The 70,690-nt window shown below is 50.9% G+C and overlaps 4 long non-coding RNA genes across 5 annotated transcripts; 3 read left to right on the forward strand and 1 right to left on the reverse strand.

Annotated features, from left to right (window-relative positions):
* Positions 1 to 9,551: 9,551 nt before the first annotated feature.
* On the reverse strand, positions 9,552 to 13,673 carry LOC128777096 (uncharacterized). The gene is made up of 2 exons (XR_008422320.1): positions 11,108 to 13,673; positions 9,552 to 10,938 (listed from the first exon to the last, which is right to left on the reverse strand). It is a non-coding gene; the product is annotated as an uncharacterized LOC128777096 (long non-coding RNA).
* A 2,335-nt stretch (positions 13,674 to 16,008) lies between these two features.
* Positions 16,009 to 20,027, forward strand: LOC109251761 (uncharacterized). Its single transcript, XR_002073687.2, has 2 exons — positions 16,009 to 16,228; positions 17,815 to 20,027. It is a non-coding gene; the product is annotated as an uncharacterized LOC109251761 (long non-coding RNA).
* Positions 20,028 to 30,224: 10,197 nt separating this feature from the next.
* Positions 30,225 to 48,257, forward strand: LOC109251760 (uncharacterized). 2 transcript variants are annotated; one of them, XR_002073685.2, is made up of 5 exons: positions 30,225 to 30,326; positions 31,097 to 31,711; positions 33,089 to 33,873; positions 43,838 to 44,117; positions 47,501 to 48,257. It is a non-coding gene; the product is annotated as an uncharacterized LOC109251760 (long non-coding RNA). The 2 variants fall into 2 exon arrangements; XR_002073686.2 differs by having other exon boundaries at positions 33,640 to 33,873.
* A 5,647-nt stretch (positions 48,258 to 53,904) lies between these two features.
* On the forward strand, positions 53,905 to 57,150 carry LOC109251759 (uncharacterized). Its single transcript, XR_002073684.2, has 2 exons — positions 53,905 to 55,554; positions 55,819 to 57,150. It is a non-coding gene; the product is annotated as an uncharacterized LOC109251759 (long non-coding RNA).
* Positions 57,151 to 70,690: the final 13,540 nt, after the last annotated feature.

Genomic DNA, 70,690 nt, shown 5'->3' on the forward strand with positions numbered 1-70,690 from the left:
TGGGTCCCAGGTCACTTCCTTTCCAGCCTGGTATTCACACCAACCCGAGAAAACAGTGGTGACAACGAGCTACGGGACTGGGGAGGAGGGTGTGGAGATAGGAGGGGGCAGTGAAAGCCGCGGTTTGGAGAAGCATGTGTGTCCGAGGGCAGAAAAACACAGGGTTCCCAGATACGGACCTGACTGGGCTCAAGATGGCGTGAGTGTTTGGGGCGAGGGGAGCTCAGGGGACCGTCGGTGTTGACTCTGCGTGCGTGCACGCTGGCCTGTCTGGACTCGTGCACGGGCGCGGGAGGCTCTTGTTCACACTCACGCGGATATGTTTCGTTTCGCTTTCTGTCAGCGTCATAAGCTGCCGAGCGGAGTCAATTAGCCATCCTGGGCGTCTGTTCTGGGTGAGCGATGTTTCCTGTTTGTGCACCACCTAACACCAGCACTTGCCTTCATCCTGGGAGCAGAAAACGAGTCCGTCTCTATGGAGTCCTGAGCACCGTGGCCGCCGTGTGGCACGTGGGAGGTCAATACCCCAGACACAGGTGTCACATCAGGCTCCAGCGGAGTCTGCACGTGGCCGAGAGTTCTCTGCAGGTTTAGTTGTTCCATTCACTTGAACCTTGGACGTCCTGCTCCCCTGCCCGCCATTCATTTTACTCTCCCACAAACTGAGCGTCATGAGAAAAGCCCAGAAGATGCCCGGGGGAGAAGAAGCCCCCAAACCAGGGCTGTGGGAGGATAAAGCTGGCACTTGGCAAAGAGTGTGGGTCACAGGCTGCTGGGAGACACGCGTGCGGACCCTCGGCCCCAGTGTGAGCCCCCAGGAGCCCCCGGGGAGCAGAAGGTGCCCCTCGGAGCCCAGGGCTCCTGCCCTCACAGTGGGGCTCCCTGGGGATCCGCCAGCCCCTCCAGGTACCCACGAGCAGGGAACCGCAGGCCCCGGGCCCCGGCCTCCCGGTGTCGTGGGGCAGATGGCGGAAGGATAGACAGCTTCTGCCTTCGTCCACCTCTGCATATTCCGGAAAGGGGCTGTCAGCTCCTCAGGCTCCTCTCCAGACAAAGCAACCCTCCCTGGATGTTTTCGAGCCGCCCTCCTCACTAAACCTCAGCGAAACAGGGAAATGATGAGCTGTTATTCTTTGTCAGCTTGAGGCTTTGTCCGCATTTTCAACTCCTCTAGCCTTTGAATGTCATTATAAATTTTGTTCACCATCAGGATTTCCAATTACGAAAAGGTTCATGCTAAAAGCAGGGTCGGGTGGGGACAGGGCGGGGACCACCCTCTGTAGAAATGCTGTGTGTTCAAAGGAACGTTTCCCACTAGTTTTGCCAAAATTCCCTCCGATGCCGTGGCCTCTCCTCATTACTTGGAATGGTTCTGGAAGCGGAATGGGGTTTCCACGGCTTTCTTCCCACCCCTGTCCCCTGGGGAAGGGGCGGGGACATCTCAAGCTTCCAGTGAGCTTGGAACCTCGCGTTTGTATCGCTAAGCTCTCAACTGAAATGTAAAATCTTTTTATTAGCTTTGAAAACATATGCTACTTACATTTTTGAAAAATATCCAAGTAATCCAAGGTGAAAGAAAAACCATCATCCTGCCAAGGCCTAAATTAGGGTGTGTCTCCTACACACAGGACTATCCAGAAACGAGCCCCCCGCCCCCACCAGGGTCTCTGTGGCTATTTGCATGTGCAAGTTCACGGCCTCACAGAGCCATGTCTGGGGAGTCCGCAGGTTTGAAGCAGCTGATCCTCGAGAGGCCGTTGAAAGTGTGAAAACGCATTTATTTGCTTGCTCAGGGGAAGTTAATTCTAAAGAGCACTTTTGCTTGTCTTTACGATTTGAAGGCGCGGAAGTCACGGGGGCTCCCCTCCGTGGAAACGCTGTGAGTGACTCATCACCTTTGGTTGTCTTCCCAGGCTACAGAGAACCATGGCGGCTGCGAGGAGTCACACGGAGAAGTCTCGCCCAAGGCCCCAGGTGTGAGAGCCCTGGCCCCCAGGGCTCCTGTGTGTATGTGCATGTGGGTGCATGTGTGTGTGTGTGCATGTGTGTGCATGTGTGTGCGTGTATGAATTTCTCTCTTCTTACAGGGATACTAGTCACTGGATCAGGGCCCACCCTACTCCAGCATGACCTCCTCTTACCTTGATTACATCTGCAGGGACCCTATTTCCAAGTCATATACACAAGCACCGGGGTTAAGACATGAACACTGTTTGCTGGGGGCATAATATGCCCCACAATACTGTCCCCTGAGCTCCTTATCTATAAAGATGGTGAGCTGGGCTTTTATAGCAGCCAATAGGACAGCTCCATAAGATCACCTGACCCTCCTAAAGCAAAGAGGAAATCCAAAGAAGGTCAGGACTGCCCACAGCCCTGTGCCCCTCTCTGAGCAGCAGGCCTCTCCGGGCTCCTGACACAAGTGCCCAGAGCCCTGTAAGTTATCACAACGTGCTCACAGCCACCACCCACACCACCAAAAGACAGGACAGGTCGTTCGTTACATAAACAAGACAGACAAGACTAAGCGAATTTGCCAAGGGTCCGAGGGCATGGTGAGGGCCTAAGAACACCAGAGAAACAATTTAATATATGGAAATACGACTGGGTGTCTTCTGGGAAACACAGAGCCCTCTCTAAGCTCTCCCCTCCAAGACGAGCCTCGCCCTTCCGCACCTGGCAGGGCTCCCCAGCAGCCGGCCGGGGACTTTACCTGTAAGACCAGTGACCACTGGCAAGGCTGCAAACGTGGTCAGGAGGAAGCACGTTTCTTCAGGAGGCCGAGAGAGGCCGGCGGGCACCTGAGAGAGAGCTCGGCAACTCAGCCCCCAGACCCAATCCCTGCTGCGGGCGCTGAGCTGGGGACGAGGCCGGGTCCTGGCCTGAAGACCCGCACCGGCCTCTCCAGTGCCTGGAACGGTGTCTGGATATGAAGGCGGGGTGCACAGATAGATGACCTGAGGGAGAGCTCGCGGTGGGGCTCACGCACATCAGCTCTCGGCAGTTCCGTTCTCGTAGTTCTCTCGTAAGATACAGCTGCCAGCACACGCGGCCTCGGGCCCGGTCTCCCAGGACAACAGGTGCCACAGCCCCACCGCCCCGCCCGGACCAGCCTCCCTGCCAGAGGCATGTCTTTGGATGGAATGTGCAGCAGACATGTGTTGACTGGGGCCACCCAACGTCACCTGCCTGCTGCCAACAACTGCCCCTGATGCCACGCGGGGAATTCATCCTCCTGGCCCTGTTCTGGTAGAACTGGTGCTGTCGCCCCAGGCTCCGGCGCGGACCCGAGACCCAACCTGGGCATTTCATTCCCGACTAGGGACGGGTCCACCTGCCGGGCAGATGCAAAACTCGGACAAGCCAGGGATGGTCAGGAGACTCATTCTGATAAGTCATTACTACTGTAAGAGTTATTCAGTGAGCGGGTAAATAATAACAATGACAGTGATGGTGACCATGACAACAGCAGCTGAAGTACTGAGCGCTCTTGTATCCCAGACGCTGTCCCAAGAAACTCATGTACCCTAGTTCGTTTAGTTCTAAAGCCAGCCCCATGATGCAGGCCCACGTCCTTCCGGGTACAAGGGTGGGGATGGTGACAGAGTGGAAGCGTTGCTCAGAAACAAGCATTCTATTCCCATGCCCTGGAGTTTTGTGGTTGGAACAGGGGATCCCACAGTTTGTCTTCTTGGGCAACTCATCTATGAGTTGTATGTGACCAAATGTTCTTTTCACCATAAATAGTTCAAAGAAGCAATTTGTGGTAATGTGACTCTTACATAATGGAGATGTTTTCCTCTCTCAATTTTTACAATTAGTATCCAAACTACTAAAAGTTAAAGAAAATTTTGCGTTCATGAAATTTGAAAGCAAGGGATCTTTGCTACCTGATATCTAAAATATTCACAGTTACTATATCCACCTACCCATCAGTACCCATTTAACAATGTCAATATCATAGTCCCACAGTGCCCTAAATTTCCTAATTTAGGATAATTTAAAAAGGGCTGTCAGTATAATAGCATACTTTTTATAACTGTGGGTGAGGATAAGAAGTCAGCAGAGAAAGGTGGAAGAAACAAAGGAATCTGTCATTTAAGGTTCATACCTCAGGAAGGCTGTTCACACCTCATGATGACTATTCACACCTCAGGATGACTGTTCATACATCAGGAAGACTGTTCACACCTCAGGATGGCTGTTCGCATCTCAGGAAGACTGTTTACACCTCAGGAGGGCTGTTCATACCTCAGGATGGCTATTCACATCTCAGGATGACTCTTCATACCTCAGGAAGACTGTTCATACCTCGGAAGGGCTGTTCATACCTCAAGATGGCTGTTCGTACCTCAGGATGGCTGTTCACATCTCAGGATGACTGTTCATACCTCAGGAAAACTGTTTATACCTCAGGAGGGCTGTTCATACTTCAGGAGGGAGGGCTGTTCACATCTCAGGATGGCTGTTAATACCTCAGGATGGCTGTTAACATCTCAAGATGACTGTTCATACCTCAGGATGACTACTCATACCTCAGGAAGGCTGTTCACACCTCACGATGGCTGTTCAGACCTCACGATGGCTGTTTATACCTCGGGATGACAATTCATGCCTCAGGAAGACTGTTCACACCTCAGGAAGACTGTTCACAATTCAGGATGGCTGTTCATACCTCAGGATGACTATTCATGCCTCAGGAAGGCTGTTCACACCTCAGGATGACTTTGAGCAAGACTGTTTTGGAAACTAGAAATACTTTTCTATTCTAACAATAGCAGAAATTGCTGTCTGAACTTGTAAAAAAAGGGGGAAAAAACCTAAATTGCCAGAGTCCCAGATCTAATTATTTTGATAATTATCAGAAGAATGACATGGAAATATCTTGAATGCAGTGATTCGGAGCTCTTTGTGGGTAAGAATTGTGTGTGTGTAACAGCTTCCTTGACTTATAATGCACATTCCATTGAATTCTCCCACTTAAAGTATACCATTCAATGGTTTTTAATATATTCACAGGATTGTGCAAACATCCTCTGTATCTAATTTTAGGACATTTTTGTCCCTTCTAAAAGAAACCCTGTTCCTGTCTGCACCAGGCCCATTGCGTCACCCCAACCCAGCCCCCACTCACCCGCTCTCTCTCTCTCTGGACTCACTTGTTCAGGACCTTTCATGTAAGTGTAATCCTCCAACATATGGTCACTCGGCGCAATGTTTTCAAGGTTCATCCACAGTGTCGCACGTGTCATACTTCAAGCCTTTGTATTGCCAAATAATAGCCCATTGTACAGGTATAACACAGTTTGCTTCTCCGTTCATCCATTGACAGACATTTGGGTTGTTTCCACTTTGGGGCTATTATGACTAATGCCACCGTGAACATTTGTGTACAAGTCCTTTTGGGACACACGCCTGTCTTCGTTTCCCTTGGATATATACCTAGGAGTAAAGAATCGTAATTAGTGAGGAAAACTTCATCTAGACAGTCATGCAAACTTGCATGTTAGCAATAAGCAGTCTTTGTTTCTTCAGACAATTCTTATTTCTTTATAGGAGAAATAGGAAAAATAAATAGGCATTCGAGCATCGAATAGAGATCTCAGAGAACATATGTTCTTTATTTGAAACACCACAAATGGATTCCTCTCCGCTCTCAAACAAATGCATATATTTACAGAGGTGCTATTAAGTAATTCTTAATTTATCTGACATTGTCAAGAAGCATTCTAAGAATACATTTTTCAGATAACTGAAATATTCACCTGTTAAAATTTTTATGATTTTTTTCAAAAAATAATAGATGCTTATATTCTAGAGGCACATGGCCTCTCATGATTTTTAGTGACTTATGATTATGATCACCATAGCTGTCTATCATATTATATCCATACGTTTATACCCCCAGAACTACTGTAGACTTGTTTTAGGATGTGCCCTGTTGAGGGATGTCTCCTCTCTCTACGTCAGACCATATTTGGATTACTTTCGTTTTGTTCACTTTTTCAAGACTTCCTGGGCCTAGGGCTTGTCAAGGGGTCTCACACATCTTGTATTCCCAGTAAAACTCCTTCATTACTGAGACTGTTACCAGCCTTCTGCACACAGGTAGGAATCCTCCATTGTCCAAAAGGTCCTGGGCTCTGTAGTTCACTGGCCCAGCCCTCTTGGGTGATGAACAAATGACAGTTGGGTTGGCCATACAACCAAGTGCCTTTTTAACTTCTTCCCAAAGCAGAAAAGGTTTTGTTTCCTTTATTTATTTGCCTGATTTGGAAGAGAGATGGGTCAGCCATCAACAGGCCTAAGGAGGTGAGCCTTAAGACACTTCGGGTTGTAAAGGGAACCCAAATGGAGCCAGCAAAATGGGAAGGGGGCCGACTGCACCTCTGGTGCGGCTATGGTGGGCACTGGGCGCATTGAAGACCACCCGCATGGGGTGTCTGGGAGTCTAGCGGCTGGCTCCAGCCCAACCAACAACTATCGGTTCCCAGGCTGACTTGCCCCTGGTGCTTCCTTGCCCTCACCTGAGGATGACGGAGCTGTTTCCCCCCACGCTGGCTGTGCTCTGGTTGGCTGAACACACCTGAGAAGCAGGAAGTCAGTGGAACTGGATGGATCTCCAAAGTAAAAGCGGGGAGCAGGCGGGAAGGAGGGACAAAGGGGATGGGTAAAGGGTGGTTGTACTGGATCACATGGTATGCCCCAAATCCACTGCACCCAGAACCTCAGCGTGTGCACATAGGATCTTTGCAGACGCAATGGTTATGATGAAGTCATACTGGAGGACAGTGGGCCCTACTCCAGTGTCTAGTGTCCTTATGAGAAGGAGGACATCTGGACACAGAGGTAATGCCATGTGAAGAAGGAGGCAGGGACTGGAGTGAAGCATGTGCAAGCCAAGGAAAGCCAAGGGACACCAGGAACCACTGGAGGCTGTGAGCCGGGAAGGGTCCTCCCAGAGCCTTCAGAGGGAGGGAGGTCCAGCAGACACCTTGATTTTGGACTTGTAGCTCCAGACCAGGGGAGAGTAAATTCCCATTGTTTTCAGCCACCCAGTTGATGACACTTGTTACAGCGGCTGCTAGGAAACTCATACGATGGGGAAACAGCAATTTCCAGCTCCTTACACATGGGGTCCCGGAAGTAGAACTGATCTCAGCGCTCATCTTTCCCCTCAGCCTGTCCTCCAGAGACAGGCACCGATAGGTAGGAATACCCTCCAGAGGAGCAAATGTCCTTAATCTCTGTCAGAGAAGGAAATTTCATTCCATTATGGGACCAAACACTGCGGGCACCATTTTGGATTTTCTCTTGGACCCCTCACACTAGGTACATGATATTATTTGCCCGTGGCTGCAAAGCTGTTTTATTATTTTATTCCCATGCAATGCCTCATGCCCCTCCTTTGCTGTCAGGGCCCCAGTGCTGTCTTCACCTGCCTCAGCCAGCCCCCTGTCCTCCTCCTCTGAGCTTTCTTCAATTTCTGATAGACCATGAGCCGAGAAATCACATAGCCAGGCTTGCCTGAATCATCTGTATGAGTGAGTAGGTTGTAAGTGAGAGCCCAAGGGCTCTATTACCAGCAAAAAGCACAAGAGTTAGTGCATTAACTTTGTAATATTTAATTTGACTGCTCAGAGACCTCTACAACATTGCTTCCTGATTCTGGATCCTGGCCCTGCTGAACACAGTTGCCCAGTGAGCTATCCCTGGTTACGAGAACTGTCCCCCTGCCTTGGGCTGCCACAGCGGACTCCAGCCTCCACTCCTGTGGGCCCACCGCGCTTGAAACCCCAGGAGTTGTCTTCCTCGGGTTCCACCCGCCACCCAGAACACCCGCCACTGTGCAGGTGTAGTCTGGGGTCTGGGGACCCCACCTCCAAATCTCTCACTGTGTTTGCCTGAAATTCTGTCTCTTCCTTTGAGTCAGTGGTTTCCAATGGTCAGAAATTTCTGGAACCAGTTCTGACGTGAACCCCGAGCGTGCCGCATAAGCAGTGCCGAATAAGCAGGGACGCGAGTCCTGAGGGTCTAGTTCGGGACACGCCGACGCCACCCGAGAATGTCTCCAGCACACGTGAGGTTGGAAAGCCTGTTTTTCTGCCTGCCCCCCCCTCCCCCCCGAGGTGGTTCGTGTCACTGTCCAGGCCAATTCTCTCTTTTTGACCCTGGGTCTCACCTTTCATCATTTCCTCCCTTGGAGCGGGTGGGAGTCCCACATGCCACCTGCTGTGGTAAATCAACAAGGAGCCCACCCTTCCAGCCCCTATAGGGAGCACGCACAGCCCAGCGCAGCAGAGAATAACTCTGGTGCTCGCTTCCTTATCACGATAAATCTCGTATAACATAAAAGCCACCATTGAGCCATTTCTCAGGGTCCAGTTCAGGGATGGTAAACACATTCACAGCATTGTGCAGCCGTCCCCACCATCCGTCTCCAGAACCTTTTCACCTCGTAAAACTGAAACTCTGTCCCCACCGAACACTAACTCTGTCCCCCTCCCAGTCCCGCTTTGTGTCTCTCTGAACCTGACGGCTCTGGGTACCTCCTGTCAGTGGAATCACACAAAATGTGCCCTCTTGTGTCTGGCTTATCTCACTGAGCATAATGTCCCCCAGGCCCGTCCATGCTGTAGCAGGTATGAAAACGTCCCTCGTTTTGAAGGTTGAATAACAGTCCATTGTTCAGTTGATTCCTTTTTTAAAATAGTTTTTTAAGCTTATTTATTTATTTTGAGAGAGAGAGTGCACATGCAGGGGAGGGGCAGAGAAAGAAAGAGAATCCCAAGCAGGCTCTGCACTGTCAGCACAGAGTGTGACGCGGGGCTCGACCCGCCATGAGATCGTGACCTCAGCTGAAACCAGGAGTGGGATGCTCAACCGACTGAGCCCCCCGGGCGCCGCTCCGTTGTTCAGTTGACTCGTACACTGGAAGGTCTGCAACCCTCTGGGCACTACTGTGCCCGGTCCCCCCTCTGCTCCTCTCCACCACCAGGGAGCTGCCAGGCCCCCCGCACAACACGAGGAGGACTCTCCCTGTTTTCACTTCTCACCGCTCTTCGTGACGGTCATGACTGGTCCTAGTGTCTCCATTTGACAAAAGAGGAGACGCAGTGGAAATGTCCACTGACGTCCCCAAAACCAACCAGGTGCTCAGTGTGTTTCTGAGTGCCCTGCCAGACGGTGAGACGCTGTGAGCAGACCCAGCTCGGCCTTTCCCCGGCTTTGCGCTCCTGGCACCTGCACAAAGCCCGCCCCAGGGGAGGGGTTTGACACATGTGTGCTTGGGGCACGGGGACCCCAGAAGAAGTCTGGATCCTGTTCAGCTGGGTCACCTGCCAGGGACCATTAGTCCCCACTGAGTCCTGGTTTCCTTACCTCTGATATTGGTAAAATGGTAGTATTTACTCCATAGGATTGATTTGACAGTTAAAACCAGATAATCTATATATAATGCTGAACACAGTGTTTAGAAATAGCAAAGGCTCCATGAGTAGGAGCCAAATTAATATTATTAGAATTGTAATTTAAGAGAGAAAAATGTAAAATGTAGTTCATCCTTATATTTCAGTTTCATGCTGCCATTAAAAAATCGTGTTTACATTTTGTTTACAAAATTGTTTGATGCATGTGGAAATTGTTCCGCTATGTTAAGTCTTCTTAAGTTTTCAAAACTGTATCTACTGTGTGATTTCAACTGTGCTTAAAGCACAGTAACAAAGACCCAGGAGGAAACGACAGAACGTTACTAGGTGTATCTGGGTAATAAGACTGTGTGTAACTACTTTTCTACTTTGCTCATACTTCAGAATACTTCCCTGAAGCAGCTAACTTGCTCCATATTTATAGATACAAAGCAGCCAAAACGTAAGGAAATGCAAGCACGCACTAATCAAGCTTTAAGCTTTGTTTCCACGTGGTGGCTGGGCACCACCACCAGGGAAGACCACTGGAGTCTTTGTGTCCAGCATCCGGGCACAGCCAGCCGCGTCGCTAGCAGCAGCCAAGACGGGGGACCGTTACGTCACAGCCTTGGTTCTGGCGGTCCACAGGACGGGCCATCTTGTACTGAATCCTGAAGGGGCTCACGAGCGTCCTCTGTCGACAAACGGGGTCATTCTCACTTTCAGGTCCCGAGTAGAGATCAGGCCGGCTCCGGGATGGAGCCCTCGTGGATGTGGATGATCGGGCCCCGGATAAGCAGAAGGCGTCTGAGCACTCCGTCACCTCTTCATCCCGGTCCTAGCCCGTTTCACGGACCCCTTCACTGCCACCCGGGCTCTCTCAGAGGAGCAGGAAGAGCGAGTGAGAGCCTGGAGGCTGGAAGACGCTGCCGGGAAGTTCTCGGCCAGCTGTCGTGATGTGCCCTCGGAGGCCTGGGGCTCTCAGGAGGAGCAGGAGTCCGAGCCCGGGATCTCCTGTGACCGGCCAGGGAGAGGAGGACGTTCTCGAAGACGTTCTTGCTTGGAGTCGGATCCCATAACGAGCCTTTGGGTGTACCCGCGACCACAGGCTGTCCCGGAGAGGCCCTACGTGACCTCACGTGTCCACCTGTCCGGCACCACCGTGCTCTTGCGGCTGTGTGTCTGCGTGGTGTCCCTGCCACTGTTCACCGCCTCCCGTGTCTTTCCCATCTGTCACCTCCCATTTCCTTTCCCGTCCTTGACCCACAGTTACACTCCTGTCTTAGGCAATGTGATGCGGGCAAGTGTTGTATTTGGTGACCGCTACTCACAGGTCAGCTTTATGGCTTTCCTGAGAGGGTCCCCTGAGATGCATCGGGGACCCCTCGGTGCTCCCTGCTCGGGGCCTGTATGGATGCACCTCTCCCGCCCACGCTCCAAGCCTCCTGGCTGCCCCCACGGGTCCGGTCATATCCCGATGGCGATGAGGCGTGGGTCTGCGGAGGCCTCCTTGTAGGGGGACCCAAGCAGCCTGCCGGGAAGGACGACGGACGAGACCATGGGGACCGAGCGCCATATTATCTAGTGAGTCCCCCTGGAGTCTTTCCCCGTGTCCCTGTGCCCCATGATCCCATCGCCCTGTCTCCCCGTGTCTCATGCCCCCTCCCTCCCCGGGAGGCCTTAGGCCAGGGCAGACTTACCTAGAAATCGTGTCTTCTTCTCTGTCCGACTGGTACCTACTAAACAGTGAGCGGTTGGTCGACTAAGCAGAGTGGTCCCCGCTGCTCCTTTGGAGCTCTGTGTTGCCTCCAATCCGCCTTCCTCCTACGACACGGGAGCTCTCGGAGGGCTGACCTCCATCCTCCCAGAGCTCCGTGAGATGGGCAAGAAGCCGCTTCCTGAGAGTTCACACCCGCCGAGTGTGCCGTCCTGCGCCCTCCCCTCTGTGCCTGCCCTGCTGTCCCTCCAGGGACCGCGAGCACACGTCACAGAGGGCGAGGAGGAAGAGAACGTGCATCCGCACACCAACTGATAGCAGGCCACCCGTATCAGTTCTCGACTCCGTAAGTGCCAAGCACCGCATTTGGCTGAATCACTCACATCCAGGGAGCGCATTAGCTCTGTGTCGACCAGACAGCGATTTACAGAGTCTGTCTCTCTCCTTCTGATGTTGTGCTTTTAAACATAATTTACACATGAGTGACGTGTGCCGAATTGGCAGGCCTTTCTTCTTCTGTCGAGCCGGTGGGGTTTTGCCAGGACTCTTCAGACATTCCGAGGAAGTGAGTACCGGCCCGGCTGCCCTGTACGTGCCCGTCTGGTCCCACAATTGCGGGCCACCCCAGCCCTCGACTCCCCGCGGCTCCTCTAGGCACGGCACCCACAAAACACCCACTGTGGTCACCGGACAAATGGCGTGGCCGCCTTCACACCGCCGTGGGTCCCCCCCCCCCCCCCCCATGGACCTTACCGGCCTGATGCTCCCAGGACTGCCGTGACCACAGGCCTCTGGTAGGGGACAGAGACCCAGCTCTGGGTTTTCAGGGTTAGACCAGGCTGGGGTTCTAGAACGCCACAACCAGCTGTAAATGTGGATGCTCAACATTGGACTGTCTTCTCTATTAAAAATAAAACTTGGAGACAGTAAGATTTCAATGCCCATGTGATTTCACTCATTTTCCAAGAGGTTTGTGTTGAGAGAGCAGAGAGGTGGAACGGAGAGCCCCGGGCCCCCCAGGTGAGGGCGCCACTCTTGCTCCAAGGGGACACGTGCAGCAGCCTCAGCTCTGCCACATCCCTGCAGGCGCCTTGCAGCTGGTGCCTCAGCTGCATGAACCCTGTGCGCAAGCCGGGCTTCAGGCTGGTGCAGCCGCAGGACCAGCCGCGCGCCCCACGGTTCTGTGACTCTTGCTGGCAGATCGCCGTCTTGTGGTTTAGTCTTTGTACCTTTGCACGTGTGCCTTGCACACATGGTCCTTTCCCAACCACCATCTGACACACAGCTGGGACAGGGCAGAGCGTGTGCGCCCTTTGCAAGCCTGCAGGACACGTGAGCCTTGCCTTTCCCACAACTGTGCTGGCGGATCAGGCGCAGTGTCTTCCCAAGCACGTCAGGTGTCCAAACACAGGAAGCCTTGCTTTTCTTTTTCTTTCTTCTTTTTCTTTCTTTCTCTTCTTTTCTTTCTCTCTCTCTAAGTTTATTTATTTTTGAGAAGGAGAGAATGAGTGGGAAGGGGCAGCGGGAGGTTGGGACAGAGGATCTGAAGCAGGCTCAAAGCCGTCGGCACAGAGCCCGACTTGGGGCTTGAACCCACGAACCGTGAGATCATGACCTGAGCCAAAGTCGGACGCTTAACCGACTGAGCCACCCAGGTGCCTTTGCAGTTTTATTTATTTTTTTTAATCTGGTCCTTTGGGTTATTGGTTTTGTTTGTTCTTATGGTGGCAAACAAGGCTCATATGATCCCCAATATGTTTCCAACCCTGAAAAGACTGTGCCGATCCCCACAGGTATGTGTCTTTAATCACATGTTGCTCTCTGGCCACGCGGCGTGCTCTGACACTTCAGGCCGACGACCGTCCCTGCTGCCCTCAGCCCCGGCATTGAACGACACACTATGTCAAGAAAAGACGTAGGTTAGCAAGCATGTCCTACTTCCGTGCTTTCCACAGCTGGCCTCACGGGGCAGGGGCTGCTCACGCCGTGTGCCTCGGGAACGGGAAACCGGTAGCTGCGAGATATTTTTCCAAAAAGTGGATGCCCTCTCCTGGGAGCCTGCGAAAGTGCACGATGCACGCGCCAAGCCAAGCCTGGGGGCCCTGAGTTCTGTTTCTTTTCTTCCCGGTTTGCGCAGGTAATCCCAGGGCCGCCTATCAGTTCGAAGGGCGCACTGACCCAGATCCCGCACCCACACACAATAACATACAGGCAGGCCCCTCCTTTGGGCAACAGATAAGCTATAAAAGGAACCAATGTCAATGGCTCTTTGCCATAAGTTATGGTTATAGGTATGCACATTTTACCGCCGAGGACTGGGTCAAAGTTGCCTACAAACCAAGTTCCTCGCAGCAGCGATCTCCTTGTCCTAAAGAAAAGTGGAAATACGGACAAGTCCAGGTAAAGATCGTTTTAAAAACTTGATTGAGGTCAAGGCCATTAAAACTTAGCTTTTTGTGGGGGCTTAGTGCACGTGGGGGCTCCTACCGCAGCAGACACTTGGTTCTCTGATCATCTGCTCATCTCTTCCCTCCCCCAGGTCCCAGCCGGGGGGGGGGGGGGGGGGGACCATAAACAGGTAGGAATGATTCACTTCTCATTTGAATACACAGACCCTTTCCATGATCTGAGTCATTTTTCTGAGAATAAGCCCTTGAAATGAAATTGCATAATCCATTGTCTTTCTAAACACCTCTCCCTTAAAGGCGGTGGGATGACTTCAGTGGGAGGGTTTTTAGCAGGTGAGCGGGAAGGGCGAACAGCAGGAAGGGCCGGAGGTGTTCGTGTTTCCGGCGTGCGGGGGTGGGGGTGGGGCGCAGGTAACCGATGACTCAGCAGAGAAGGGGCACTGGGATCACATCCCTGGGGAAGCAGACGTGAAACACCCGCAGTCGCCAGCCGGCAGCACCGTGTTTAATACGTCATTTTTAATTAGCTTTCATCTAACCTGGTGCTCGCCGGTTGCTATTTGTACAGCTCTCCAGGGCCTTCCACAAGACGCCCTCTTTTGTCGGCCGCCGGCACCACGTCTGCTCAGAGATATCCTCGGAAAACACGAGGGGTGTCTCGCCCGCGCGGGTGTGTGCACACGGCCGGCAGCATCGGTGGCGTTACACCAGCGGCCCAGCAGGGGGACGAGGGGCGGCCGTGTCCGATCACCGCCTTTGTCATTTACCCCCGAGCGGAAGCCTGTCCTTTTCCTCGGGCACAGTGGACCCGCATCTGAGGGAGTGAAGTCCGTGGACAATCTAGTTCCTGAGTTTTTGACAGGAAGATACCAGAAGCAAACTCCCCAAGAAGGGTATTCGGGGCAACATCCGGTCCCCAGGAAGAGAATTCCGAATGGCCACGTCGGCGGGTCCCGGACAAAGTAGGGAGGACCTAGTGGAACCAGGACGGCTCCACCGGGCCCCGAGCGGTGGGTGAGCTGCTGGGTGCGGACAGAGCGCTGGCATCCCGGCATTGGAAGAGCGGGGCTATTCTGCGGCCCAGAAGGGCAGCCTCGCGCCGTCCTCGTTGCGTCGGCCCGTTTCACCGTCCTGAATTCCGAGCGGTCTGGTATTGACGCCCAAGGAAGCGTCTGCGGCCTTCACGATGGGAAATGGAAAGCGCCCGTCCGCCGCGTTGCCTTCCCCACACCCCAGAGCGGGAGTGCAACCCTCTCAGCTCGGCCGCTGGCACCCACGGTGCGACCAGGCCGGTCCTCCGCAAGGCACGCGGCGCGGGCCCCTGCTGTGCTCTCCCGGGCGCCCCCTCAACTAGGGGATGGGGGGTGGGTGTGGAAGGAGAGTGGGGGGCGGGGGGGGGGGCGCCGAGCAGCAGGCAGGACGTCCGGGAGAACGGAAATCTCAGAGCCGGCCTTTTCTGCCGGCACCCACGGAAGGTCGCGTGCAGGGAGAGGCGGGTGGGACGGCGTCGGTCGCGGTCCGGAGGAGCCACGTGGCCGGGGAGGCTTGGGCGGCAGCGGGGGAGGGAGGCAGCAGTCTGCGGAGAACAGGCAGTGCCTCAGGAGCTTCCGTCTGGCCCTGGGGTCCCGTCTCTGCCCCGCTTCCCTCCTCCGGCTCCAGCTCCAGCTCCGGGCGGCGTGAGCAGAGGCCGGGGAATCCTCCGTGGCGCCGCCCCCCCCCCGGGACGGCACCCTCGCTCTCCCCGCCCCGGGTGCGTGTGTCCGTCTGCACACGCACGCCTAACACTCGCCTCTCGGCTCCTGGGCCCCCGCCTCGCACCACGTCTCTCTCGTCTCTCTCCCGGTAGGAGACCAGTCCCGCCGGGGGACTGGGACTGGCGAGAAGAGGCCTACCCCCCACCCCCCACCCCCGGCCCTCCTCAGGAAGCCCCGCCCTCCTCAGGAAGCCCCGCCCTCCTCAGGAAGCCCCGCCCTCCAGGCCCTCCCTGCAAAGGGGTCCTCCTGCTCCCACTCTGGCGCTGGTTCTTCTGGAAGCTGCTCAGCGGTACGTGACCCGCGTTTCCGCTCACACCTTTCACAAAGGCCCTGGCGGAGGAAGCGAACGCTCTGTGTTTTCGACGAAAGAGATGAACTGAATCCCAAACCTCTCACCAAGGACACCCCTCAGAAGAGCGAAGGCAAGAAAGAAATGCGGCCAATCTAGGGATTCCATTGCCATTTCATTGATGGTCGTCTTGTTGCCGGAGGGCTTCTGGCAAAGTACTGACGCCTACTTTAAAGAAATCCGGATTCAACACCAACGGAGAAGGGGCAGAAGACAGAGGAGGCCACACAGGAGGCGGGGAGACCAGGTTTAGCTGTAAAAAGCCAAACGTCAACGTCGCATGTTTGTCTCTCTCGTATAGGTCACAATGCGTCCTAGGATGACTCGTTTTTAGTGCAAAACCATGTCCGCTTTCAACGTGCAGTCTTTGAGAGGGTGTGAAGAGGACTCTCAACTCTCCCACAGACGCGGGCTGACAAACGGGGGTTCTCGCGGCAGAAGCTGGGGTGACCCACGCACCACGCCGACGACGTGAGCTTTCGGAGTCCCAGCGCGGGACGCAGACACGTCCCGCAAGTTGCTCGCTCAGCTGAAGCGACACCTGCAGACGCTGCCTGGAATACGCCTGTTCATTAGCAGCTTGGTGGAAACAGGTTCAAGAGAATAAAAACGAAATCGAGAGTGTGGAGACAGCGAGCCCCGAATCCCGCTGCCTCAGAACACGGCACGAGCCCCTTGGGCGGTGCTGCCATCCCCGCCGAGCGGGCTCACGGGGACGTCAGGCGGCCCGCAGGGGTGCTTCCGTCTGTGAACGGATTCCCGCGCAGGGAGCCAGAGACAACGTGCACGCGCGTGGGGTGAAATGCACGCGGGTTATCCTCCCTCTCACTTCCCACCACGACTCATCGGCTGCCACCCCGGGACCACACCCGGGTGAGTGCCCCGGCCCGCGGGTTTACTCCATGGGAGATCGTGCTTGCTGACAACCGTCAACCGGGCCAGCGTGACCTCCGGCAGGAAAGGGCGGGCAGACAGAAAGCACAGGTGTGGCCAAAGGGGTTCCCGGCTCCCACGTCAGCTCTCAGCTGTCGTGTCGCTGACCCCCGGCCCTCTAGGTCCGCTGCCCCGGGGGGGACTGAGGCCCACTTGTCATGCCGGCCCACGGCTTTCTGAACTTTCCTTCCCAGCGCACCGCACGCATCCCGGGCGGTGACCGTGTCGCCGTCCGCACTGGCACACGTCTTCCTCCTCCTCTGGTTGCCAACCTCCAGAGCTGGGGATTTCTCTGCTCTTTCTTCACTCCCATCCACACCGCTCACAGGCACCCGGAGGCCCTCCAAAGAGGTTTCCTGAACAGAGGGCCAGGACACCGCTGGACACACCCCACGGTCAAGAAACACGGTGTCTTCCAGTCTGACCTATGAGGAGCTCCGAATGACGGGTTTCTGTTCTTCAAATTTAAATTTTTTTTTAAATGTTTTTATTTATTTTTGCGACAGAGAGAGACAGAACATGAGCAGGGGAGGGCCAGAGAGAGAGGGAGACACAGAATCGGAAGCAGGCTCCAGGCTCTGAGCTGTCAGCACAGAGCCCGATGCGGGGCTCGAACCCACAGACTGTGAGATCATGACCTGAGCCGAAGTCGGACGCTTAACCAACGAGCCACCCAGGCGCCCCTCTGTTCTTCAAATTTAAATGCTGGTCAGCAAGTGCCTCCAAACAGACGTCGTGTTGTTCGTTTCTAAGCTGACCTCGGGCTTAAGTGTATCTGACACGTAGGCGGGCCAAGTGCAACCCTACGGGCAGCTGCACCCAATCAGCTGTCACGGCACCAGGCACGGAGTTTTTAGTTAATGATGTTGACGATCGTTTTCTCACTTGTGCTAAGAGTTTGACTTCTCTTTAAAAAAAATTTTTTTAAACGTTTGTTTATTTTTGAAGGAGAGAGAGACAGAGCACAAGTAGGGGAGGGACAGAGAGAGAGGGAGGCACAGAATCCGAAGCAGGCTCCAGGCTCTGAGCTGTCAGCACAGAGCCCGACGTGGGGCTTGAACTCACGAGCTGCCAGATCATGACCTGAGCCGTAGTTGGACGCTCAACTGACTGAGCCACCCAGGTGCCCCTAAGAGTCTGACTTCTTAGGAAGTGTACTTTTACTCAGCTAATATCTAGGTGTGATTCAGCACACAGCATATTTCATAAGGGTTATTTTTTCTAATTTGGTAACTGTTTTATACAGACTACAGCAAGAGCAGTGTTGGGAACTGCCAGTTATGCAACCGGCCCACCGGCAGGAAAGATGCTGCTTCTAACAACAAACGTCCTGTCCCGACGCAGCCCAGGACTAACTTTTCCATGGACCCAGACATTTTACACCCAGAAAAAGGGAACATTCACAGTTGCAGAACTGTGAGTACTTGCAGTTAAATAAAGGTAACACTGCCCAACTCTGGGGTGGTTTTCATTGTTTCTGGAATGTCGTTTCTGGGGGAAATTTTTAAACTCCTGGCCACAAACCATCCCCCAAACAACAACTGCTTTTACAGAGTACACTTTTAAAGAGTGATGTTTGAGGCTTCACTCTCATGACAAGAATTCATTCCTGTGGTGCAAAGAGTCACGGTGTCCCGCCGCTCATGCTGATAAAATGTGTGTTTAAAATATGAAAGCAGGAGAGCCAGGACCAGTGACTCAGTGAGCAAGAGTGAGGGACTGAGAAGCAAGTTTTAGCAGGAGGGAAAAGGAAGCGACTCAAATGTCCACTTTTTCTTCCAAGGAATCACACACAGTGACTCCCGAGAAAGGAATGTGTGGGACTCAGGGGCCTGTGGAGAAACCTGCACAGCCTGTTACTATTCAGTCACCCAGGGTAGCAAGGATGGAAACAAGTTGCCAAACTTTGCATCCAGCGGCTTTCTGTCCTGAAGTGACATATTCTGTGGTCAGAATGCTTTTGGTCAGTGTGCTACGACTGCGACGGGACTGGGTGGAAGAAGTAATGGCAGCTTCTCCTCCCAGAGCAAAAGCCAAAGTGATGATAACGCCTTGAGTTGGACGGAGGGACCCGTATCACTCACAAGCCCTTACAGAACCCGCCAAAGGCGAAGGAAGGGGCAAGACGGCTGTCCGCAGGGAAGGGCAAGTTCACCAGGGGCCAGGCCCTCTCAGAATGCTCCGTTTCCTCATAAGTTGCCCGGCGATGGACTTAGGTGGAATGTCAGTGAGTTTCCCATCCGGAGACTAGTTGTTTGTGTGAATTCCAGGCTTGGGGTGAGAGTGGCTTGGTGGCTGGCGGTAGCCGTGGGGGAGAAGCCGCACCCCAGAAACAACCCATCCCCTTCCAGTCTGCGTGGCGCACACCTCATCCAAGCTGCCTTCAGTCTAAATCTACGCGGAATCATCTGTCTTCATTAGAAGTTCCTGTCGTGTCCGGGGTCTTTTAAACTTGGCAGAGAAGGAGTTTGTTCAAGGCTAATACTTTGATGAACAGCATCTGCCCAAGTACAAACATAGTCTCCAGAGGCAAAAGAGTTTCTGGTTTGGATGTATATAATTTACGGTGAAGAGGAATGTAACCTCTTTCTCCAATCAGGTTTTCTTGTCTAAGAAAACCAAAAAGCATGCTGACGAGGAGATAAGCTGGTGATCTTTCAAGGGGGAATCAGAAGAGGTGGCCCTGGGCCCATTTGAAGAAAGACACAAGGACTGTGTTCAGGAAGACAGTATTATCTTACACAACAGCTTCTTCTGCAGGATATGAAAGTGCTTTATAAATATTAATTATCTCATCCACTCTAATCATATTGTGTGAGCCAAAAACATTCTAGACGGCCGGTTGCTCAGCCCACTGGGCTAAATATCTCAAGCTGTCTTTCACAGACTGTGATTTCCAACTCAAAGTATGCTCACCTCCTTGTTGTTTAGGGATGTGGTTGCGTTTATGAAGGATCCAGTCCCCTTTGGTTCTGCTTCTTTTACTCAACACCTTTGAATCGCTAAACATTTCTGCCTGTGCCCCATTCCTTCCCCTTTTATACATGTTATTTTAGCAAAATTAGAAAACATAGATCCATGAAAATAAGGGTAAGCCACTTATAAGCTCATGATCATTAAAAATTACCAAGGATATTTGGTGTGTCTTTATCCCGAAGATTTTCTAAATACGTGGGATCATGCATTTTTATTTCCTTTAATATTGTCTCATATTCACTAATACCATTATTTTAGATGCATGTAATTGTTTTCACGTAATACGTATCATCACTTTTAACAGCTGAGTATTATTTCCCCATATGGAAGTGCCATCATTAAATTAATCCAACCCTTCCACCTAAAAACACAGAGGCTGTTTGCACATTTTTGCTGTTAGAAATCTGTCTCCAGCCCAAGAAATCAGCATGTTCTGTGTCCTTCCGAACTTTCTTAGTGGCCAAATAAGCATATGAAACTGCACACTCATATAAGTGTTTTGTTTACAAAAATGGTACTGTACCCCGAACCTCGCTTCTTTCACTTAAAAAAAACTATCATGAAAGTTCTTCTGGAGAATTCTTTAAATAGCTGCATGATATTTTACAGTATGAATATAGCACTATTTGTTCAGACATTTTCCTTGATAGCCATTCAGGCTATTTCTTGACGTCTGCCATACATATAATCCTTCACTAGACATCCTTGAGCATAACTGCCAGTGTATTCGGTGTTTAATTCCATGGCAGAATGGCAAAGAAGTGGGACCACTGATCAAAAGACACATTTGTAATGAGATCTGTTATGCACACCTCTTAAAGACATTCACACCAGCGTGTGGAAAAGTCCAAGCTGCCTGGCAGTTTCCCTCATACGGATGCTCCAGCCAGAAACATCTTGGATGTAAACATCCAGACAAGGAAACTGATGCTCAGAAAGGTACAGGACAAGTTCAGAGTCATACAGCTAAATTATTCTGAGTCAGGAGTAGCACCTACATCTTCCGATTCTCTGACAAGGGCTTTCTGCATAGCAATAAGCCTTTCTAGGGGGGATGGGGGTGTTGGTAAAGAGGAGAAAGAAAAGGTGTATCAGCTAAGCTATTGCTGTGTAACAAACTCCTCCAAAACGTAGTAGTTTAAAATAGGAGCCACCTATTTAGTTACCATTTTATGAGTCAGCAGTTTGGGCTGGGCTGGCGCCCTCACATCTATGCAGTCAGCTGTGAGTCAGCCGGGATGCCTCGGTTCTTCTGTGCTCCCTCATCCTGCAGGACACTTCCCAGGCTTGTTCTTGTGACGGTGGCCAAAAAAAGCACATTCTCACTTTGCCACATTCGATGGTTGGAGAGAGTCACGGGGCCAGCCCAGATTTGAAGGGTGATGAAACCGACTCTGCCTCTCAGTGGGAAGAGCTGCCAGGCCACACCGCAAAGGGCCTGCGCAAAGGAACACGTAGACAGTAGGAGCCACACTTGCAACAATCTGCCAGGTTCTCAGGCTGATTAAGTCCCCCCCCCCCCCCCCCCCCCCCGCTTTCCAAGCAATTACTTTGTTATCATCTTGACATGGCCATTTGGAAAATCACAGCTCTGTAAGGGCATAAAGGTAGTAACATTTGTAGTGAAATCTCAGAGAGTTCTCCCAAGATGCCTGTGGCACATTTCAGGCACTGACATCCTAGGTCTGACCTCTTTCCGTTTTTAAAAATAGATTTGTCAGACAAAACAATTAAGCACTACGGCCGTTTTACTCTGTTTCTGTAATATGTTTGTTATACAGAACACTGCTAAAGTATCTTCTCTTCCTCCGCTGGAGGGCACTGCCGCTGTATGGGGCTTTTGTCTTTTATGTCTTTTTTTTGTGTGTATGCCTTTAAAAATATATATCTACATATATCTGTAATTTTCCATGTCACGCAGTAAACAAGTGAAGAGAAGGCCTTCACAGGTCATAAAAATAGCGAGCAATAAATAGAGTTACACACAGTGTGCTTCCTTTTGATATGCTAGCAGGAGTGTGTCCTTGGAGATGGGGGGTTGTGGACCAATGCCAAGGGGCCACACTTGCTGGGTTAATGGGGCCCCTGCGAACATGGCCTGTGGGTTCACAGACAGCCCCGCAGAGAGACTGGGGAGTGCCGGGGTGGGCACACCCTCTATATTTAGAACTTCTGGCTTCAGCCAGATATAAAATGGATTTCGGATGTGGGTTGAGGACAGGAAGGGAGGACACACGCTAGTATTTCGCTTGTTCTTTCTCGAATCAGCAGCCTAGCATGGCGAGTGCTCCTGGGAGACATTCCCGTTTGTCTGTAATCGTGAACTGGGGTGGAACAAGGGGAAATGAAAGGGAAAGTCCATTGGCTGTTTGCGCTGGGCACTTTGTCACGTGTCTGAGAGTCCTCTGGCCCTCAGCTGCATCGGGCAGCAAAGGCGCGTGAGCCCCGTCTTCTGAAGGACGGCACTGGGCGCTTCGCGTCACCACCTGTGGCTTTCACAGAATTTCACAGCGAGGCTGAGAGTGTTTAAAACAAGTGAAATAAGCATGCAGGGAAGAACCATGGATTTCAATAAAAAGTGCTTTGGAGACACTCTATACCAGAGATCCCTCTTCCAAAGGAAACAGGATACACGGAAAAGTGGAAGGAAACCTTATTGTTTACTTGGAGGTATGAAAAGAAATAGGTCAGTGATTCGTTTCCATAGTGACTATTATTGAAATAAGACAAACGGGACACCAATACTGATTTATTCTCCTATTCAAGCCCTTTTAAAAGATCACTTTAATCTGCGCTGGTTCTTGAATATAAACAAGAGAACCAAGTTATCTTTCACAATAAGGATCTTTTGCTACTTGCAAACGAGACTTTAAAAAACTTAAAACAGTCCAAATTTGTGCCACAGCAGTTTGTGGCCGTAACGTGTTTTGGGTATACGAATTGCGTTCTGGGCATTCGCAACTTAGCCCCAGTTCTTGAAGCGTCGTTTGTTCTTGCTTTCCCCCAGACTACAGGATGTTGATTTGTTGTTGGGGACTCTGCAGACACATGACAAGAGTTGAGGTTGTAAACATGGGCACGTAAGCCACACTCCCAGGTGACCAGTTTTAATTTGACCTTTGAATCTAAGAGCCAGCTCAGGTATGGTGTGGAATGCGTCTGTGTGCTGAGGAGCCCAATCATTCTGGCCATCTTAACCGTCACGACGAATCGTTGCCTGCGGGTGTCTTCTGAAGCGATCGACACCAATTTTCAGGAGAGCTGAAATGTCCCAATCAGCCACCTGGCGCCAGTTCGCTGGGCATGTGTGGGTCCAGGTTCCTGGTTAAGGTGAGGTGAAGTAAACGAGGGCCGGGTCCATCCCGGCCACGGAGGCACGCCATCCGGGAACCTGGGTCAGGAGGATCTTGTTCTGGTCACAGGTTTTCTGTCTGGACCACTTCCACGGCTCATCTCCTCACCTCTGTCAACCTGGTGAAAGTGGGTCAGTTCTCAGCTGAGGGACGTGGTTGTAGAGCCGTCTCGTGTGCTCCAGACTCCTGCGGCGGCATCGGTGGGAGGCTGTGCTGGGCAGGGGAGGGCCGTGTGTGCCGGGGTGAGAGTGTGCTTCTGTGTGTATGCCCGTGAGTGTACGCCTGAGTGTGCGCGAATGTGTGCGTGAATGAGTGTGAGTGCTGCACGTGAGTGTGCCCGCGTGCTCTCCGTGGCCTGTGGCACCTCAGCTGCGGTTAACCCTTAGCTGTCAGGGTCTCGACCTCCTCAGCGAATGACCCAGGATCATTCTTCTTCTGCTCTGCCTTTTAGCAATTTTGCTTCTACTTGGTATCTTCACAGGCAGGTCAACAGGAGAAAAAGAAATGATAAAACGGGAGGGGGTGGAAGCTGAACCTTTGGGCTAAAATTAGGTGAGAAGATAATCAGCGGATCAGCAGACAAGCAAGGGGCTTAAGTGACCAGCTGCAGTTCCGCACTGGGTCAAGGATCCCATCTTTCCTGTTTCTCTAGCATGAATGTTTGTCAAACGTATTTTTCCTATACTGAAGCAATTATTATATTCTCCTAGCATAACAAACACTAATCCCAGAGCTCGTGGGAGATGAGAAGGCTATAATGGAATCGCACTTCGCAAAATAAAAACTCTGACCTATCGCACTGCAAAGCTAATCCTCTATTTTCAAGAATGGACACCACTCCATCACCTGAAGAGTAGCTCTGCCTCCTCTCTCCTTCACGTTATGGAACCAGAGGGAAGGCATTGCACTCTGTTCTCCTTGGAGCACTTCTAAACTGCACGGTCATGCTCCGAGGAGAGCCTCCTCCCCTTTCATACAATTAAGACTCTCGCAGACACAGTTCAAGTTATTAGAAATTTGTAAGCCAGGGCCGTCCAGCTCTTTTCTTGAATAGCTGATCCTGAAAAATGAGATCAATCATAATCCAACAGAGCGAGAGAAGCATATTTCTTTTTCTTGTTTGCTTTACTAGGAGTACATGCCAAGTTAGAAATCTACATAAATGAAATCTAAATTACTATTAACTTAAAGCACTAGACAACTCCTAAAAGTTCTTATAATCAGACCAGGCAGATCTACAACACCAGTGACCAAATTATAGCTATCTGGTGGTTTTCATGGTATTCCTAACTTTCCTAGTAAAAACAGTTCTGTTAAAAAGAATACGCTACTTTAAAAGCAAGCCAAAAAAAAAAAAGAGAGAGAGACAGAGAGACAGAGAGACAGAAAGAGAAAGAGAGAGATTGGGCAGGAAGGAAGGAGGGAGAGTGAAAGAGAATCTGAGTTTACAGACCACAGAAAGCATGCTGCCCCTATTTACAAAAGAATCTTTGTTTACGAAAGAGTTAGTGGCAGATTCCTTTCAGTTTTACTTTTATTTCAAAACATGTTATGAAATTTCAGGACACTATAAAATATTACAACGTACACAAAAGTACAATTTTGCAGTAACACCCATATCCACCACTTGGTTAAAAAAATCAAACCTCCCTTTTCTCTCTCCTCAGCCACAAACCCCTCTCTCAACAAAGGAAACCATTCTTGTGAGTTTCGTATCACCACATGTCACACTACGTATTTCTTCATACCTTTACAATACATGTATGTATCCTAAACAATTAATCATATTTTTACATATCTTAAACAGTTGTAGGATTGCTATTATACACTGATTTCATTTTATCAATAGCACTACATGTTTTCTTACAGGCTTTATCTGTTGTGAATGTGTTGCTGTACTTTATTCTGTTCTCTGTCAGACGGTGGTCCTTTGGGAAGGTACCGCTCCGTCTAGCTACTATCCATTCTCCTGATGAGGCTTCTCTTCCAATGGAGCATTTAAAATATTGTTTTATTGAAGGGCGCCAGGGTGGCTCAGTCAGTTAAGCATCTGACTCTTGATTTCGGCTCAGGTCACGATCCCAGGGTTGTGGGATCGAGCCCCATGTTGGGCTCTGAGATAACAGAGCCTGCTTGAGATTCTCTCTCTCTCTCTCTCTCTCTCTCTCTGCCCCTCCCCCACTCATGCTTGCTCTTACATGAGTGATCTGTCTCTCCCTCAAAAGAAATAAAACTTGGAAATATTTTACTGAAATCTCTGTTTTTAAACCCGGTTTTACTTGCAACTTCCCTATGCCTCAGAGGTACTTTTTCCATAACTTAGGCTTAAATCAATTTAAAAACGAAACAAAAACTATATTTTTCTGGCTATAAAACTAATACATGCCTATTTTAAAGTAAACATACAAGAACATAGTTCTCCACTTTAGCAATAACCACTGTGAACATTTTGGTGTATTCCTTTCCAGCAACTTTCCTGTTTTGGTTTTGGTTTTGGTTTTCACAAAACTAATGCTATCAGAAAAGGCAATTTCCCTCGGCACTAAAAAACCATGAAAACAAAAATGTAAACGATCGGAAGGCATTCCTGCCTGTACTGTAACGGTTGGGCATTTCGGGGATTCCAACATTTCGCTTTCTTCTCATTTAACAAACGTTCAGTGAACATTTGCTCATGCTAGTCGGGGTAGAAAGTGCAGCAGTAACCGAGACACGACTTCATTCCTTACAGAACGTTAAATAAGAGACACAACTACACGAACCGTCCCATGATTGCCACTGTGACCTGCACGTAAAGAACGAGAAGACAGAACGCTAGGGCACATGGGGGGCAGAAGCCGGTCACGCAGGGTGGGGAAGACTCCACGAGGAGGAGAGGCGTGCAGGGTCCATTCAAAGATAAAGGCAGGCGGCTGAGAGTAGCGAGTGTGTACGACCCGTGGGTGGGTGCGTCTGCGCACCGGTGTGGCAGGGAGAGCGAGACGGGAGGCCAGGAGCAACTACGGCCTGTCATGCCCTCGTGGGAGCCCGTGTGCCCACACCTCTCCTACTTTTCTGGTTATGTTGTGAAGACAGCATCCCATCGTGAAATTACCGGACCACGATGATTTGAAGGAATCCCGTCTGTAGGATTCTGACACATTGGAAGCAGAGTGTTGCTCAAGATTCTGCATTCTGGATGCCAACACCAAGGCGTTATCTCACGGCAACTGGCACCAAGGACGGAGCGATGCCGCGGAAAAGGTGGTAGCCTGGAAACGGTGTCGGCCTCAGGGCTGTGCTATTATTATCCTTCACTCTGTATCAGCTAAAGTGAGTGACTGTGAGAGACATGACGTGAAGAAACGTATTTGGTTACTTAAAACACACAGAAAAAAAACCGTATTATTAAAATAGCAAAGCTCTGTGGGTAGGGGTGGATTTTTGCAATTTGAGTCACGCGTGCACGCGTGCACATACACACACATACACGCGCACACACACACCTCTCAGGGATACACTGAAGAATTATCAGGGGCACCTGGGTGGCTCGGTCCATTAAACACCGGACTCTTGATTTTGGCTCCGGTCATGATCTCACAGTTTGTGGGTTCAAGCCCCGTGCTGGGCTCTGTGTTGATGGTGTGGAGCCTGCTTGGGATTCTCTCTCTCCTTTCTCTGCCCCCACCTCATACTCTCTCTCTCTCAAAATAAATAAACTTAAAAAGAAAAAGAATTATTAACGAGGACCTTGATGGGGTCAGGGAACTCCAAAAATTCACCGAACAGGAAAAATTTAATAAATGGGAAGACATTTCAGGAAAAGAAAGAGTATTACAAAGAAATTAATGATCTCAAAATTACTTTTTAAATTAAAAAAACTTCAATAATATTTTAAAGGGATTTTTTTGGTTAAAACAATTAACCGTGTGCCCACACCTGAAGTTCTGAAGAAATAATGTTCAGTAACACCCAAGAAAATTGGCAGGAAAAGAAATCCACTAAAATAATTCAAAATATTGGGGTACCTGGGTGGCTCAGTCAGTTGAGCGTCCGACTCTTGATTTTGGCTCAGATCATGATCCCAGGGTCGTGGGATCGAGCCCCACATCCAGGTCCTAGCTGAGCACAGAGCCTGCTTGGGATTCTCTTGTCTCTCTCTCTCTCTGCCCCCTCCCCCTCAAAAACAAAGGAAAAGAAAAGCAATTCTGAAATACTTCTTTCGATGGGTAAGGATGGGGTTGGGAAAGGCAGAAACAGAAGCTACTGTTTCTCAAAGAAGCCCCAAACCTTCAGTTAACCTATGTCTGCACTATTGTGATTAAAAATACAATAAGATACATCGGGCTCCGTGCTGACGGCTCGGAGCCTGCAGCCCGCTTGGGATTCTGTGTCTCCCTCCCTCTCTGCCCCTCCCCCGTTTACACTCTGCCTCTGTCTCTCAAAAATAAACAAACCTTAAAACAAAAGAATAATCAGAAATAAACTGGGAAAGAAGCAATGAAAAATAAAGGACAGCGTATAAAACAAGGAAACAAGTATTTAGATAAATATGCATCCGTGGTTGCTGTTAACGGTAAAAACATATGCTAAAAGGTAAAGATATTTGACTCCCCAAAATTTTAAACTTCTATGTGCCGGAAAAACATGTAAGTAAAAGGTAAGAGTCAAACAGGATAACTACGTGCTAAAATGTCATCGATGTTAACATTACATGTTAAGGATTCCTTACAAATCAAGAATGAGAAAAAACCCAATTAAAAAACACGCAAATAACATGACACATAGAGAAAGGAAAAACACAGTCAATAAATAGGTACGCACTTTTGGATTCTCCGATCAAGGAAATGCGTGTGGAAATAGTGACGAGGCTCTGGTGGCAGCGGAGTAACACGCCCAGCGCAGGTGTCCATTTCCAAGTCCAAGTCTTCTGTGAAATCACCGGGCACTCCTTCACGACATGACACCTTTCACCTTAGTGAAAACAAAGCAAGCCAATCTTGGTGGTCTCAAATAAGAAGGGGAAAAAAAAAAGGTGCCCCATATTTAAAAATAACACCGAGCAGAACCCACAACCAAAGGTAACAGGGAACAGCTAACTGCACTGCTCAAGCCAGGTTAAAAGAAATCAGACCAAAACAAATACAAACCTGTCATGACAACAGACTAAGTTGTGGGCCATGTTTTAAAGCGGTGGGCATCTGTTCCAGTAGGAGTTGATTCTGCTCTGGAGGGTGGACTCCAGCTGCCTCACCTGGGATGCAGGGGCCCCGTGAGACCCCACTGCAGGAAGGGCCCCTGGGTCCACCATATTCCTGGCGGGCTGACTTTTTCTACTCGCACAGTAAACAGCTCTGTCTCCTTGTGAACGCAGCCACTTATAAGGGAGCCCCAGCTGAAAGGACCAGCTTTGGACAAATTTGTCTCTTATTCCAAAGTCTTTAAATATCTGTAGCTTTAAAAGAGGGAAAACTAAAGATGACCCATTCCTGCTTCTAAGGAAAAGAACGGAGTCTGCTCTCATTACAGTGAGACGCTACAATCAACACACACAGGCCTGTACACCCTACGCCTCTTTTTTCAGGTCAGGACTATACCCAATTAGCTCGTGATCTGAGCCAAAGAGCAGCAGAGGAAGCACGTATTCAGGGCTAATACGATGACGCGTGGCGCACGGGGGCAAGTGTTTGCACATGGGTTATCTCAAGTAACACATACAATCCCAGAACAGGATTCTGTGGGGACACAGGCTTGGGAAGCTCAGGCTCTCACGTGAGACTCTGGCTAAGAGGGAAGGATGACATAGGAATCCCAATTCCAGGGCCTCCCCAGGCCTGCTCCCTGCAGTCTTTCTGATCTGCTCTCCATGTCCGTGAACTGAAGTTTTACACATTCTCTAAGTGTCTTTTCGGCTCTAATATCCTGGAGCTGTCTGATTCAAGATGTGTACTCATCAGAAGCTCCAAAAAATCCTACGAGGGGGGCGGTCATATTTCCAAACTTAAGAGTCAGGATGTTCAGTCTGATACAGCACCTCTGTGCTACTCCCAGAATCATCTATCCATCTGGAAGGTGGAGGCCAAGTATTTCATTGTTTACGGAGATAACTGAAATAGAATATTTTAAAATGGGATGCCAGAGATGGTCTGGGGTACAGGGTGCAGGAGTGAGTACAGCGTGGACAGTAATGAAAGTTGAGAGGAGACTTGGTCTTTAGAGTTCTTGCTCCCATCTGTCCTCTTTCTTCAATTCTCTCATTTGGTGCCATGCACACCTTCTTGTAAGAGAGCTCTTCCAGGATGGTGTCCTATGAAACCTGTACTTTCAGATTAATTTCCCATCATCCAAACTCAGTAACTCGGATTCCTTTTCTTTCATTCCTCCTAACTCTCATTTCCAATGGTGTCTGACTGCTGATAGAGAAGAAGTGACTGGAATAATTCATACTAAGGTGTGAATGGTCCATTGCTGACTCAGCTTGTGATCCCAGCTTGGCATTCTGAAGGAGTAGCTACTGAATCCAAATAGAATCTAACGGTCAGAGTTAAGGATTTATTATTCAGTCAAGTCTGAATAGTATACTATGTCCAAATAGTAAGCATATTTTTCTGCCCTGGCTCCCTTTCTACTGAATGGAGATGGTATTAATAGGATACTTTAAAGCTCTGATTTCCAAACTTCTGACGGTGCATATCAATCAGATACAAGAAAATGAGCACCTACCCAAATCATTTATTGAATTCACATACATATGTACAATCACTGCACCGATGTGCTGTTTACTGCAAACATAACTTTAAAAGGGTGCGATAAAACTAAATAATACATTTACACTATTTTATTTTCACTGTAGAAAATGTATATTCTTTTGCTCTCATTCCAACTTGTGTTTGGAGTACAAGTAGTAAGGAGGAATACGCTTCACACACGTAAATTATGCACGTAAATCACACACCAAACGCTGAAAGAAAACAGCCAGTGAGTACCTCCTCTCCGCATGCTTCACCGTGGGCACTCAGGTCACTTTTCATGGTTGTCTGTGCCTGCCAGACGTACACAGGAAAGGAGGGGCAGGAAGATGGGTGAGGGGATCCGTCTGTACAGTGTTAATAACGTCTGATTTTCTTCTTTGATCAAAAGAGATAAAAAAGTTATAATGGTTTCTTTCTGTAACCCAGTTAATCATTATCGTGGGGGTGCAGTCACTGCTCTGTGTGCCTCCGTTAACACAAGAGCAGGCTCGGATCCAAGTTTTGTGGAACTTGGGACTGTTACAGCTTCTGGGGAAAGGAAACCCTTTAAGAAAAAGAGCACACACACAAATCTTACTTTTGCAACTTCTTACAAACTCTGTGATCCTAGCAACACGGTCCTGGGTCCTCCCAGAGTGGCTCCCGGGATGATGGGAGAGGATTCTGGGGGCGGGGGGCCCAGCACCCCCAGCAAGGAGGTAGGAACTGGGTCTTCAGCAGACTTGAGGAGTCCTCTCTTGCAAACGAGGAAGCTTGGGAAAGAGGGCTTCTTTGCAAAAAGCTGCTTAGAGGACTGGAATTTAAATTTCTTTCCCTGCTTGGCTCCTCTTAATGGGCTTTCATTCGCAGCAAATCCTGCCTTCTGTGCTCAAATGTTCAGAGAGCAATCCCTGGAGCACAGGACAACTCGGAGGTCTGGCGCTGATAAGGACCCGAGCTCAAATGTTTAGATAACGTCAGAGCCCTTGGCCCTGGCTGCCGTCATTCTGCTCCCTCCTAAAAATATGAGCTGTGGTCTCAAGATAGTGGTGCTCCTGGCTCGAAGAGGAGGATGTACAGCTTTTTGGTAAAAAACATCCTGGAGTTACTAAAATAAGTCACAGTGTCAGCTCCTGCCCATTAAGGGGGCCCATTTTCCCTGGTCTTTGTGGGTGAGAAACTTGAGATGAAACTGGTCTTGCAGAAATCTCAGCCTGTCTCCCTTTTAAGGCGTTGTTTTCAATGCAAGATGGCAAAGGAAAAATCCAAGAGAAGGCCGTGGCTAACAGGACATTTACGGCCCTGAGAGCACTGAAATGCAGGAGGCGGGGTGGGGGGCGGGGCTGCACTTGAAGCAAGGGTTGCGAAGGGTTAAAGTGTGCACTTGAATGCGGTGGACAGTAGGGATGCCCAAAAGCGATTTCACTAAAAAATAAAGCCACAAATCCGTTTCTCCCCTCTCTCCTTACCCCACGTGGGCATCTGGCAGGACAGCCTGCCTCCAGATCGTTCTCTTCTTACAGGCCTGTCCTCGACGTCTCTCTTCCGTTTCTCTCTGCGGCTCCCACAGGTCCTCTGCTCGCCTGAACCCGTCCGCCCGGACGCCACGCGGGGCCGCCCAGGAGAAACCAGCGGCAGAATTCTTTGAAACAAAGACGTAACCGCGGACCCGCGGCTCCGAAGGCGGGCGAGGTACACGCCACGCTTACCCAGCATGCCTCGGGCGGCCCCAGGACTGGCTGGCTGCGGCCACGTGACTGGGCCGCTCGTGGTCACGTCACGCGGCCGCGCACAAGCCCCGATCTGCGGCTGCGCGGGGAGGGGCCCCAGAGGGGGGAAGGCCGGGGGGCTGCGGGCCGGGCTGGCCTGGTCGCGGGAAGAGCTTGCCGCCTGCGTGATTTGGGGACCGATGCCCATCCGGCCCGCGCGGCCTCGTCGTGCAGCCCGGGCGGAGAAGGCCTGCGCCTGCCTTCCTTCCTTCCTGACAGGTTAGGAGCGGATTTGGGGGCGCAGGGAGCCAGGCGTGCTGGAAAGAACCTAGAAGAAACCGGAGGAACCTTCTAGAATGTGTGTCTGAATGAGCTCTGGGAACACGGACCATACGGTAAGAATTCATCCAGATAAATTTTACTGTTTTACCTTCAACCCTTAAACCTAGCCCCGAGGAAGGAGGTAGGGCTTTTTTTACGGGGACCTCTGACGCACTCAGTGAAGGGTCACGCTGTGAGTCGGAGAGGGCGGGAGGGAAGATCCAGCCCCGTGCCTTTGCACCGGTTGCACCGGCAGCAGGCCAGCCCCCCCCCCCCCCCCCCCCCCCCCCCGCCAAGGAGGGGAAGGACAAGGTCAGCAACCTCGCACGTTGCCGGGAACATTTACCAAGAACTCGCCTTAGGGGCAGGTGCCCTGCAGGAGGGGGCAGGCTGGACCCAAGCGGCCCTGCCACCCTGAGCCTCGCCTGAACACCCCCTACCCGGACTCTGTCTGCATCCTGAGCCACTGCTCGTGAGCCACCAGATGCTAAGCGGCTTGCACTGCTGGAGTCTCAACTTGCTCATAGATTTGTGGGGAAGTCCATGCCTACAGTGTAAACTCCTGGCCCCAGGGCCCCACTCGTAGAAGCATTTGGCAAAGGGGCCTGGAGCCTGTGACTGAGACACCACTGCCACCTGGTGGCCGCACACCCAAATTACAACTCCAGGGTTTATAGTTCCGGTTCTATTGTTTTCCGCAGGACCTCCTGGAAAAGTTGAAGATGTGAGCCTTGGGTTATGAAGCATTAAAACACGGAGGTGACAGGGGAAAGGAAGTAGTGAGTGTCAGGCCAGGATGGGGAAGTTGGATCATTTCTAGGGCTTCCGGATTCTGGGCTTCACAGGCCTGCAGCCCCTTAAAATGTTTGAAGTTCCCGCGATATCAAATGCACCCAAAACGAAGGAACTGCAACACCTGCCAAAGACAAGATATCAGTCCTGTGTCTTCTCTGTCGTTTGGGGTTGTCTGTTTTACTCTTTCTCTCCATCCGCATGTCAAGTTGCCTTTTTTGTTTGTTTGTTTTTTAATGTTTAGATGTTTTTGAGAGTGTGTGTGTGTGTGTGTGTGTGACACAGCAGGGGAGGGGCGGAGGGGGGGACAACCCCAAGCAGGCGCCACGTTGCCAGCCGTGGAGCCCAACATGGGGCTTGAACCCGTGAACTGTGAGCTCATGACCTGAGCCAAAAGCGAGAATCTGATGCTTAACCAGCTGGGCCACCCACGCACCCTGTCAGGTTGCTTTCTCTGAGAGGGTTTCTTCCGCCTAAACTGACACGTGGACGACACTGACCTGATTCCACGCTTGCATCCTTGGAGGCACTCTGGCCTGTGCCCTGGACAGGTCTGGAGGGAGCCTGACTCGGAGCAGAAAGAACCCAGCAGAGAATAGAATACTTCCTCCCGCTCCAGAAAGGAGCAGTTCTCCAAGCCAGTGTCTTCCGTGTTGCAGAAAATCAGGTTAGACGATGGTCAATGAAGCTGAATAGCCAATGATGTCCGTAAATAAACAGAGCCTCACGCTCCCGCCGTTTTATACTTCGTTACTTCAGATGTCCCAAGGCCTGCGGTCTTACCCTTGGCGAAGCCGGTTTAGAGGAAGAGAGAGCCAAAGGGAAAAAAAGGGAACCGTGTCGTAGGTTTGGCTCAGCGCTCTCTGTTTTACCAAATCCTTAACTGCTGTGGGCCGAAAAACCGAGACGGAGAGAATTTATACGTGACCTAAGTTAGAACATAAGTCAAGTCAGTATATATCAAGGACACAACGTGACCTCGGATCTCTCTGAACACAAAGAAGGCTTTTACCAAGAGTATCTTCAGCATGTTGAGATTGCGGGCTGCTGTCAGGATGTCTGACTTTTTCTCTGCACCTCCGTCCCTTCTCAGATGTCCTTCTGATGAGCTTCCCATGAAACTGGAATGTTCTACTTCATCTCAAGAACTAAGAGTGAGGAAGGTTCACAGACAAGATTGCGTTAAATTCTTCTTGTCCCTTTTTCCCAGTATTACACGTGAACGGGTCCAGTGCGGAAGGAGGAAAGCCCAGCCAGGCCGCGGGATTTAAGGATTTTCAGCCTGTGGATTCAGGAAGTAGAAGTCTTAATTTTTAGAGCCGCTCTGTCAGGCACTTTACAGCCTTCTCTTCTAAGTGCTAAGTGCCATAAATCTCTGGACGGCCGGTCTCCAAACTCACATGTACACGGTCCTGCACACGAGCAGCAATGGCCACCGACACAAGTGAGTGACCCATAAATAAGGCACACGTGTGGTCCTCGGCTGTCCCAGTCCACTGTCCATCCACAGGTGCGGCCCTGGGCGTCTGGGGCAGATGGCCGCACCTGCACACTTTCTGGGCACAGCGGCTGGCAGAAAGGGAGGCCCGATGCGACAGCACTGCTGCGGGCCTGCCTTCGTCCGGGTGCTTCTACCGTGCGGGCGGCCTTGACGACGTGTCATCCGAGAGTGGCCGTCTGAGGCTGGGGTCCCTGGGCAGCAGCCTCGGGGGGGAATTAAGGGTTGGCTCTGTGCGGGCCCTTGCCCACTGATGGTGATTTAACCACGTGAAGTGGCCCTCCCGAGGCTGTCTCTGTTGGCTCCGGGAGCGTGCGAGAGCCACTGTCTTAGGACCTGCTGCAGACTTGTCTAGGACTCCTGCATGAGGACAAGGTAAGCGGAGGAGGACCTCAGAAGAGAAGGTCGCATTGTACGGGGCAGGGGCCTGCACGTTTTTTTCTGCGAAAGGCTGGATAGTAAATATCCAGTTTCAACTACTCAGTTCCTCCGCGGCACGGAAGCCGCCACACGCTGTGCCCGAGTGAGGGGGCCCAGCTGCAGTTTGGTAAAACTTCATTTACCGAAAGAGAGGGTAGGTGGGATTTGGCGCCCAGGCCTACTTTGCTGACCCCCAGGATAGGAGGAGGAGCAGAAAGGCAGCCCGTAAGATCCAGACCTAATCCCTGTTCTGCGGCGTGCCAGATCTGAGACCTTAGATGTTACTTTTCTCTGAGCCTGTTTCCTCATTAGTAAAAGGGAGTTCACAGTATCTGCCCGTTAGACTTCTAATGACGCACGCAGAGCTCCTAGCGTACTACCTGGCACAGAGTGGGCAGGCGGTAAATATAGGGCTTTCCATCCAAGCACCCGCAGTTCTGGGGGGAGTCCGGCTGTAGGTGCCTCAGTGCTCTGTTGCCTTCATAGTCTTTGATGGTCCTCTTTTGCCTCATTTGTTGGACCTGGCTCAGAGCGAATGAAGTCTCTTTCACCCCATTTGTATTTTAAAAGTAGGTCTTTCCAAATTCACTGACATGTTATTTCAAACGGCCTGGCAGCATTCAGGGCTTTGTGGAGTCCCCTGGCAATTTTACTGCACCAGAACATTGCCTACCCTAAAATTTTTAAATTATGGTGGAATGCAAAACAGATGTACCAAATCTAGGGAGGACTAGAGCAACATTAATTTGTTCCTTGGGAATGCCCTTCATAAGCACGTTTTGGGGCAGACATTTGTGATAAGAGCCAGGCAATAAAAGATCCCAGCGTGTTCTAAACACTACAATTTTTGCAATTTGTGTCAAAGAAAATTTGGAAGGCACAGATAACTGAAACAGAGCTGACTAAATTTATGGCTCAACCTTTCACTGAAATATCTGTGTTTGGAAGATGTCACTGATCAGAGAAATGAGAATGTGGGTGGAAAAAAATTAGTATTCAGACGGGTGGAGCTCTGAACTATGACACTGATCGATACTTAGTTATTTAGAATATGAACTGGGGCCAGGTTTCTGCTTGGGTCTCTTCAAGGTGGCTGGCTTCACGGTGCATTGCAAATACCAATGTGAAAACAGAGTACTAAACTTAAAGTAGTGTTTTCAGAAAAACTGTTTAAAAAATTTTTTTTAAAGTTTATTCTTAAATAGGTATAGAGACAGAGCATGAGCAGGGGAAGGGGAGAGAGAGGAGGAGACACAGAATCCAAAGCAGGCCCCAGGCTCTGAGCTGTTAGCACAGAGCCCCACGCGGGGCTCGAACTCACAGACCATGAGATCATGACCTGAGCCAAAGTCGGATGCTTAACCAACTGAGCCACCCAGGCGCCCCCAGAAAAGCTGACTTTTATATACAAGGTTGTGATTTTAAGCACACTGAGCTTCAAAGTAGGAAAAAAATACACGGATAGAGAAAAAGTGCAGTAGAGTAATACTTAGTGTGAAGGCCACTAAGATATTGGCCTGGGGCGCCCAGGTGGCTCAGTTGGTTAAGCATCTGACTCTTGGTTTCAGCTCAGGTCATGATCTCATGGTTTGAGTTTGAGCCCCATGTTGGGCTCTGTGCTGACAGCAAGGGGCCTGCCTGGGATTCTCTCTCTCCCTCTGTCTCATCTGCCCCTCCCCTGTTCAAGGTCCCTCCCTCCCTCCCTCCCTTTCTCTGTCTCTCTTTCTCTGTCTGTCTCTGTCTCTCTCTCTCTCTCTCTCTCTCTCAAAATAAATGAATAAACTTAAAAAAATAAAAGATACTGGTCTGAGAACTAGGCTGAGCCCACATTGTCAGCTATAATACATTACATCCTTGTGGGTCATATGATCCAGAAAAGAACTATTTGTGGCACAAGGAGAAAATTACTTCTTTCGGCAAATCTGAAATTTCATATCCCCCAAGATGTACTTGTTATACTTTTCTTGTAAGAAATGAATCTGATCGAAATCTCTCTTGACCCTATAAAGTTATAATCTTCTGGGTAAAACTGACCTACTTTTATCTAATTCTATGCTACCACTTCTATAGAAAACGAACTGTGCCAGACAAGAAACGCGTCCTGTGTTAGTGCAGTTGTACATCAAGACGTGCTTTCAAATCAGGACAAATGTTTGGCTTATGAAAAAGACGAATGGCTCACCAAGCCAGAATGTAAACATTTCCTGTAGCTTTGTTACTTACTGATAACTTGACGTTTTCTTGGTAGGTTTTTATTTTATAAACCAGAGAAGGAAACAGATTCCAATGGTACTAAATAACAATGCCATGAAAGTTGTAATACCATGATGTCGATGATGCACCGGAAGGTTATGTCTAACTTTTTTTGGTAAAAAATAATAAAGAATGCATTTACTATATTTTGTTTTGTCCAAATGCAGTGGTTTGTGTGGTTGAGCTCATGCCATGTGTAAAATTACGTAGTGTTTTCAAGATTTGTATTTTGAAGTAATCTGCAATTAACAGCAAGTTTTAAAGATAGTGCAGAGAGGTCCTGTGTACCCGCACCCAGTTTCCCCCAACGGCTGTATCATATTTAAATATGGTACGATAGCAAAACCGGGAAACTGATGTTTGTAAGATGTGGGTGTGGGCATCTAACCCATTTTATCCCGTGTGTGTTTTCATGTAACTGCCACTGCAATCCAGATACAGAACGGTTCCCTTACCCAGAGCACTCTCTCTTGCCGTTCCTTTAGAGCCACGCTTATGTCCCCACCCGCCACCACTCCTTATCTCTGGCGACCAGTAATTTGTTCTCTGTCTCGGTACTTTCATTGTTTCAAAGGTAAATGGAACCATATTTGTAAATGGAATCTCATGTCATGTAAATTTTTTATATTTTTTATAAATCAATATAATGTTCCTGCATATAGTTGGGCCTTGTTGTTTCTTTGGAAGTGCTAGGCCCATTGATTCAGCACTTCTGAGAAGGAAAGCCTGAGGCACAGTACATTTCTAATTGGTCTTTTGTCTCAAAATCCTTGGACTGGGATGGGGGAGGCAGCATCTCTAAACACAGTACAATATCGTGAGGTAGCCCACTCCCCCTTTTTGTTCAGATACAAAGGAAAGGTTACCAACCTGAAGTTACATAAGGGAAAAAATAGCCTCTGAAGATAGCAGTGAGAATCTGAGGGTAATGGCCCATTGTTTTCATAATTCTCTCAATTCTTGCAAAGAGGAAGGAACTCTTTCAATTATTAAGCTTCTTATTAAATTGAATGACCAGAAAACAAGTTAATGCTAATTGCGTCTTCTGGTTAGACCTGAAGTCTTGGCCATTGTTAACGCCCCTCGATCATTCAGAATCATATCCATATAAGCAAATTAATATAAATCCTATTCATGTACATTTCCTCCCTCCATCTCTCTTTTCTTTCTCCCTTTCCCATCATCCATCTTCCTTAATTTTTCTCTCCCTTCCCTCCTTCTGTCGTTTTCTTCTTCCCTCTCTCCCTCCATCCTTCTTTCCTCCTTGTTTTCTCTCCATTGTATTTTTGTCCAATTTGCCTTTTTTCCCCCCAGAATTGCCCTTAGTTCCACAGTCACTAACATTTCTTAGTCCCAAGGGTAGGGAGAGTCACCTAGCCCAGTGCTTCTCAAACATCAGCGTGCCCACAAATGACCTGTGTGTCTTGTGGAAATGTGGATCTTATCTCAGGAGCTCTGGGGCAAGCCTGGGAATCTGCATTCTTGACAGGCTCCTAGTGTGTGGACCACACAGAGAGCAAAGACGGATGATGAGACCTTCCCCCACGCCAGCACCCTTGTGATGTTCAAACACTATTCCTTTCCCTTCGGTGTGGAGAAGGCACCAAGGAGGTGGCTGGGCAAGAGTGGTGAGGTTTTGCGTTGCGGTGGGGTTTGGAGCTGACGGCCAAGAAAGAATTCTCGAAGACATCTTTGGTGCAGGCATATTGTATTAAAGCACGGGGACGGGACCCGTGGGCAGAAAGCATTGCACTGGGGTTGTGAGGAGTGACTGGTGATATACTGTGGGGTTGGGGGAGGGAAAGGCACAAGGGAGGCCTCCAGAAGGACTTTCATGTGCTAATGAGGACTCCTGAGATACCTGAGGCCCAGGGATTGGCAAACTGGGGTTGTTTTTCCCTCTCACAAAGCGTTGTCCTTAAGACAGTAGGGAGTTTCTGGAGATTAGGCTATTGATAAGATTACCCTTTTCTTATAATTTGTTAAGGTATTTGTAAACTGATGGAGAGTCTTATCAGTTTGACCATTTGTTTTCTGTCCTTCCCTTTGTCCTTGGACTGCCAGGAGCACCTGAGGACTATCACACTGGTCCCACCTGGGGGTGAGGGACGTGCCAGCTTGTACTTTGCCCTCAGCCTGCCTTATGGTCCCTCATCAAGGTGCGGTGCGGGGGGAGGAGCTGCAGAATTGGGGGGATGTGAGGGCAGAGAAGAAGTAGCCTTTGGAGGGTGCGCCAGTGTGAGGCAGAGGAGGGAGCATCTGGCTGGTTTGCTTCTCTCCGGGGTAGGAATCCAGCAGGCGACTGGCTGAGGGGATGAAAGGAACAGCCAGGAGACGAGGCCTTCACGGAACTCTGGGTGGGGACCCTGGAGCGGTCTCTGGGCTCCCACGCTGCCAGCAGGTTGGTGGTCTCCACGTGTGCACTTCCCATTGTTAACTCTTCTAACCATTCCCGGATCCCTCCGTGGGACCCACAGACGTCCAGTCGAACCATCTTTGAGGAGTTAAAGAGACATCTTGTCCATCGGGATCAAGAGTTTCTCCATTTGAATGCAGACCGCCCTCCACGATTCATGCTGAGGTCACTCAGAGAAAAAGAAGGAAGACTGAAAAATCCAGCTGACTGTTGCCAAGGGAGGTATCAGTGAGCCACCCGGTGTGACCACCACAACTTCGGCATGAGTTTCTATTGACTCAGCACTTGGTTTTCTTCGTGCTGCTTGGATTATGCTGTCAAAGGCCAGCCCCCCTGTGGCACATCCAAACTGGTGGCAGCAGGCACAGCCTGTGACATTTCAAGTCCACGTGACAGAGCAATACTTAAACTCCGGAAATAGAAAGTTGTCTGGACGACACCCCTTTCCCGTCGATACAGTGATAGCGTCTTACGTTTCTTTACCGTAAGACTTCATATTCGCCTTTCTTCATATTAACAACACAACCGTGTTGTGGTTGATGCAGTTTGCAAATGATTATAAAATAAACGCATGCTATAATGATTATTTTGCTCTTTTTATTATCCCGATAGTAAATCTGGGCCATTCTTGACTGGTGCAGTAGGAACCGGGCAAGATGAAGAAGGCGCCAACATTTGCTCCTTTTGGCTGCTCAGGATCGGTGCTCATGAGGCCAAGACCCCAGGCCGAAATTTGTTTGTTTGTTTGTTTGTTTAACTTTTTTAATGTTTTTTTTTTTTTAAAGGAGAGAGACACACAGAGCGTGAGTGGGGGAGGGGCAGAGAGAGAGAGGGAGAGACACAGAATCTGAAACAGGCTCCAGGCTCTGAGCTGTCAGCACAGAGCCCGACGTGGGGCTTAAACTCACAAACCGCGAGATCATGACCTCAGCTGAAGTCGGACGCTCAATCGACTGAGCCACCCAGGCACCCCCCACCCCCCAGGCAGAAATTTCTTATGGGTGCTGTTCCCGTGTTTTCTGGGACAGTTAGAATTTCAGATACTCTGTTTTGTTATTTTCATCCATTCAGGTTTGTCAGGTGTGAGTGTCCGTTTGTTATAGGACGTCTTCTCTAAGGATGCGTGCCCCTGGCAGAGGGGCCCGTGGAGAGAGTGTAGACAGATCAAAGCAAGTCTGTCCTGAACAACTTCAGGGACGTCCCAATGGTGTATCCATGGTGCCATCTTCTCATGTGAGAGAGAAGTTTGCAGGAATGTGTGGGTGAATGGTATATTTCAATAGTAAAAAGTGAAGTAAACAAACACTTGGATTCTGGGTGCTGGGTTTTTTGGTGTTCCTTCCAATATTTTTGAACTTAATTCTGGGACACAAATTACTTGGAAACGTTTGATCCTTTTGGGTCTTGCTTTGAAGCATCGTTAGGCTGAACGGAAAGAGTGCCTGGTTCAGGGCTAAGGTGCCTCGCTTCTGGGATGGTAGCCCCAGAGTAGGCTCAGTGCCCCCTGCACTGTGGACACGAGCCAGTCCCCACTGTGGGTGAGCTCCGGGAATCTTCCGTCCCGTTCTTTCCAGTGGTTTTTTCTGGGCCTCACCTGCGTGTGCTCGTCAGTACCCCGCTGAGACCGTGAGGTGGGGCCTCCACACCGATGTGTGTGTCTGTCCTCTCTGCCACTCTGACCTGGGAATTCTGTGCCTCAGTCTCCCCGACTTGGCATCAGGAGGACCGCTGGGCGCTGCTTGGGCTCTCCCTCCTGGCACTGCGGCCACCCTGTCTCTTCAGGCAGTGAGCCGAGGGCAGTGGTGGGACCCACCTTCGCGCACAGATCTCTGCCCCGTGATGCTTATCGTCCAGGGTCCGAAAACCCTTGTTCTGTGTGTGTCGTCCAGGTTCAACGGGGAGGCTGTACCTGGGGCCCGGGGCTCTGTCCCAGAGAGACGCTGCCCTGCCAGTTCCACCCTCGACCCGCTCAGGACCATCCATGTCACATTCTTTCACTCTTCTCTTTTCACCTTGCTGTGGTTCCGCTCGATTCTGCGGTGTACCACGTGCCACCGAGCCCCACGGTGAGGACACGAGTTAGCCAGGCGTGGAGCTCGTGTCCACAGGTACCAGGATGGGCACAGAAAGGGCCTGTCTTCCCGGGGCTCCGAGTCCAGCCTTGGGGAGTGAGTGTTGGGGGAGGGCCAAAGAAGCAAAAGTAAGGACTCCAGTAGACACCCAACCAAACCGTAACCGGATCGTCTTACAGAAGAGTCGTGCGCAAAGTGATAGAGCCTGCGAGGAAAGGAGTGAAAAGTTCCGGGAGGACAGGCACGCCAGGGACTGTAGAGGGCCTGGGGGTTTAACAGCAGTCCCGACAAAAACCCGGGAGTGATCGAATCTGGCCGTACCCATCCCCCTGTGCCCCCTGCTCTGGCAGAGTTACAGAATGACCTGTGTCCTGAGCTGTACGCGGCAGCCCCGTGCGGCGCTCCGATGAAGCCGAGGAGTCAAGCTTCCCCAGGTCTGTATCCAAATGCTGACATCTTGCCGGGTCCCAGGTCGCCACGTGGCGCCACGGGCATTGGCCCGCAGCTCCAGGCGCACATGGAGAGGAGGCTGGCAGGGGGCTCCTGGCCGCTGACTCTCCCACTTGGGGGAGGGAGACGCGGCCGAGCCTCTTTGTCCCCAAACCCGGCCTCGTGAATGCTCGGAGTTCGGGCCCACATGATGAGCGGCCGTCCTTCTCTGTGGATTGGTGGGGGCTGGCTTGAACGTGGGGGTGGGGAAGGAGCTCAGGTGGTCTCTCCTGCACGGGGCAGCAAGGGAAACTGAGGCTGAAGAGTACAAGTTTGCTAGAGGTCCAGGGAGGAAGTGAACGAGCACCCACGTGGAGCCGTGACCTCATGAGAGAAATGAAAAGGTGGCCCAGAAGCAAGGGTTGTCTCAGTGCTGGGGCGGCTCACCCCCCCGACTCTGCGCCGGGGCTGGAAGTCAGGGTCAGGGTGCCGGCAGGTTGGCTGTTTTCGGGACTTGTGAAAGACCGTCTGCTTCGTGCCTGTGTCCCAGCTTCTGACCGTCTCCCGTGACCCTGGGCTTAGACAGGCTCCCTGACCTCTGTCTTCTTCACGTCTGTGTCCACAGTTCCTCCTTTAGCAAAGGCACCGGTCATATGGATTAGGGCCCACTCTAGTGATCCTATTGAGACTGGATCACCCCTGTAAAGACCCTGTGTCCAAATAAGGTCACATTCTGAGGTCCTGGGAGTTAGGCCTCCAACATATCTTTCCTGAGGGACTCAGGAGACAAAATTCAACCCGTAATGGAAATACAAGAAAAGCGTGGCATCTACAAGAAAAGACTGGTGTTGTGGCTTCAGAGACGAGGCTGAGAGGTTTAGAGGTTGCGGAGAAGGCTCCAGAAATCACCAAAAGCCCTTAAGCAGAAGAATGGCAAGATTGCGTCTGTGTTTCAGAGAACAGCCCTGTCCTGAACAGAGGAGGCTGGAGCAGGGATAGCAGATCAGAGGTCATTTCACCGTGTAGACCCCGATCCGATGCCGAGGGCCCGGAAACGGGCAGTGGCAGTGGGAATAGAAAGAGCAGGGCGGCACGTATTTTGAGAGAGATTGGATTGGATTGGATTGGATTGGATTGGATTGGATTGGATTGGATTTTTTTGATTCTGTTCTATTCTATTCTGTCTTGTCTTATGCTTATTTTTGAAGGAGAGAGAGAGCATGAGTGGGGAGGGGCAGAGAGAGAGGGACACAGAATCCGAAGCAGGCTCCAGGCTCCGAGCTGTCAGCACAGAGCCCGATGTGGGGCTCAAACCCATGATCCGCGAGATCGTGACCTGAGCCGAAGTCAGACGCTCAACCGACTGAGCCACCCAGGCGCCCTGAGAGAGATTTTAAAAGCACGATAACTTTGTCTTCACCAAAGATGGCGAAGGTGGGCTGCCCAGAGGTGAGGCTTCGGGGGTTCCAGGAGTGGGGGGCTTGAAGTGCAATCGCAAAAACATGCCCCAAGGCCCGGGGGAGACAGGCAGAGAGGAGAGATGGGATGCATGGTGAGGACAAGCAGAGCCAGGAGGGTGAGAGCTGGCTCCCCCTGGAAGGGCTGCAGGAGGTGAAATAGAGACCGTGCTCCCGGGTCCTGCTAGAGAAGGGGCGGTGTGAGGTGAGGACTTAGTTTAATGTCCCTGGAAGTGCTGCGTTTTGAGGACACTTTTTGGAAGTCACACAAGTTGTACCCCAAAATAATCTGAAGCATATTGTGAGCGTTAATTTGATGTGGTAACCTGGTTGGGTTGTGGCCCAGATATCTGGTCAAATATTATTCTGAATGTTCTGTGATGATGTTTCTCAGATAAGATTAACATTTAAGTCGTTTAACATTTGATAGGCTTTGAGTAAACCAGATTTCCCTGCATTGTGTGGTGGGCCTTACCTAATCAGTTGAAGGCCTAAATGGGAAAAGACTGAGCCTCTGAAAAGAAATTCTGCCAGCAGTTGGACTCAGCCTGCAGCATCAACTCTTGCTGGGTCTCCAGCCTACCGTCCTACCGCAGATTTTGTACTTCCCAAACCTCACAATCATGTGAGCTATTTCCTGAAAATCACTACCTGTATACATACACTACCTGTTGGTTCTATTTTTCTAGAGAACCCTAATACACACATCATCTCGGTTGCTTTTAAACGTAGTTCTGTTTCCTCAGCCCAAAATGTGAACATGGGTTAGAAGTTGTTAAAAAGCAACATTTAAAACAAAACAAAACAAAACGATACATTAAAAGTATGTTTTGGGTCGTCACGTCTTCTTTGTCTTCCTGTAGTTCACAGATGCTCCCCCAGCGGAGGCCCAGGATCCCAGCGAGAGGGAGAGAGCCCTGAGCTGCTGAAGAAACCCTCTGGTTGAGACGAAGGATCTGTTCTCCACGCACCCGACTTGCTCACTCACTGAGGGCAGAGTTGGCCGAGGGTCGGCACGCCCAGCTGCCGTCTTTGACCTCTGCCTATCCCGGGAAGTAGGCAGAACGCAGCGAGTGGCCGTGGCGTTCAGCTCCTCTCGCTGAGTTTCTACGGAGAGGACCTCAGAACGAGGAGGAAAGGCAGGTACGTCATTTGGAGAAAGGACACGGTCACACCGGAGACGCAGTGAGCCTACCCAGTGAGACGGTAAGTGGGACGGTAGAGCGCACGCACAGCGAGTAAAAGTACCTCCCGGGCCTGGCCAGTAGGAAGGGCTGGACAAGGTGCTGGAGACAGAGCGGAAGTGGACACCACCTCCTGAGGAACGTGTCCTCCCTCAAGCCGGGTGAGCCGTGTAGACCAGACGTGACCATCACGTGTGGACCAGACGTGACCATCACTAGCTGACTCTCCCCTTCACGCTTGGATCTAGGATAGCTGGCACCCACTTGAAAAGTACAAGGAAGCTACTAGAAAGATTAGAACTCTTCGCACTTCCATTTGGAACAGTTTTCAGGTGTGGTGATGATTCGTTTATTTTGTCTTTAAATTCCTGGTAGTTTAGAAAAATTCGGGGAAACCTGGCAAACTAGTCACAATCAAGTAGCGGGTGGACAAGCACGTGGTGACAGTGCAGCCGTAAGACCTGAATTTTAAAAGTCGCCTCATACTCAGCTGTGCGCACAGCCCCGTCCAGAGCCCTGGACATACACTTATGAGCCCTGAGGTGCCAGGGTTACTCGTTTCTTCCCTTCTGCTCACGTGACTTTTCTTCAGCGAAGTGTATGGAACCGTAGTAAGGAAGCATCGAGTGGATTACAGAAGCCGGAAGCATTAGAAAGGAGCTCCCTACAACGGGCACCGTTCTGCATAAACACACACACGACCGCTTCTGCACCCCAGAAGGAGGCCCCTCGTGGCTGGCGTGCTCTGGAACCCTGCTTCTGGAAGTTTCCCCATCACGGATCTGTCCGCAGCAGCGTTTCTGTGCACCCCGGCTGGGCAGCCCAGCGTCGGGTCGGACCCGGACGTGTGGCACAGACAGTGTTTACGGCTCGAGGTGAGGTCTCTGGTGTGGCTGCGGCCACTTTGAGTCTGGGCCGTGACAGATCTGAGAGCAGAATTAAAATCGCAGATCCCTGGCCTGTCCGGAGGCCTGTCCTGGGCCTCCAGCCTGCCTGGGTGAGGGTGACGCCCTGGCCCACACAGTGGCCTCCGAGTCAAGAGGCGTGGCGGCCCCTTCGCGGTAGTTTCTGGCCCAGATTTTCACCCGAATTGAGCCAGTGCTCCTGTGTCTTCATGAAGTGCACCTGTGTGGGGGGTGTGGCCGGCAGGCTCTCCCAGGGTGTTGCTCTGGTTGGTAGTGAACAGTCCTGGGGGCCTGTCCCCGCGTCGGTCTGTGGGTTGCCTCGCCTGGCCTGGCGGAGGTGCGGGAGAGCCCCAGCAAAGCCAGGCCGTCCGCGCAGTGCTCTCGGGATTTGTTGGACTCAGCCCATCAGATCTGGACATTGACCGGGGGTTTTAACTCCTAAGAGGTAACAGACGGTCCCGAAAAGGGTCCTGTGGACAAGCCTTCTGTACTGAGGTCCTGGTGCCAGCGGAGGTGGAGGGGACCCGGTAGCGATATGGGCTGAGGGTGTGATGGCTTGGGGGGTCCCCTGCAGACAGAGTCCTCCATCGGGGGCACTTACGGGCACAACCCTGCATCAGGGACACGTGAGGGCACATCTGTCCATCATGGGCACCTGTGGGCCCGTCTCTCAGTTGGGAGCTGTGACTGGGGGTTCAGACGTGGCGTGACATCTATGTCCCTCTCTCCCAGGACCACACGTGCGGGATCATGCTCTGTGGTAAGTTTACTCAAAATTTAGGGTTGCATAGATGGGATTTCTCCTCCATCTGAAAATACCACGGGCAGCACGAACACTAGAAACCTTTGTTAACCTAGTTTACTCGGAGATACCACTTTGTTGTAAATGTTCCCAGTTTTAAACAGGCGGTCCTCTTCTGTATTTGGGAGAAGGTTTAAGTTCGTATGCGAACCAACCCCTGAACAAGTGCACAGCCCTGCTTGCTAAAGCGTGTGGCCCACGTGGTTACCCCCCCCCCCCGACGCCGTGGAGACCTCCGCCAACAGGTAGTCTGTTCCCCGGGACACCAGCGGTCTGCCTTCTAGGGGGCGCCTCGGGGCAGGTGGTCCTTCTCGTCACCCGGCCGCCTGCCTGAAGGTCCTTTTGTGGTTGGGTAGCTGTTGCTCACACAGCAGCCCTCAGAAATCGGGTCCGCTTTCTTCCAGAGGTTTAAATGCAGCACAGCTCAGCAGTGGCCCGCCTGCGGCCCCTCTGAGGACATTCGGACTGATGCCGTCACTAATGTGGCTCCCATGTAGGGCTGGGCCAACTCAAAATAGCTTAACATATGGACGCCTCGTGATGAGCCTGTGAGGTTAGGAGGTGGGAGGGTTGGGCACAAGTAGTCGCGAGGGGAGAAGGTTCCAAGAGAATCGTAAATCATTATAATCTTTTGAATAAGTGACGTGTTGTTCTCTAGGTTGGTGTGAACATTAAGTGACAACCTCAGAAATAATAAAAGCATTTCATTTCCCTTTTCTTTTTTAAGTGCTTTTTTTTTTAAATGTTTATTTAATTTTGAGACAGAGAGAGCATGAACGGGGGAGGAGCAGAGAGAGAGAGGGAGACACAGAATCCGAAACAGGCTCCAGGCTCTGAGCGGTCAGCACAGAGCCCGACGCGGGGCTCGAACTCACAGACCATGAGATCATGACCTGAGCCGAAGTCGGGCGCTTAACCGCCTGAGCCACCCAGGCGCCCCATTCATTTCCCTTTTCTAATTTGGAATTAGGATTGAAAACGTTTTTAGAGCATAAGACACGCTCAGCGAGAGGTCTGTACGCAGCTAGTCTACCTTGAGGGGCTCCTGCGTGGTGATGTTTGAGCCCAGAACAGCCGGTCCACGTGGTCAGGAAGCACCTCCCTCAGCGAGCACGCATCCTGCTAGAGGCCCTTCCTGTAGGGCATGTCCCGGACCTCCCTCTCAAAACGCGAGTGTCTCCTCGGGCAGGCTGTCATACTGTCGTCAGCATCGTTGCTACCTCACCATGACTTGGCAGATGGCTTTTCAGGCTGTCGGTTCTCTGGGAACGGCGTGGGACGCAGACTTGCACGTTGTGTTGGGTGTGAAACACCGAGGTATCGTGGTCTTAAGAGAAGCGGAGGTGGAGCGGAGCCTTCCAGAAGCCAGAGGGAACTTTAGGATCTGGGTGAAATCGCCGCCACTCTGTGCTCCACAGGAAGGCTGTACCCGGAGCCACAGACGGTCGGGACGAAGGGACCAGCGATCTTCCCACCCTCCTGTCACTTTATAGGCAAGAAGAGGGGACACTTGAGAAAGGAGAGTGACAGCACAGGCTAGTGACAGCTCGTTGACCCCTGGCACGTCTCCCATTTGCTTGCATGTTTCGTTGATTTTTTTTTTTCTGATTAAAAATTAGACGTTTCTCATTATAGAACATTTGGAGAATACAGAGAAGCATCAAGAACAAAATCAAGGCCATGCGAAAGGGGGTTACCCAATGGAGATCGCAGTGTGGAAGGGACCTTTCAGAGCAGCAGAACGGGCAGTGTGGAGGGTCCAGCTGGCCCCTCCGTCCTCCAGGCCCCTCAGCGGACCTTGCTCTCTGACCGCCCTTCTACCCCATGGGGGTTGTTTTGTGGCATCACCTCTGTTGCTTCTCCACAGTCAAGGACGGAAGGAAAGTTCTGTCCTTTCTCGGTCCCGCAAGCGCTGCTCGCTCCCGTGCTCGGGCAGGTCCGTCCAGCCCACAGACTCGGGAATATTTCTGGTGCACTACTAACCGTACCCGTTGTGACGGCCACTTAAAAATCCCCACAAAAGCGTCCTTAATTTCAGAAAACGTCCTGTAAGTTCTCAGTTCTAAGATAGTTTTGTAAGAGGAAGGCGCAATGGAAATGATAGAAATGTTCTAATCCTACTTTTTAAAGCTGTGGAATCAAAAGAATGTCTTCTGCGCAGCCCTTTAAATCCTCCAGAAGGCCCTATGCCAGATTTTCCTGAGCGGCCCGTTTTAATCGTGGACCGATCGAGATTTTTAACGAGAGTTTATCTGGAAATTGCCGGGGCAGCTTCCATCGATTTCCCAGCAGCGCTCCTGCCAGAGGTGATGTGGATTTACTGTAACTGTTGTGCTTTGTGGAATAAGGTGTTTCACGTGAAAGGAGGTGAATTAGAATCTCTTGCTTCGTTTCCGGCCTGGTTTCTTGCTTCGTATTCCTCAAAATGAAGCCATCAGTCTCGATAGGATGCGGCTCTACCTTGACTCCAGAAAAGCTCTGCTCTAAGTACTTCTGAAGTTCTGGTATGATCTTCTCTTTTATTTCTTTCTTCTTGCCCTTGAGGTAGATTTTAGGCATTCCTGTGAAAAGAAATGTTTTCCATCTTGAAGCATCGCATTTAGTGGTAATTGTCGAGTGTTACTCCAGAGGGCGCCTTGCGGTGAGAGAGAGCCATCGACTTGACTACGCGGCGTGTGAAACACACCCCCAGGTCCCCTTGGGGCGTGCCTTGTGCTGTGGTGGTGGAGGGGGGCAAGTATCTTTACTTCTGTGATCAAGGAAACGGAATCCTGTCTGTCTGTCAGAGGAGATTAGGGAATGATGGTCAAAGGTGTGGACCCGATGAGATTTTACTAGTGTCCCCAGCTATTTCTTTCTTTGCCCTTTGCCCTCTTCCGGGGTGGGGGTGGTGAGGGGCTGCTTCTATACAGGGTCCCTCTTCTCCCTGCCGCTAGAAGTCTTCTGTGGAGGAGGGGACCGTGAGGTGCTGTCTGCACCCAGCAAGGGCTCTCCGCATAAGGGACCCAGAGTACTGGCCGGAAACCCTAGGCAGCCTCGGTGTCCAGGGTCTGGATGACCTAGCAGGGCTCTGGCGGCCTACAGCTGGTGCTGGCAGGGCCCGGGAGGAGCTGCAGGCTGGCCAGGGTCAGGCTGGCAGCAACAAGAGACCTTCTAGAAACTGCTCTAGAAACCACTCGTGACAGGAAAGGCGCTCCAGGGCTCTGCCTTGGTCGGGGCCCCCCAGTCGTGACCCAGCCTGATGAGGTGAGTTGGGCTTGGCATAGCAGGAGCTGAGCCAACTGCTGATGCCTTGAAGGACCACACGGTGCTGACAGCTGCATTCAGTTTCTAGGAGCTTCACGGCGTGAGGCGCGGGTCTTCTGCACGCGGTATCTTCACATGTTCTCTTTTCTGGACGTGACTCTCAGCATCTCAGAAAACAGGCCAGGTGTGAATTGTCATACTGGCAATGGAGCAAGAGGCCGGCCCCGTCTAAACCCTGGCTGGTCACTTCGGCCTCGAAACGCCAGTGGTGCTTTTGGCCGCGGCACCCACTCACGTTTTTGTAGCTGTGTTGTTGGTGATGATGACCATGATGGTGAGATATACACGGAAGTTATCATGGCAACCGCTTTCAAGTGTACATTTCGGGGCATCCCATTCACGTTAACGTGCAACCGTCCCCACCGCCCACCTCTAGGACTCTTGTTAAGCCCAAACTGAAATTTTTGCTACCTTGTTTTTTGAATTTTTGAATTGTCCTATTCTGTGTCTTGCCAAACAGACTGTCCGTCTCTTGAGGATAGAGCAGAGTGTGCGCAGGTCCCATCGCGTGTCTCACACGTCATCAGGGCTCCAGTACGTGTTCGGTGACGACAGCGTGCAGCTTTATGGTAGAGTCTGCTCGTTTCTCAGCAACCTTTTTTTCTCAGCCTCCTCGCTCACGGACCCCTGTTTCTGAAAATTAACCACGACTCTCAGATGGCAGGTGATTGGGTCAGGACCGGGCCCCTGGCCCAAGAAGGACCAAATGTAGTCTTCATGGCCTGGCTTTGGGGCAGTCTCTTTTACTTGAGTATGTGCCAGGAAATGTCACATTGAACTGAAGAGCTGTGGTAGCCCTAAAATTGCAGGTAGAGGAGAATCTGGGATAAGATGAAAGAGAAAGAATGTATGTGTGAGAGAGAGTTCGTGTATGTGTGTGTGTGTGAGAGAGAGAGAGAGAACGTGAGAGTCTGTTAGAAAATGTGTGTGAAATTAAATGTGTGAGAGACTGTGTATGAAAGAGTATGTGCACATGTAGGTATGTGAGAGGGGGTGAAAGTGTGTGAGAACTGTGCAAAATGGAATTGTGAGAGTGGGGGAGAGAATGAAAGTTGTATAAGAGAATGTGTGTGTGCGATGGCGTGTATCTGAGAGGGTGTGTAAGTGGAAATCTGTGACAAAATGTGTGTATGAGAGACTGAGGGTGTGTGCGGGAGAGATGATGTGTATTGTGCGTGTGAGAGAGTGATTGTGAGAGGGCCTGTGGGAGAATGCGTGTGAGACAGAATTATGTGTTGAATGTGGGAGAGAGAGGATTATGTAAGAGTTTGTAAGAATGTGAAAAAATGTGAGATCCTTTGTGTGCATGTGTGTGAGATAATGTGGATGTGAGAAAATGTGTGAGAGACTGAGTGTGGTAACGTATGTGAAAAGGTGAGTGTGAGGTTGTGAGTGTGTGTGCAAGAATGGAAAAGAATGTGAGAATGTGTGTGCAAAAATGTGAGAGAGAACGTGTGTGAAATTAAATGTGTGAGAATGTGTGTAAAAGAGAATGCAAAAAATGTAAGAATGTGAGAGAGAATGTGTGTGTGATAGAATATATGAGAGACTGTGTGTGACTGAAAATGCATGTGAGAGCATCTGCGTGAAAGGGAATCGTGAGACTGTGTGAGAGACCATGAGAGTAGAAGAGAATATATATGTGCGATAGCATATATGTGAGGATGGGTGAAAATATTTGTGAGAAAGTGTGTATGAGAGACTGATGGTGTGTGTGTGACATGATGTGTATTGTGCGTGTGAGAGAATATGCGTGAGACAATTGTGTGTTGAATGTGAGAGAATTGTGAGAATTATGTAAGAGTATGTATTTGAGAGTATGAGAAAATGTGAGATACTATGTGTTTGAGAGTGTGTGTGGTAATGTGTGTGAAATAGGTTGTGAGTGGGGTTGTGTGTGCAAAAGTGAATGAGAATGTAGGAGAGTTGTGAGAGAATATGTGTAAGAGGGTGCGTGTGAAAGAATTTGAGAGTGTGTGCCAGAAGGTGTGTGGTGGCCTGTGTGAAAATGCTTGTAGGAGTTGTGAATGTGAGAATTAAGTGTAAGTGTGTTGAAATACGTGAGAGAACGTGTGAAAGAGTATGTGAGTATAAGTGTGAGGATGTGAGAATATTGTGTGAGGGTGCGTGTGTGTGATTATAGAAGAGAATGTGAAAATGTGAGAAAATGTGTGTGAGAGTGTATTTGAGGGAAAGTTGTTAGAGTGCATGTGAAAGCACAAGAATGTGAGAGAGAGTATGTGTGGACAGGTGTGTATGTGAGAGAGTGGTCAGAATTGTGCGTGAGAGCAAATGTGTGTGAGAGCGTGAAAACGTGTGAGTCTGTAAGGAGATGTGCGTAAAAGGTGTGAGAGAACGTGTATGAGAGTGTATGTGAACAAATGTGTGAGAGAATCGTGTAAGGGATTGTGTGTGAGAATGAGTGTGAGAGTGTATGTGGGAGGGTGGGTGAGTCAGTGGTTGTGAGGTTGTGAGTGAGAGAGAACACGTGTCAGTGAATGTCAGAATGCATGTGTGAGAATGTGTGTATACGAGAGTGAGTTTGTGTGTGAGAAAAGTGTGTCAGCCGTTGCTTCTGATATTTATCCCACTATTTCCTAACATCGTCCCTTTTCGCAATTAGTTTTTCTTTCTTCTTCCCATAATTTTGACTGTTTATTCTTCCATTTTGCCGGAGAAGATCTTTGGGAGACGAAGTCACCAGGAGCCTGGCGTGTTCAAACGTGACTTTGTTGTGTCGTGCCTAACAACAGTTCCCTCAGAGATCCAACGCTAGATGTGAATGGTTTCTCTTCAGAATTTTGAGGACATCGGTCCGTTTTTGTCTTGGGGAAATTCAACGCCATCTTGATTTCCGAACTGTTAAAAAGTGACTCGTGTTTTTTTCCTTTCTCTTTCCTCTCGGGAAATCCCGGATCCTGCCTTCATCGCCACCGTTCTTAAATTGCATGGTGATGTCCTTGATGTAACTCATTTGTTGGGTTCTTTCAATCTGGACCTCATGGCCTTCAATTTGGGGGACTTTAATGGTGTTATTTCTTTCATTGTTTCCTCCTCCATTTTTTTGATTCTTAAAATTGTTTTTAGGGAAAGAGAAAATAGTGGCGTTTCCCAAAAGCATCGCATCACACACCCCCACGTCCCGTCTTTCACCACCCCACGGGCGCACGCACACACGAGCACACGCACACATGTGCACGCATACACGGGCATGTTTGCGTGCCTACCCCGTTGCTGTTTTTCCCTTGTACAGAGCTCCGTTACCTGACTCCTAGTTAAACTGACTTAAGATTGTACTGCATCTGGACACGGACTGTGGAGGAATGTCGCAGGCGGGCACCCGGGCCCTGATGCCCTTCACGGCGTGAGGTGCCCGAGCGAGAACGAGGAGAGCGGGGGAGGAGGGTCTGCCACCACTCCCGCCGTTCCTCGGGTGTGAGCTGGGGAGTCCGGCTGGACCCGGGGGTTTGGGCTGTTGTGGGAAGGACAAGGGTTAAGGCCGGGACGAGCTCGTTTAATCCCCAGTCCGGACCCTCACCCCCTCCTGTCTCTTGGATGGGATCACGGAAAACACAACGTTAGCGGCTCGCTCAAGGTCACCCCGGGAAGTGATGGAGCCGGCGTCCGAGCCCAGGTGCGGTGGGCAGGGAGTCGGGTCACCTCTGATGGGGCTGCAGGTGCAGGTGTCGCGGTCGGAGGCAGGGGACCGAGAAGTGTCCGCTTCCCCCAGGGGTGAAGGTGAGGAGGCAGAGCGAGGGCGGAATGGAGTGGTGCGGATTGACACCCCCTAGCACCCACCGGAGACCTAAGCGGAGGGGCGGGTCACGGCTCGTCAGCCTGTCCCTTGAGCGGCTGCGTGTCCTGGGAAAGCCACCTGCCCTGGATCTGTTGCCTCATCTACAGCAGGAGGGGGGGTGGGGCAGAACATCTCCACGGCTCTTGGCGACTCTGAAGTTCTGTAATTGGGGTGCTCGCTGTCTGCGGGACCTCGTTGTGACCTGTTCACTGAAGTTATTTTCTGTGAAAAAGAGCAGACTTCTGTTGTAGGAGAGACAACACCGTCACGGGCCAAGCCGTGTGAGTTCCAGGGATGTTCCCACTTCGCTTTCACGGACACACCAGTGTGATGTCAGATTTCAACGTTCGTCACGCCGCCGGCCCCCCCTCCCTCCCCCTGCATTTGGTCCATCACCACGTCCTGTGAGCCCTACCGCCCTCCGCCCCAAATACCCGCAAAGTGCCTGTGTCTGTCTGCCCTGAGCCCAGCCCTTCGCGGGCCCAGTACCGTAACTCCTCCAGGCCGCACAGGGCCGGGCAGCCGCGGGGAGCGCCTCTGAGCAGGGTGGCTTCGGGAGGCTCCCGGCTCTCCTTGCTCCCTTGTCCCCGCTCAGTCTCGCTTCTGCTCCGTCTCCCCCCACAGAAGGAAAGCGGCTGGGTGGCAGGGTCCTGCCCGCTTGCTCGCCGATGTAGCCCAGCGTCTGGAGCCCTGTGGGCGCCAGGAGGCACTCGGTAAACGTGTGCAGGGGTGAATGAGCGAACAGACCACAGCTGGCCAGGGGAGGGCACAGGTTCCCAGCGAGAGCGGGAGCCGGGCTCTCTCCCGACCCCCGCCTCTCTGACGGCTCTGAGCTGAGTAAGTGTGGACCCGCCCTCAAGCCTTAGGTACCAGGAAATAGGTGGAATTGATTTTCAGAGTTAAGAATTCGTGAAAGATACCTAATTTCTTTCCAGTTGGTTCTAAATTGTGTATGATCCGCCCATCAGTCGATGCTGCTAACAGCCAAAGGAAGTGACAGGTGTATTTTCTCCTTCATCTCCGTCTGCAGTTCCTAGGGGCCGATGAGCATCCCTGTAACGAAGGCCCCTCTGTCCTGTGTCCTGTGATGATGCAGCATCACCAGGGGCCACCCGTGCAGAAGTCCCCCCGTTGTCCTGGCGTCCGTGTATCAAACACACATGGGCCCACGGCCCTTCTGCCACTCACGGACCCCCCACCAGCACAGGGACAGGGTCCAGTGGGAGGCATATCATGTAGGGCGCAGGCAAAATAGAACAGGCCACCGCAGGGTCTGGTGACGGGCACTGGCTGCACACGGGGTGGCTGAGTCTGAGGTTTTAGGGGGACGTGAGCTCTGCCTGAATCTGCGGACACGGGGCAGAGTATCCCCACGGCACACGTGTTAACAGCACTGCCACACGCTGGCAGACCCGGAAGCCAGAGGAGCAGACGTTTACTCTGAGCCCCTCGACGGATGCCGTGCCCAGAACCCGGGGGTCTTACAAAAGAAGGAAGAAACAGGCAAGTGCCAGGACCCCGCTGGGGAAGATGCTGCAGGTCAGTGAAGTGATCGTGGCGCACTGCCAGTTTCTGGTCCTCTGCGCTCCTGCGTAACCTTGCTTAGAGGATAAGAGCAAATATACAGATGCATCTGGGACTGGGCAGGTGCCGAGGCGCGTGGGTGCCAGGACATGTGACCTTTGTAGCGGCAGCAGAGAGCCAGGCATTCCTCAGAAGTACGTCCGGAAGGTCAGCGCGTCCTATAAATTGGAGAGAGGCAAGTGGGTGAGGCTGGGGACCTTGGGTCACGGCCGGAGCCTAGTTCCTCCGGTGTGTTCCGGGCGGAGCAGATACGGCCAGGGAACCCTGGCTGGACTGCTCTGCCCTTGGCTTGCCTTTGGGGGGTGGATTTGGAGAGTTCTGGAGAACTGCCCCTCGCTGTGTCCCCTGTGTCCCCCTGCCCTTGTCGGGGGATGCCCCGGATGGAGCCCCTCCCACCACCCCCTGCCAGCACCTCGGTGTCTGCCCCGGAGAGCTCTGGACACTCAGGGCTGGGTTAGCGTCATGCAGACAACCCTTCTTTACTCTTGCTGCATGAGTTGGTAGAAACAAAAAGGTGAGATGAAGAGTGCATTTGGACACCAACAGGGTGGGAGGCACAACCGGCAGGCAGTCACGTCCCGTGCAGCCTGCGCACAGGCTTCGTCGCAGGGCACGTTAGGGGCGAGGTCCCCACCTTCATCGCACCAATAGTTGGGAATCCCTCCCCTGGTTACAAACATACCTTGGTTTTACTTGAAAAATAACAAATGATTTAACCAAGTGTCTCTCGCATAGGATGTTTCGAAGTGATTTGGGAAGACATGAAAATATATGGCTCTCTCTTCTAAAGCGTCACCTGCTGACCCACAGAGGGTGAGAGATTTTCACCTGTGCTTCTGAACTTTTCCTTTCTCTCCTGCTCTGTTTTGTGCTGCACGTGTCCACCCATTTCCTCTGCGGCACCGGGCCTCCCGCTGATTATTAACGGGGACTGCAGGGAAACAGTTCGGGAAGGACATCTCTGAGGGATCATTACATCTGCACAGAGTCTGACTTAAGGAGGGTGAGTGATTCATCCATGTGGGCACTGTGCACAAATAGGTTTTTTCTGGGTGTAACACTGGACCGTTGTCTTCAGACTCCAAGAGGAAAAGAGGAAACTGCTTGTGATATGTAGACGAAAATGGAGAACAGGCTTCTAACCAGGACAGCCTGAGAGCTCGTGACGAATTTGACCCTGTGCACAATAGAGCTCATTCACACTTGAGGGCAATTGAAATGTCAAATAATTCTTAAAGCATAATGCGTGGCTTGTTGATCCCTGCAGAAGTCTTCATGCTCTTTGTACGGTGGAGAAGATGGGCGAGGAGCAGGGTGGAGCGAGAAGAGACACTTGTCCAGAGGCTCCTGTCCCCAACCCCCCCCCCCCGCCGCCCCCCGTGTGTGCCCTGCTGCCCTGGGAGCATGCCGGAGACACACGAGTGTTTCTGGACCAGCAGTGAATAGAGGAAGCGGGGTCCAGCATCTTCGCGGGTTAGAGATGTTGTACCCAGTTTACCCGTGGGAGGCAATGAAGTTCGAATGAATTGCTAATTAGTATCTACAGCAGTGTTTTTGGTGATCAGTACATAAAATACTCTTACAGACCGCTAAGGAAAAAGGCAGCCCAATAACTCTGCTCCAAAAGAAAAGTAGATTAAGATCTGAACAAGTATTCGCAAAAGAAAGAGTTGAAAAGGCCGGTGAACGAATGGAAAATACCCTGATTCACGAACTGCTAAAGAAACGTGCAAAACGGTGTTGTGTTCTGCACCTTGGCAGGCTCTACAGACAGCAGGCTTCCCCTACGCCGTGACGCCCAGCTACTGAAGGTCTGGGAAGCGGCCTGCATGTGCTCCTGGCGGGAACACGAGTGGGCGGCGCTGTTCAGACCGGCTTGGCTCCAGCCCCGTCACGTCTGTGCACGTAGTCGACCCTGAGGGGGACGCGGGGGTGAGTACGCGGCGTCACCCCACCAGCATGCGCTCCACGAGATGAAGGCAGAAATAACCCAAGTGTTGGGTGACAGGGACATGGCAGAGACTGCTGGCTGTTCTGGCTCCCCCTTCCTCCCACAGTGAGAGGACTTGGCCACGTTCATTTTTTCTTACTGGATCCGTGCGCACCAAGTTGAAATCATCAGTATCCTGGGTTCATGAAAAGTCGCCACGGTTAGCCTGTGCGTGCGCGTTTTTATAAGTTTGCGTCTTTGTAGCAACGAGGTAAGTGCCCGTGAGCACAAGGCACAGCGCGAAGGCCAGATCCTCGCCAATAACTGTGTTAGCCCCCACGTGCCCGCTCGTCCTGGCTGAGGGGACCCTGGGCTCTTCTCTCCCTTGTGTGCATCATGTCATGTTACGTGTGTGCATATATTCCAGAAGGTAGATTTCTAGTTGATTTTTAACTTTGCAAAATAGTGGTGTGTGCTATGTCGTCTTTGAAACTTACTTTACATGCTGTCGTATGTTCCTGTAATTTCTCCACTTGGACTGTTTGTGTTTTCTGCTTATATCATAATATACTGATCACGTTCCTCTCGATGACTCTGTGAAATGTCTCCTGGTTTTTTTCTCCCAGGAGCAGAGCCACTGTTCAAGAATGAATACGACATTCCCATGTACATCTGCGGGTGCGTGTTTGCAGTTTCTGTCTGTTGTGTTTGTTCTCTGGGGCTGCCATACGGGGACCTGTTCCCTCAGTCTGGGGGCCAGGAGTCTGAAGTCAAGGCAGGACTGAGCTCTAGGGGAAGGATCCTTCCTTGTCTCCGTCAGCTTCTGGTGGTTCCTGGAGATCGATGATCCCGTTTACATGACATGTTTGAGATGACATTAAAAAATTTTTTTTTAATGTCTATTTTTGAGAGACAGAGCGTGCAAGCAGGGGAGGGGAGAGAAAGAGAGGGAGACACAGAATCTGAAGCAGGCCCCAAGCTCTGAGCTGTCAGCACAGAGCCCGAGACGACACGGGGCTCAAACCCACAAACCGTGAGATCGTGACCTGAGCCAAAGTCGGACAGACGCTTCTCTCCAGCGCAGCCGTGAACAGAAACGCCACCCTATTCACACAGATCTTTATTTCTGATGTGCCTACGTGATCCTACTCGGTTCTTTCCTGTCTGTTCTCCACCCGACGCCAGTGTACTGCCAGGCTGGAGTGCGGGGTGGGAACACCGCCAAGGAGGAATCCCAGAGCAAGGTGTGCGTCGTTCCCGTGGTTCAGACCCAGACTCTCCTTGGCTGCCGCCACCCCCTCCCCCCCCACCCTGCACGCTCCCCGTGTCCGTGGAGCACAGTCGGAGAATCTGCAGCCCCTGTATGTGTCCGGGACTCCCTGGCCTGTCAGAGCCGAGGGGAGGCCCCTGTGGAGGGCAGGGCGGGGGGGAGGGGGTGTCTCGGGCTTACCTGGTCCCAGCCCGGTGGTGACTCAGGGACACGTGGGCTTCTAGGATGGTGTGGAACCAGGACGGGTGCCTGCAGGCCACAGCTTGCTGAGATGGGTGGGAGCACACACAAGTATTGTCTGCTTTCTATGGTGCAGACCTTGTGAGCGTCTCCCACAGGTGATCGGTTAGTTACTCTGATTGCATGAATCCAGATACCCGCCCTCGATTTCCCACTGAACAAACAGGGTCTCAGCGTGGCCACGCAGGCTGCCCGCTAGCACACAGACCTAGGAAGTGGCCGAGCCCGTGGGCACATACGCAGTGCGTCCTGAGCGCTGAGCCAGCGTTGGCCAGTCTCTCCCTGGCGCTGTTTCTGAAGCACAGAGCGGCCCCGGAGGCCCCTGAGTCATCACGCCCCTGCCGCCTTCTTCAGCTGCCTTGTCACCTGTCTGCAGTCGGTGCTTGGGCCTGCCCGCCCTGCCCCCTCTCGTCTTCCATGTGATTGCCGGGGCAGGGAAATAATGCAGCTTTCCTAGCGTGGGAAACCCGAGCGTTAGGCCAGCGGCTGCTAGACGCTCGGGGCCCCCTTTTGTTGTTGTTGGGGGATTTTACTTCTATTTCTGGGCTCGAAGGCCCATGTCAGACGACCGTGCTCAGCAGAAGAACCGTGCTGTGTCTGTGTCAAGGCACAGTTTATGCCAAGCTCTACTTGGTCAAGAGCCACCCAGGAGTATAAGGGTGGCCACGGCCCCCTGACCTCTCTTTCCGTCAGCCGGGCAGGTGGGCCTGGGATACATCCCATAATGCTCCTCAGGAGGCCCCCAGAGGGTCCGTGGCGGCCACAACTAGAGAATACGTTGCACTGGCCTTCCTTCTCTCGTTCTGTTCCCTGGAGTCACTCCCAAATACAGCACCTGCACATAAGCCTTTGTCACAGCCCTGCTTTGGGTCGAAGCAGGTGAAGGCCCCTCTGCTACCAGCATCCTCATCATATAGAAAGTGAGGGAGTGAGAAGGAGTTCCTTCGTGCTTCATGGATTGAGAGCAGTTCTGTCAGTATCCGTTTTGGGTCCTAATTGAAATTTCAACCACTGTGAAATATCCCGTGCCTCACCTAATTTTCTGACTTTCTCCTTTTGCTCCGGGGAAATCGTCAGTCACCGACCGGGTGCGGGCATCTGGAGAGCTGAGAGCACGCGCCTCTGGAGGAGGGGGGAAAGGCCCAGGAAGTCAGCGCTGCGGCCAGGCCAGCGTGGTGCCACAGGGCCCGGTGCTAGAAAGTGGGCGTGGCTGCGCGGCAGAGGCTGGCCTCTACTGAAGGCCGCTGCGCCTCTGCGGGTACTCTGCACACGCCGTTTACAATTCGCGACGACCTCGGAGGGAGGCACGAACACCCCCCTTGTTCCACAGACAAGACACAAGGTCAGGGGGACTCTTCAGCCCATCGGCTCCCCCGGTGCCCAGGGCTGGTGGGTCCGGCTCCTGAGATCAGCCTTGGGCTGTCAGCTCAGGCTTGGGCCGTTGGTGTTCGTCGTCCTGGAATGATGGCAGTCGTCTCATTTTAGACTGAAATTGCCTTTGGAGGTTTTATCTGTACTTCCGTTGCTACGCGTGTGGCTCCACGCACGTGGTGTTCATCACGCACTCGTCACGACGAGCTCAGATGGGCCTGGGATTTTCTGCTACAACTGTGCTGTTGGTTTCAGGTCTCAGCTGGGGTAAAATGCGAGCTGCGTTTCCTTCCTCTTGTGGCTAAATGTCACACAAGCCCTGCCACTTCTGCAGTTTTTTATGTAGCAATTTCCTGTGTCTTAAAGGTGAGCTCCAAAAATCATTGAATCATAAAAGTGTCAGATTTAGAGAGAACATTAGCCATCGCTTACTTTAGGTTAAGAAACTGAGCCTCCGAGAAGTTAAGAGACCTAACACATCGTGCATGATGGTTCGCCGTCAGAACTTGCCTCCTGCTTTCTCTCCATTCTCTTTCTGTGGTGTCCTTATTCAGAATATCTCTTGGAGAGATCTGAAATGCAACAGAAAGTTACATGGTGTTTGCTGTACATCATTTCAAGCTAAAACTCACCTTTCTTTGGTAGGGGCGCCTGGGTGGCTTGGTCAATTGATTGAGCGTCTGACTCTTGATTTCAGCTCAGGTCATGATCTCCAGGTTCGTGGGTTTGAGCCCCACATCGGGCACAGAGCCTGCTTGGGATTCTGTCTCTCTGCCCTCCCCTGTTTGATCTCCCTCCCTCTTTCTCAAAATAAATAAACATTAAAAAAATTTTTTTCGGGGCGCCTGGGTGGCTCAGTCGGTTACGCATCCGACTTCGGCTCAGGTCATGAACTCGCGGTCCGTGAGTTCGAGCCCCGCGTCAGCCTCTGTGCTGACTGCTAAGAGCCTGGAGCCTGTTTCAGATTCTGTGTCTCCCTCTCTCTCTGCCCCTCCCCTGTTCATGCTCTGTCTCTCTGTCTCAAAAATAAATAAACGTTAAAAAAAAAATTTAAAAAAAAATTTTTTTTCAAAAAAAAAAAAACAACAACTCACCTTCGGTATAGGCATCATGTCTAAAACGATTCTACTACGAAGACCTACCTCTGTGAGAGCAGCTGTTGTGTGAAGGTATTGTCATGGAGTGAATGTTTGTGTCACCCCGCCCTCCCCAATTTATGTGTGGAAACCCAGCCCCCAGGGTGATGGTGTTAGGAGCTGGGGCCTTTGGGGTGATTAGGTCATGAAGGTGGAACCCTCATGAATGGCATCGGTGCTTTAGAAAAGAGACCCCAGAGAGCTCTCTGGCCCCTTCCACCACGAGGGGACACAGCGAGAAGACCGCGTCTGCGCCTCAGAGGAGAGCTCTCATCAGAACCCGATCATGCCGGCTCCTTGATCTTGGACTTCCAGCCTCCAGAATGGTGAGCAATCAGTTTCTGTGGTGTATAAGCCACTCGGACTGTGCTACTTTATTATAGGAGTCTGAAGAGACTAAAACAGGTATCAAACATTGTGAAACAAATTTAAATCTGCATGTCGGTGCATCCCCAAGCCACGTCGTATGGAACAGACGTTGTGTATGTTACGCCTCAGGCACCATGGGTCAGAATAGTCCCCTGGTTTTGAAACAGATGTCTGATCAGGGCTGCAACCTGTGGGAAGTGAGCCTCCACGGACACTATTCTGGTTATTTTGCTTTAATTATAGGCACGCAGAAATGTATCTGTTATTGCCGTTTCCCCTTAATCAGAAGATTTAGGTAATACTTCCCCAAATGTTGTACATATACCACAGATGGCAAAGGAGATGATTTTAAGTGACAGCCCAACAAATATGTTTGAGTGAAGCATCTGTGCGTTTCTTTCATTTATATTAAAATATATTGCAAAACGTATTTGATAAAGAACTGGTACCCAAAATATACAAAGTTAAAATTCAACCACAGGCAAACAATCCAAATTAAAAAATGGGCAAAGACCTGAACAAATAGTTCATCAAAGAAGACGTACAGATGGGAAGTAAGCTCATGGAGAGATGCCGTATGTCATGTGTCGTCAGGGAAATGCAAATTGAAAAGAGGGAGACACCACCACGTGCCCATTAGAAAGGCCCGAGCCTGGAGCTCTCGCGACCCCACGTGCTGGCGGGTGCGGAGCCCAGGAGCGCGTGCTCAGCGCCCACTGCGGGCGGCCACTGCCCACGACGGTTTGGCGGGACATGCCTCCCATACATATGACCCAGCAGTCGTGCTCTTTCGTGTCTACCCAAAGGTTTTGAAGATAATGTCCACGAAAAATCCCGCACTCAGGTGTTGAGAGCAGGTTTATTCATAATCGCCAAAACCTGTAAGTGATCAGTGTCCTTCGCAGGTGATGGATAGATAAACCGTGGGCCCTGCAGACAATGGGATGTCGTGCAGCACTAACAAGAAGTGAGCTCTCAAGCCACGGCAACCCATGGAGGAAGCTGAGATGCGTGTCACTAAGTGAAAGAAGCCGGTCCGAAAAGGCCACGTGCTGTGACTCCTGGAAGAGGCAGAACTATGGAGACAGTAAATGACCATGTGTGGCTGCCAGGCGATCCAGGGTGGGGAAGGCGGAGTGGCGCATGGGTGAGGCACAGAGAAATTTGAGGGCGTTGACACCGTTCTCTACCCCGTAATGGTGGGTACGTGACATGCGTTTGTCCAAACCCGCAGAATGAGTGTCCAAGACCAAGAGTGAGCCTTAATGTAAGGTGTGCAATGTATCGATATTGGTTCCTTCACTGTAACAGACGTACCAACTAATGCAAGATGCTGTTAGCAGGAGAGACCTGTGATGACGGGAGGGCGTACCTGAGCTCTGTACCAGCTGCTCAACTTTTCTGTAGATCTAAAGCTGTAGAAAGAATCTATTTATTAAAAAAAACCTTCCAAGTTGTTGGTACCTGTTGTTATTTTAAGCAGCCAGTATGTGCCAAACACGGTTCCAGCACTGGAGCTCAGGCCCCTGTAATAAATGGCTCCAGTCCTGAGAAAGTGACGGTGGCATGGCTGGCCACCAGGTGGCGCTCCCTCATCTCACCCTCCTCAGTCCCCCCCTTCCCTTCCCCCTATCCTTCCCCTCACCCCCTCTCCCCTTCCTGCCTCCCCATCCCTCCACCCCCTCTCTCCTCCCTCCCTCTACCCAATTTCTAATTCATTTTCTCAATTCCGTTCCTGTCTTTCCCTTTTCCCCTTTCTGCGTGTAAACCATCATCCCTGGATCTTATGACGAGAAGGTGGGTGGGGGAGGACCCCAGCCCTGCTCTTCTGGATAAGCATTGCCCACCCGGGCCAGGGCATGCAGAAAGGGGCGCTGACCGGCATCAGCCATGGTGATTGCACAGTGTGCTGGGTGAAGGGGTGAGGCTGCTCTGGGGCGGATCCCCCTCCCCCCACCACATACACTTAAGGTGAAGGGAGTGCAGTCCCGCCTGTGAGCTCTTAACTGCACCTGGGCACCCCTTGTCCACTTGCCGCCCTGTGCCTCCCCCCTCCCCCCCACCTCTCCCCCCACCCTGCCCAGGTTTCTTTCCCTGTGGCTCCCTGAGATTCCCCTCGCACTCCCTCCCACACCCTGGCCCTGGAGGTGATGATGAACGGTCTGCAGTGTGCTTCTGGACTCTCCAGCACTCGGAGACCTGGTTTTGCTCTTGGGTTTCCCGCCCTGATGGGGGTGCATCCGCACTCAGACCACCGCCCCCCACCCATGTTGATCCTGAGTCTGAACAGCCTTGCCACCTCCTACAAATCCCCCTACCTGAGCAAAGGGGTTAAAATACCCAAATCTAGTAGGGAAAACAGACGCTCAGGTAACCAACACGAGCTATTACCAAAGGGATGGCCAGGACGCCCCATGGTGGGGGGGGAGGGGCAGGGAGAAAGCTGGATCTGATGGAAGGAGGCCTGGGAGGCCTTGAACGTCACGAATGTGGGGGACATGGGTGGCGGGTGGACACATGGGCTTAGGAAGCTGGGCAGGGCTCTTGAGGTGAGTTAGAAAGGATCATGAATGTCCTGATGGAAAAACTTGAAATCTCCTTGGGATGAGAAAAAGGCTGATATGTGAAATTATGATCAAATTGAAACTTGATTTTCTTTGATAAGATAGTATCTATCTGATAAAATACCCATATTTGTCATATAAACTATTAGTATTCAGAATACACAAAGAATTACAATAGATCAATGAAAATGCATACAACTGAATTTTTAAAATAGGCAAAAGCCAAACCAAAGCAAAAAACAAACAAACAAACAAAAACAACAACAACAACAACAACAAAAAAAACCCCAGGCAAATCACCAAAGAGAAAAACAAGTGAGAGGTTCGGCCTCACTAGAAATGAAGAAAACTCACAACCTCGCTGGTCTGCAAAAGCTGAGAAGTCTGGTAAATACTAGATGGTGATGAGGACACAGCACACCAGACATTTTCAGACACCGCTGATAACATAAATTCTTGTGGTCACGTTGGAAAACCACGCTGAACCCCAGCAAGTCCATGCCTACGGCCCGGGGTATTTGTATCCACAGGGAGATGCGCTTTAACGATGTTTGGGGCAATACTATCTATAGTAGCAAAGAAAAAACTAAAATTAGCCTAACTTTCATCGACAGAAGGGATAAGAAAATTGCAGTGTCGTCGTACAATGGAACTGTTTGCAGCAGGGAAAGTGAAGACAATACGTCTGCCATCACAACATGGAGAGAGGAAGCAGATGCCCAAGTATACGCGGCACGATGCCGCCTGCAAAGAGGAGGCAAAGCGCTACTCCATGCAGCTCAGCAGTGCAGGGGGAGCGGCCCCGTGGAGAGGAGCGTGCGGGCCGACACACGCCCCCCGGCTCCGTCTCTGGGGGTGACTTGGTGGAGGGGAGCCTGGGGGCAGGTAGTGGCACAGCCCCTGTGTGCGTGCCCTGGAGTTGTGCAACGTAGTAGCTGTGAGGACACCTCCACCTGTGATGTCAGGGCAAGCGGGGTGAGGAGTGGGCAGGTGTTAGTGTTTATACACCTCTGTGCAGTTCAGCATTACACAAGGTATTTGAAATATTTTTTTAAGTTATTTATTTGGAGAGAGAAAAATCGGGAGCAGGGCAGGGGCAGAGAGAGAAAGGGAGAGAGAGAATCCCAAGCAGACTTTGCACTGTCAGCCCAGAGCTCAGGTTCAAGCCCATGAACTGTGAGATCACAACCTGAGCCGGAATCAAGACTCAGATGCTTAACTGGCTGAGCCACCCAGGAGCCCCCTATTTTACTTTAATGTATTTCAAAACAGAGTTTAAAATCCATACCGCGGGAATTGGCGGACCCTCCGAATATTTAGGTTTAGGAGTGGAAAGGTCAGGTTTACACTCTAGAAAGATAACCTTGCTGGCAGGACAGGAGGACTCAGAGGTTAACCCCATGGGGATGATGCAGGGGCAGGAGCCACGGAGCCACGGTCAGCAGATTCTGGGGACTGGCTGCAAGGAAAGCCCGAGGCGCCCCCGTGGAGCAGGCGGGAAGCAGAGCGGGAAAGCCGGCAAACCGTGTCCTGGGAACCTAGATCCTCAACCCGGAGGCAAGCTCGGCGGGAGCAAGGCCGTCCCAGTTCGGCAGGATGGCTTCCAGGTGACGCTGGGCCGTGGGTGCAGGGAGACCTGGCAGGTGCTGGAGGGTCTCCACAGCGCATGGCCTGAGCGGCTTGAGAAGCTGAGAGTGCGTCGCAGGGGGTTGCTGGCTGAGACCACGGATGGATGGATGGACGGGTTGGGGGGGCAACCAAGGGCAGGCCACAGCAGGCGAAACGGGGCATGAGCTGAGCGAGGGTCCCACACGGGGACCAGGAGTCAGGGGAAGCATGGGCAGCGCATGAAGAGAGCAGGTGTGTGGGGGCCCGCCCTGGGGGTTCCCAGGACATCTGGAGGACAAGGGAGCTGAGAATGCGTTTAGACAGAAGAGCGCACGTGGTCTTGCATTGGAGGCGAGGGGGAGGCACGCTCCACAAGTGTGAGCAGTGGGTGAGCCCCGGGGTCCTCAAGGACACCGGGAGAGGGACAGGAAGGGGCCGTGGTGGTGGGGCGTCGGAGCACAGCCCCTGCCCTCTCTCTGTCCCCACACTTGGCCCCAGGGAGACCTTCCCAGGCAGTGGGCCGGCTGTGTTTAGGTTTGAAGACGAACGGGCTAGGATGCTGTCCTCTCTTTCAACGTGGCTGCCCCTGTGCTCTTGACACCCCAGAGAGGGGCGCTGGCACCACGGAGCCACACAAATGAAGCTGGGGTCTGAGTTTGCCAGTGAACTGTTAGCACATTGGTGTTTTTGTCACAGGCAAGCGTGACTCTCACACCTGCGATCCGCAGGCAGGCAGGGAGCCCTGGAAATGTATGTGTTCAACAGACTCTTCCTAAAAAAATTGTGTTTGACGTTTTCTGGTTGAAGCGTACAGGGGTGATAGCATAGAGCGCACCAAACCTGCATGGGGACCTCAGAGAGCACGAGCTCAGCTCTTAGTTCTAATTTTGCCATTTGAGACCGAGAAAGGGAAGGTGATTTTCCTCGGGTCGCACAGCCTGACATCTGGAATTGAGAAGGTTACTGTCAGCAGCTGCGGGGAGGCCACGGTAGGAAATGTGCTGGAAGTTTGTAAGCTCCACCGAGTAACGGCCGCAAACCGTTGACCGTAGAACGTTCTTGTGAGCTGAGTGTGTGTAAAAAGATCTGGTTCATGGTGCATCTACGGCCTCCCACCTGGGCAGGTGAGGCTGGGGTTATCTGAGCTTACCTGGCTGGCAGAAATGTCCTGTTTACATAAAACCTCTTATTTTTAGGGAACAACTGAATGGATGAGGGTTTCCTGCCCCCAGATATGAGGCATAATTAAGAGCCCTTCCGTGTTTTATCTACTTGGGAGAAAAGTGGTCAGGCGCTTGTTCCAGCCCAGAATGCAGACAGCCTCGAATTTTCTGGAAGGATGAATCGAAGCTATCAGCTGAGGCCGTAGGCTAGCGGGCCCGAACAGTTGTGGCATTCCTGTGGGGTTCCATGGGGCCGGTGCTGAGTCGTATAAACGGAAGCACTCACGCGGGTTCTACTTCGGGAACAATAGTCCATGTCACCTAAGTTCCTCGTGGACGCTGCTCTGGGACGTCTTCTGGAACAGAAATTTGAAAGATTCCTCAAGGGCTACCGAGCAACGTCAAAGGGCGCTGTGTTCCGCTCACCGGGAAGGGCGGCTGCGGACTGTGGAAGGAGTCTGGGCAGCTGTGTCCGAGGGCTGGATGCGGTTGTCCTTCCGAGATGGGTTATCACGTTTCCCCAGGAAGCCTCTGTGGGAGAGTCTGCAGCCGCGGGGTTATCGCGCTGAGCTCCCTGCACCGCGAGGCACTAAGCAATGCCATGAGAAAGAACATTCCTGAACTGCGGGGCCACAGTAACGTGCCCTGTGTGAGGAGTGAGCGTGGTGTGCACCTGCTGCCTTCTAGAAAGTGGGAGCCGCAGCCGAGATGGGGATTTCTGCCTCAGCCCTCGGTGCAGGTGCGTAAAGAGTAAAATACGGTCTAAGACACCAAGGGGCTGGAAGGTGCCGGTGTGGGGTGTGGGGCATAAACATGGACATCAGAGACAGAGCGGGTGTGGGTGCAGATGGGAAGGTGTCTGGAGAACAGCTCTGCTATTTCCTTCCGTGAACCTTGAGCAAGAGAGGTACTTCACCCCTTTGGGCCTCGGTGTCCTCATGACCCCTTGTCCATCTCACGTGGTGTCATAAGGGTCAGGTGACAGCACAGACACAGACAGCATTTTGGAGAAAGGGGGTGAATAAGCATTAACTTGCAAAGACTGCGAAATTTCCGAACGCCCCCAAATTGAATTTAAGTGCGTCATTGTCCGTATTACCAGGACAATCTGGAAATTTTATTCAGAAGTTTGATGTTTTGCCTGTTCTTTCCTGGGCATTTCCATGACTGAATCCGTTAGTGTATACAGTTTAAGAGAGCGAACGCTGTTATCTCTGTGATAAGTAGTCTTTGGCATAGAGAACTTAAAATCTGCCTTCTCCTTCCAACACCACTTTAACTTTCTGGTAGATGAACCCCTCGTGTTCCCCATTTTATTTGCCCGTTACTTTGGTCGACACGGGTGCGGAGGAACTGTGTGGTGAAAGAGGGAGGTGTCGTGCCTGGTGCGTCGTGCGTGCCCGGTGGGCCCTGAAGAAGGCAGAAGGCGGGTAGGTAGGCGCTAGACAGAACAAAGCGATCGCTTGCCCCCAGGAACCTGTGGTCACTCACAGTTGTTCTGCCCTCTGGCGTCGTCCCCTCCCTGACAGCACTTTCCTTTCCCACGTCTGCACTCCCATCACCGCCGCGGACCCTGTTCTGCGTCCTCATAAAGCCTCATCTTTCCTCATTATTCCAGGCATTGGCACATCACTTGCTTCCTTATTTGAATGTCCGAACATCATGCCTTATTTCCTATCAGCCGATTGTGCTTTTTGCAATCGTGCGGTTAGGCCGTAGATTCCCCCCACCCCTCGCCCCCCATCAGTTCTTTGCTAGTCTTTACACCACCCCTCGCGTGTGGACTGTGCCCATTCTCTTGGGCGACTGAGTGCTTCTGAAAGAGTCACAGGATGGGGCCGATTGGTATCACTAGGAGTTCTCCTTGGACTCAGCAATCATCTTACTCGTCTGCTCATTGTATATCATTGTTGTTGTTGGTTCACTTATCGTGTTATTTCCATTTTCTTACGTGTCACACTAGCTCGATTTATTCTCGAAACTACTCCAGGCAGCTGCAGCGTCAGGTGGATTTCAGAGTCTAGTTCAATGGGCAAGCGTGAGTGTAAACAACTCCGGAGTGATGTTAAATTCACACTCCCAGGTCTTAGTTTCTCAGACTCCTAGGTCTACACTTCAGTCTGCAGGTTCCGCAGACTTCGACACCTGCCTCCCCACCTGAATTCCTGTGCTGTGTTATCTTAGGCAACTTATTTAACATCTTTTGACAGACTTGTAACGTGGGAGTCATCGTGCACACTTCCGCACCTAGGGCAACTAAAAGAGATTAAACATGTAAACATTCCTGGCTGCAAATGATGGATGCCCAGTGTTTTTGCTTTCTTCCTCATTAGCCTTAGCTTGGATCCCGTCTGCTGGAACTTAATCCTTGGGAGCTAAGAAAAAGACAACAGCAGCAAATTGAAAAGTCCAAACATCGTAAGACTTGAAAAGTGTGCTCATGTTAACCTCTCCCATAAAATTCGAGAGAAAGGAATACTTCACAATTCCTGTTAGGAGACTAGTATTAACTTGTTACAAAGACTAGAAAAACACATACTAGGAATAAAAACAAAACAAAAGAACTACAGACTGAGGATATCCCTCATGAACACAGATGCCAAAGTTCATAACAAAATGTCAGTGAATGCAACAACATTCATTCATGATGGAAGCTCTCGCCATGTAGGAAAAGAGGGGAATGTCCTTAATATGATAAAGAACAACTACAGAAAACCTCTAGCTAATATCCTAATAGTGACAGACCGAATCCTCTCCCCTCTCATATCAGGGAGGAAAAAGATAGTTGCTATTATGCCATCTACCCGTTAGTACCATAGCTATTATCAGAAGTTCTGGCCAGCGCTCAGGGCGCCTGGGTGGTTCAGTCAGTTAAGCATCTGACGTCAGCTCAGGTCATGATCTTGCAGTCTGTAAGTTTGAGCCCCGCATTAGGCTCTGTGCTGACAGCTTAAAGCCTGCTTTGGATTCTGTGTCTCTCTCTCTCTCTCTGCTCTCTCCTGCTCGTGCTGTGTGTCTCTCTCTCAGAAATAAACATTAAAAGGATTTTTAAAAAAACTTAAAGTTCTGGCCAGTGCAATAAAGCCAGAAAAAGAAAGAAAAAAAGGTTCCATATTGGAAAAGAAGTAAAACAGTTTATTTTCAGAAATCATAATCACTTACTTAAAAAAAAAATCTTTTGGAATCTATAGAAAAAGCTATTTTAAGTTTAACAAGGTTTCAGGATAAACAACCAATATCAAAAAATAAATTAAGCAATCAGTTTGAAACTACATAAACAATATGTTTAACATAACATGAAAGATGTGAAATACTGGGGCACCTGGAGGCTCAGCCGGTTAAGTGTCCAACTCTTGGCTCCAGCTCAGGTCGTGGTCTACTCGTTTTGTGAGTTCAAGCCCCGTGTTGGGCTCTGTGCTGGCAGCACAGAGCCTGCTTGGGATTCTCTCTCTCTCTGCCCCTCCCCCACTTGTGTTCTCTTTCTCAAATAAAGAAACTTAAATAAAAATATATGAAATAGGAAGGATATATTTGACAAAAGATGGACAAGAGCTGATCACCAGAAACTAGAAAACATAGCTGAGAGAAATTAGACACCTGAGTAAGTGGAAAGAGACATTGTGGTCCCAGATTGGGGTAACTCAATATTGTTAAGGTGTGAATTTCTCTGAAATAAATTTATGGATTCAAAGCAATTTTTTAAGGTTTATTTATTTTGAGAGAGAGAGAGAGAGCATGAGAAAGGGAGGGGCAGAGAGAGAGGGAGAGAGAGAATCTCAAGCAGGCTCCTTGCAGTCAGTACAGAGCCCAATGTGGGGCTTGATCCCACAAACTGTGAGATCATGACCTGAGCTGAAATCAAGAGTTGGACACTTAACCCACTGAACCATCAAGGCGCCCCAGATTCAAAGCAATTCTACTCAAAATCTTAGTTCGCTTAAAAAAAAATTTTTTTTTTTTGAAATTGACAAGCTGATTTTAAAATTCAGGAAATGTGTGTGGCATTGGAGATAAGCTAAACACAAAAAGTAATAAAACAGGGTCCACAAGAGACCCGTACATATATGATTAATTAACTTTAAACAATGTTGACAAGGCATTTCAATGGAGGAATAATCATCTTTTAATCAAATAATGCTGGAACAAGTGTATCACTTGTTGAAAAACAATGAAACTGAACTCTTATCTCATACCATTATATAGGAATCAACTCATAATGAAGAAAGACCTAAATATAAGAGCTAAAACTTCTGAAAGAAAACACAGAAAATCCTAGTGACTTTGGGTTTGGCAAAGTTTCCTTGAAATGACACAACAGGCATGGAACAATTGATAATGTGAACTTCAAGAAAAGCAAAAACTTATGCAATTCAAAAGACACTGTAACGGAAATGAAAAGGCAAGCCACGTGCTAGGAGAAAATACTACAAAACATATACCTGAAAGAGAGATTGTATCCGGAATACGCAAATAACTCTTTATCTCAGT

The sequence above is a fragment of the Panthera pardus genome, unplaced genomic scaffold (assembly GCF_024362965.1).
Source record: "Panthera pardus isolate Hobbes unplaced genomic scaffold, ASM2436296v1 HiC_scaffold_15, whole genome shotgun sequence".
Classification (NCBI taxonomy): domain Eukaryota; kingdom Metazoa; phylum Chordata; class Mammalia; order Carnivora; family Felidae; genus Panthera; species Panthera pardus.